Here is a 71669-nt window from a genome sequence, read left to right as displayed (position 1 = left end):
CGATCGCCTTTCTCTTAATATGTGCATCTTTCTCACGCGTTGCTGGATTTGAAATGTAACAGAACATGTTTTCCGCTGACCTGCCACAATAAAGAACACCCCGCCGGCGATGGCCACCTTGTCCTTCTGCTCGGGGGCATGCGCCATGCAGGTGGTGCACTTCATGCCCACCATGGCCACCAGCAGACCCAAACCTGAGAGCAGTATGCTGGCAATCATCAGGGCGCGAGTGGCCTGGATCTCAGCTGAAAGCCAGAGCAAGGAAAGTCATCTTCTCAGAGATTCAGAGACCGTGGCAGTTACTTCACTGCTTGGCCAGTGCCTTACAGCAGTGCCTCCCAACCAAACCAATGGGGACCCCCAGACTCACTGCACATTTTTGCTCCCTCCCAGCTCCCAGCCAATTAATAACACCGAATACCTGGTATAGGTGTGTTGAAGCAAAAATGTGGGGGGGGGGGGGGGGGGTTCCCCAAAGACTGTGTTAGGAAGTACTGCCTTACAGGGAGAAATTTTAACAGGCCATTCTTGTGAATACAACTGCAAGGAGGATATTGAACCAGAATCTTCAGGCTCCCGGTCAATAATTTGGATGTTTTGAGTGTGTTGCCTTGGATTGCAGGCAGGTTTTACTTACATAAGCTCCTAACCCATAATGGTTGTTTTGGACCTTCTAACTGTACATTCCTATTGTATGTAGCACAATACATCCAGACTGCTAGTACGGTTAAAAAATACACACTTCGTCTGCACCCTCTGGCTCCAACAACATCGCTACAACGTTCCTCGAGCATTGGGTGAACGTGGCCATTTAGAGCGGAGTAGGGGATGGCGGTAGGGGATCAAAGGGTTACTGTGTGTCATGACTGGGTTTGCCCTGCCATTTCATGTTGGAGGGGCCTGGCTATTCCAGGAATTCCCCGAACGTGTAATTACATGCACAGGCATCTTGGAGTGAAGTAGCGGAATTACAAAGAAGGAAAAAAAAAAAAAACACTATCTGAAAAGGATGCGTTTCTTTGGATGCTCAAAGTTACTTTTTAAATAATCAGCATCGCTCACTGAAGTGTGGTGAGAATGTGTCACAGATGATGGCAGCACAGTTATCATTACACACATGTCAGTCCACCGGTGAGCATATTAGACACATGGATTTACAAGAATTCATTGCTATTTTTCTTCAGAGGCTATAATACTTTACAATGTTACACCTACAAGTGGGGATTCTGAGTCTCTCTCACACACAGAAATACACAAAATAATATATGCATTTGATAACAATTTAAGGTGAAATACATGGCATTTGTCTGCTCACCGGGCATCTGGAGAAGTGAGTCGTAAACTTTGCACTGGATCTGTCCGGTGCTCTGAGACACGCAGGTCTTCCAGAGGCCCTCGTACATTGCCTGGGCCGTCACGATGTTCTGCCCGGCGTAGGAAGAAGCCTTCCATTCCACCATGGCAGTCGACGCTATCAGGCCAATCAATCCTATGACAGCCAGACAAAAGCCCAGCATCTGAACACCCAAGTTTGCCATTTCTTCCTTTGAAAATCACAGCTACCAATGGGGAAAAAATTAAAATAAAGGTACACAGGAATACGGAAAAGTTACTGTAAAAAATAGTTAAAATAAAAAGGACGAACAATGCAGTGGTAAAACAAAAAATAACGGTCTGTAAAATTATTCTGGGAAAACTACAGATTTTGGAATGAAGGCCTTTTAAATACAATCTGAGAGTATAGCAGTTCCTCAGTCTCCTCTTGTGTTGATCTGAATGAAAATGTAGAGGGACTCAAACCCAAATTTAAATAAGCACAAAACAGCTCATTACCTCCCCCTGATGGTTTCTGCCAGGTGCTGCAAGGCTTAGCAATTGTGCATGTCAGTGGTTCTCAGTCCTGTTCCTGGAGGCCCCCCAGCCAGAATGCTGTCAGTCCAACCCTATGTTTATCAGACTTTGACCATCCTTAATAGGCTAATAACTAATGTAGCAGGTTTAAAGAAGTGAAGGTTGGAATGAACACATTGTGGCAGGGTGGGGGTGGTCAAGAACAGGATTGAGAACCACTGGTATATTGATGTGAACATTAAGTAAAATATCTCAGCTATCAGTTAATACAGTTATAGGTTAGTAGAATGGCCAAAATCTTTACAAGTACTGCTACTGTAAATACAAACAAAAAATATTGCTAAAATATAAGCACAAATATTCATCAAAATGACTACTTAAGAAGAAAATATCAAGCAAATGTACTGAATTACTAGTCACACTGGTCAGTCTAAACTAAGTTGACCAGAATGATAGTGATATTCTAGGTAATAGAATATATAAAATATACATGAATCAAACACTAATAAATAATGCTCATTTGTTTTTTAATTCATTTTGTGTGTGGTCTCATCTACTTAAGCTTAATATATTTCTTGCTGCAATAAACTTTATAGAAGGATATTGCGCATATTTAGCCCGGGTTCAAAGCTGAGAAAAAGCTAAACAAACAAACACAAAAAACGTTGCCTGCTGTATGTGCATATGTGCATGTGAAATAAACGTATGCCATGTGTTACTCTGGGGGACACTGTGAGAAAAAACCCTTGCGGTTTGGGCAGTTTTCAAAGGGGGTTCGTCAGCCGACGCTTTTCGCTGCAAGGATATAAGATAACATAACTTCGACATACCGCAGATTTAAAATTGATATTCTGAATGCGGGAATGTCAACCGTATTTGGCTGACAAAAAAAATTGCATACGTATTTGATCAATAGATATTAGACATTGACAGCGCCTCCAGACCCCCGAGGCCACTTCCGGTGGGGTTGACGCATGCGCAGACAACAAGTGTCGTTCATCTGATTGAAAGTTAATGTCCCACGCATATATTTCTGAATGATTTGTGTTTCATAATTGTCAATCTATTCTAAATATAAATATAATATATTCATTAATATATTCATTACTGTTTATGCATACAACAAAAACACAAATAGCATTTTGTATTGATATCAGCAGTTATCTACAATTACTTGTCAAAGTTGTTATTAGATATTTATTGATCACTTTTAAAATCCGAAACATTCTGGATATAATGTAGCTATAATATTCTCCACGGTATAATGTTTTTGAAACATCTATTGCATTATCTATTGCGTTATTCATTCTGGATGCATGAAATACATTTACATCAGGATTCAAACAGCAATTGAAGCAATGTGATCTTTTATTTTACTCTCTTTGGCGCATGCGGGCTCTGTGCATGCTGAACGGCCTGAGAGCGGTGCCTGCAACCAGACACTGCTCTCCAGAGATGATCAGCGTCGCATCTCCGACAAATGCAAGGCGTCGTTTGATTGGTGAGACGGCGTGCGCGTCGAAGATAGATGCAAAGCAAGAACATATGTTTATATGTATCAGCGAGAAAATATTTGAATGTAATGCAGTAAAGGGATTTTTTTCTTTAGAAATGTACTTAAGTAAAAATACCTTTTTAAAAACGACTGTAAGGGGTATATATATATATATATATATATATATATATATATATATATATATATATATATATATACACACACATACCATGGGCGTAAATTACGGGGGGTTGTAGCCCCCCCCCCTCATAAATCAAAACCAGCTAATACAACCCCCCCAATAATCATCATGTTTCTCCCGTAATGGGTGGAGACCTCGACTCCCCCAGTGTTCCAGCCAAAGTTACGCCCTTGGTATATACATTTCACAGTGATGCTCCTGTATTGTCTTGTCTCATAAATCCAGCGCCCCTATTTTCAGCCCCATTTATTTGTTTCTCAGTTTAATTAAATTTATAAATCAAGGATATCTACTGTTAAAAATACATTTTTTTTAAGTTCAATAAATTAAAGATATTTACAATGTCATTAGGTAATCGTGTTAAATAATTGTAATCTCGATATCGACGAAAATCATGTTAGTGACATTTGCAATAATGGAGCAGCCCTAGATGCCAGTCAAACACAGTGCACTGGACACGTGCACACGTCTTACAATATGCCCAATTTGGAGATGCCAAATAACTTAAATCATGTCTTTTGACTGCTGGAGGAAATTTACATAACTTAATGAAAACTCTCGGAATACATGTAAAAATAAAGACTAATAAAGAAGTATACACTGATGTGATTTTTCGGAAAAGTACGTCTGCAAGCCTGCTATTCACTATTAACTACCCTTCTTAAAAAACATTATCATGACAAATACCCAGGATTTACTCACTTACATGGCTTGATAATTTACAGACCAGCAATTAAGATGCAGCCACAACATATGTGACCCATTCTTGGTCTTGAACCAGCGTTTTGTAGTTTCATTACCACATTAACGCTTAATATAAGTTGCCGACAGGACGTATTAAATCTGTGTATATGGTTTTTCGCTGCAACTCCCTAATTAGGTCACTAATTAGAGAAATGAATGGCTGAAGAGTCCTCACACCTGGGTTTGAACAGCTGAGCTGAAGGTTATCCAGCATAAACACTGGCCCTTTGTGGATAAGATTGAGCACCCCTGGTAAATGTCGTGAGGATGTGCCATAGTTTTGCGCGGTATAATAGCATATAATACCTTCTACGCTGAATTAGCTTTCAGAAGCGGAATGCTTACAGCACTTTGGGCTCTGTGTGCTTTGTGTGAACAAGTCGTGGCGTGTCACTACAGTAACTACAGCCTGGGGGGGAGGCTGATAAGGGCTTCTTTTATCATCCCCCCCCTCCCCCCCACCTGCATACACTGCTTTTATACGAGATACATTTGAATTAAACAAAAAACTTGTAGTTTTGAAATTCCACCGTACGTGACAGTAACCCCAATATTGTGTGATATAACTGCAGTATCGAGTTAGTATTGCCGTATTTTAAACTGGCTACAACTGGCGTTTCATTATTTTAGTTTACGCGAATCTGTTCAGGTAACGGATTCTCATACGTTTTTTGAGTGAAACCCGGTCTCAGCAATTGTTACAATTTATTGGGCTAAACAGAAACGTACTCTATTGCCTAAATGTTTTTTTTGCGTAAATGTGTGTTTACACAGCATAGTCACATTCCTTTGACAAACCATCAAGGAAATAAAACTGAAAAACATATCTCAAAGATGATCGGAGTATGAGTATCTGCAACATAATTTCCTGTACGTTTTGCCTGAAATAAGCAATTTAAGCACTATGCAGGGAAGTAAACATGTTTTGTGTATTTCCCAGTGGTGTAATAGCCCCGAACCCTATGTCCCCCTGAACACACACAGTACTCTCTCAGAATTGATAGTAACATGTCCCTATCATACACACACATATACACGCCCTTGTTTCAGCGATGGGCCTGTTTTCCTCTCCACAAATGGCTTTTTGTGACGTAGCCTAGCCACTATCGTGAGCTGTAGCGAGCACCTGGTACATCGAGGGCATGTGCCGACACGCACTGCCCCGAGATGGGTAACTCAGGAATGTGTAGATGCGGGAAGTATCCAGTGCATCGAATCTGTAGGAAACTGCAAAAGCACTGGGGACGTAATGGCATCTTGTCCCGAGAAAACTGACTTTCATCTCCAACGTGTATAAAGACCTCAGGGTCATGTCCCATTTGTAAGCTGTGTATGTTTTGCAGTAGCAGTGTCCTTAAATAGGTCTGTGCTAACAACATAGGGGTCGGGGGGTAATTCCGCTGGTGTAATATTGCTTTAATTGACACATTTTGAAAAATAGTGAAGAATGTAATTGTTGGTCTAAAATAAATCCTTATCCAAAACTTCCACACTGAAACTACAAAAAAAAAAAAAAAAAAATTTTAGGTAGTAGCTTTTAATCTGTCAATATTTTTTAATGACAATACTCCAGTACAAATGTAAAAATGCTTTCAAATCATATAAAACATTATACTTTGTTTATTTCAAGTAACACAAAATTTTATATATTTGTTGCAAAAATCCATTATTTTGCTAAATGACGTCTTTCATTAAACCTAATGAGTCACTGCAACTGCAATGTGGCAGTGCACATAAATCCAGTAACTGGATGTAGTCTTTAATAATATAAAAAAGATGCGCAAGTCTTCCGAATTGAACAATAAATGTTTTATTGACATTACATACAGACTGTCCATCAGCAATCTCATAACCTCATTCTCCATTCTCTTCATACAATAATGATTATAGACAGCTTAAGTGTTCTTAAGAGCAATATGAACTGTAAAGTGTAAAGTGTCCTGTAAAGTGTGCTTTAAGCATTTAAGCTTTGGGGGACAATGCATACCATGTATAACTTTCATATGATGTGTTTTCTTTACTTTATAAGGCTGCTTTGCCTTGCGGTAACCCGTATGCTTCTGGCTAACTACCCGAGGCTAATGCTGCGCGCACAGAAAACGTGACGAGAAGAAGAAAGGCATTTTCTCTCAGTGACAAATATAGACTCATCAAAGCTTATGATATACTAACAAAAACAAGCAGCGAAACTAGAATACGCTACAGGCCTGTTATAGTGCTTTTGAATGTTATTTGTATTGTATCATATACTCATATACTGTATTCTGGAAGAGTCAATAAAATTCAGTAAATAGCGACACTGTCCGTTTTATTACCAAATATTTAAGATTCTTATTATATCTGGCCAGCAGCTGGATCTTTCGTTTTACACAGAATAAAAAACAACGTAATGTGATCCCACTAATCAGGGCTGGCAAGATATAGAGATACGAGCAAATAAATTATGAACTGACGCATTAGAAATGTAATCGAGATACAAAAATAATTCCATCTGCTCAATTTTTGTCTGTTGCCCGTAGCACTTGCCCGTAACTTCCAAGTTAACGCCGGTGCATGTCCTCGGCTAGTCGGCAAGTTTATCTTTGCGCCTCCCCGGTAGTTCCTGTTGCAATGCAAAGTACTTAAAGGGTTCCGAAACTCCCTCCAAGGAACTACAATGGAGTCCAGTTTCTGCAGTGTAAACATGACAAAAGTCCCTGGTTCCACAAAAAGTTTCTGCGGCGTGACAGCACCTTTTGTAAAACGTGTGGAGAAGGAATTAATAAAACGTGACCACGATTTAACTACAGAGGGTAACGCCTCTTGTGTCAGATGAAAAAACAGAATGTTAGCGCTTGTGATCCATTTTGTTTTCCATTTTTATTTTGAGCACAAAATTGTAAATCGGAAAGTCCAAAGCAGGAATCATGTGTGCTGTAATTGACTAATCAACCTGGGCAGAAAGGCGCGCATAAAGCCAATTGATTGATAGCTTGCTCCTTTAAAAGCAAAATTCGAAGCAATCCGGTAAAATTCGAAGCATTCGAATGGCTATTTATTTCACAAACAGATATAACAAAAAAGTAATTTGCAATTGGAATTAAATGTAATTTAATTTAAATTTATGTAAGTAATCATGCAAATACACTGTAATACCAGATTTTGTACTTAAACAATTAAGTAGTCATTATTCATCCTTTTATTTCTAAAGGGAGTTACATTTCATTGCTAGATCACATTAGAATATAATTGTAAGGTGAATTATTCAGTGTATACAGTTAATAATAATTAGCTGTAATAATACGCTGAGGTTACTCAATAAAATACATTTTCCATGAACAGTAACTGACATAAACGTGTGTCTAAGTGCTGGCTTGGCACAGAGTGATGTTCAAATGTATTAGTTTGGGCTAGAATGTTTGTGCTGCAGGATGGTTACGATCCATTATTTAATTAGTAAAATCTCAATGTTGTGCATTTGTGACATTCTCTTTTATTCAAGTGTCGGGTGATGATGACTCATTCAGCCATCTTCCTATTCGGATGTCTTTGATGAATGTGAAGGTCATTTTTTACTGGATTCAAACAATCCAGCCTCCACTGCGAATATCATTGAGGGGAAAATTTGTGATGGAAAATGTTCAAGACCTACCACAGGCAAAGTGTGTCGCTGCACTACACCTGATCCGCTAACAGGCTGTGTCCCCACTACTACAACTTGGCTGATATTTTTTCCTTTTACTTAATTCACAGTCTGCTTGTGAGTAGCCTTGTGAGTGCCAAAAAAAGCACTTATCTTCTGTTATTTACATTTCAGATAATATTGCCTACCCAAAATATGCACTTAAATATAATAATTGTGTTTAACATTGAAGTCATAATTTCGGCCTATTGGCCATCATCGTTTCATCCTCCATCCTTTTTTTCCCTTTTCGTTATCTCGAGATCACGACTTATTTTTCTCGTGATCTCGAGATAACGACTTTGGTTATGTCGAGATCACGAGAAAAATAAGTTGTGATCTCGAGATAACGAAACGAAAAAAAATGTTTATGCGTGTCCTCTACAGGCTTCCGTAGTGTTAGTTCAGAGAGACAGTCAAACGTTTTGGAAGGAAATACAAGTTGTTAAGTTGATTAGGGCAACAATAAATAATTTGGAATGCTTAGGTGTATTGTTTTTTTGCCTAGTTTAAATTGAACTTAATTTTCACTTAGTAAAAATATTTAATAAAAATGAAATACTAAGTAGGAATAAAGTAGCAAATACTAGTACAAAAGTAATAAAACATAAATAGAAAACATTTGATTGATATAATTTAAACCAGGAAACAGATTTTTAATTATGACTAAAAATCATAAAAGTACATATACATAATTTTATGTTTATATGTCTGCATGGCAACTATGAAACTTAATTTTTAATTTACAAATATGAAAACAAGCCATCAGGTTCATGCATTCAAATCTTAACTCATACTGTAACAAGGGAACTTACGCTGGTGTAATATTGCTTTAATTTGTTAAGAAAATATACACATTTTGGTTTGGTTTGAGACCGTCTTTCTTACAAATGTTTCCCATTAAATTAAATAGTTGTATAACAAAACATGTACCCCCATCAGTTGGGGCTCCCTATCAAAATTTACCGTAACTTTTCACCAAAAGCCGAAAGTTTAGACGAAAGACTTGCTGTAATGTTACAGTATATCTGAAAATGTCACTATTCACTTGAATGCCACACCATACATGCCGGCAGTACGATACATTACAGTGTGTCTGACACAGCCAAGATGAGCTCTGAGCACATCACGTGTTCTTGAATTGTTTTTTTAAAAAACTGCCCTCTAGTGGATCATATAGGAAAAATTGTTGCTGCAATCTGAGCTCTTTGAAAACAGCTGTGGGTATTTGAGTGGGTGGTTAGAAAATGGATAATTCCTAACCTGGGAGAAAATATTAGATTTTTTTTTCTTGAATTACTTAGACAAAACTCTGTCACATAGGGTGACGCATTGTTAAAATGAGACACATGGCAAAATGGGACAATTAAACTTTGCAGTTAATATATGTGTTTAGTAATACTACAATATTTTTCTGATTTATATAGTGTTTTAGCTGCATTAATGTATTTAGAATGGTATCAAGTTGGGGTTCAAGACAATGGGATGATTCTGTAAATTCTTCCAGAAAGCACATTTTTCAGAAAGTGTCCCATTTTAATAACACTCGCCCCACCAACTGTTCACATAAACGCACATTTGAAGCTTAAGATCTTATTTGCCAAATAATTTAAGGTGTGAAATGCAGTGATATTGCCCACAGTGTGTTTGCCGGCTCACCCTCTGCCCCAAGGGCTGCAGATCACTGCAGAAACGTGTCTGGTGTCATTCCTGTCTAAGGGAGCCTCCCCAGGCTGAAACCGCATGTCTCTCTTACGGGAAAGATGGGAGTGCCACCTGTTTCTATGGTACAGCTCTGCAGTGCGGCACCCAGAGCTCCCTTCAGAAGACATGCTGTCAAACTTGTATGCCTCTGAAATTATGAACAGAGGTTCATGTTGTTTGTGGGTGGGGGTGGGGTGGGGGGGGGGGGGATCCTGTCCAGGGAGCGCATTTCATTCTTATCTACCCCCCTTCATATCAAGAGCTGTTCTGCAGAAGCTTTTAAGTTCGGCTAAAAAACATTATGATTAGAAAAATACGCACAGGGAAGGTGCTGTCTGTATTTGTGTGGAGCTATGGTCAGACCACATGAGGCACGGCGCCAGGTGGCATTGTGGTCAAAATCTTTAAATTGTGATCTAAAAGTTGTCTGCTTAAGGACAAGTGAGGAATCTGTGTCTGTAATGCATTCCGTCATTGAAGCAGAACAGAAGTTTAGATGTGGATATGAGTCCCAGAAAAGTGCATTATAAGAGATTGGTCTTCCAAAAACAAACCACACTATATACAATGTTACCATATGGTACCAGGATACAGAATTGCAGTGTCCCTTGTTTATCTCTACAAGAGCTGATACAATGATCTTCTGCTTCATAGTAACAACTTTTATTTTGAAACAAACTCTTTATCTTGAAAGAGCATGTATGAAGGAAATGATTTGTGTAACACTTACTTTAACTAAATAACGAATCCAGAAATGAATGGATCTATGGCAAAACCTCAGATAATTAGAAATAGAATATCTATTTATTAGATGTATAATATTCAAAAAGTTATCAAATGTGTAACTTTTGTTTCCTGTCAGAGTCAGTTAGTGCCACTTTGCTTACTGGTATAGGCCTGATCACACACCAGTACAACCTCGCCCACGACCAACACCCACACGGAAAATGTCAGGCAGGAGCTTCTGCACAGCCTGTAACATCTGTGCCTGAACTAATCCGCTTATATGATGCGTGTTCCTGGACGGACCCAGTGACACCCCCACAACAAATCTGAGTGGTGGGCCCATGATTTTCATGGGGGGTGGGGGGTGGTAAAAGTTGTGAAAGGTGGGATAGAGAGATGGCAAAATGCTGGGCAGGTAGACCATCTGTTGCCATGCCCCTGGAAGACAGCAGCCTTCTTTCAGCATGAATGCCTTTATTAAAAATTAATAATAATATTAATAATAACAATAAAACATGATGTCATTAGTGTGTGGCATTCAGGGGGGCAGAATGGGAGACTTCAGGGTGGGGGGGGTTGGGGTGGGGGCGGGGGGCGTGGCCAATGCCCCACCATAATGCTGACCCTGGATGGACCATGAAACATACATGAAATTTAAGGCAGAGATCACAGGTGTTCAGGAGGAATGGAACCTTTATGAAAGAAGGGCATTTCTTTGCAACAGTACTGTCCAGCTAGCAGGTATCCATACAGGCCAAAAGGCTGACTGGCTAAGAACAGGGCAGGACTGGCTTGGCATACTGGCCATTTTCTTGGTGGACTCATTAATTATGGGGTATGCAGGACCCCAAAGTCCAGGCCCTATTTCTAATCCCAGTCCAGCCCTGCATGGTAAAAGAGACAATGGAGAGGGGCTGAAATTGCAACGCACTGATTGGGTGCCAGGTATCTGAGCATAGCAGGTGAATTAATGTTTTCACTGGTTCGCTCCATTCTGAAATTTTATAATATAATGTCCCCATAACACAGGTAATGGTTGGCAGCTCTCTCTTTATCCACATTCACCGGAATCGCAGTGGCAGTTTATGCACTGTACATTTTAACGACAAATAACTTTTATCCTTAATGATTGCACTTAAACGCTTCACTGCTCCGTAGAAAGGTTGGTCTTTATAAACACGTAGAGTATAAATGACAATATAATTCTGTTTGTATAAAAGTGTTAAGAACTGAAATTTCACGTTTTTTTTTAAACAGGAATGTACGTTCAGTCCCAATCGTAAATTAATTTAGCCTAATCAATTTGTAAATTCATTCATCCTGACGGTTAAAAGTTTTCGTTGGGAGTTTGCATTGCGCGCGTTTCCTATGACAACATTTACCGGTTTTTCTTGAAGGTTTGCCTCGGGCTTCTGTGAGAAACAGAAAGGTAAATAAGGTGATTCAAGCACTAGTTAATACAATTGTGACCCACGGCTGGAGGAGGTAAAAACAACCTGGTTACTAATTTATAAGAATTTAGCGTGTTCCTTCAAAACGTGCGGCTTGCGTCTCACTTAATTCATATATGGGCAGTTCGAACGGTTCCGCGCAGCACGAACTGCGTGTAAATATTCATCCTGCATTTCCAAACGAAATGACAACGTAAAGGAATAAGATGGCATCTACATTCGTGTTGCCAGGTAAGCTTGATTAACTTTTAGTTGGTGAAATTAATTTTATATTAAAAGATATTTTATTTAAGGTAATTTCGGTTGTATTTTCAAGTTTATAAGCTATTGGGTCACACAGGCACACATTTTTATATGAATCAACGTATGTAAGGAAAAAAAACATTTTTAAGCGAGAAAGCGTTATTCTCTTTACAGTATTGTTTAAAAGTTGTTGCCCTGGTGAATTGAAAATCTCAAAAGTAGTGGGTAGATTTAGGTACATATTATTTACAGATGCAGACTTGCACAGGTAATCTGTCAAACGTTTTTGTATCTGTTTCGTAAAATAGTGTATGGAAAAAATCTGGTTAAGGAACAAACCGAACTATCACATCTGACCACAACTGCGACGAAGATGTTACTATTATTTTTTGCATATTTCCTCCCCCCTCATATCTCAATGCGGCGCCACTATATTGAGACACCACCTTCCGTATTATGAATTATTGTACTGACGCATCAGGCTCACAATGTTAGTTACATTGTAGCAAACATTGTAACAATATAGCCAAAACAATATGGGCTACAAGGACTTAAAAATCCGACACAGCGGGTGAGGGCAACAGACATAAATCCACCTGTGACCTAGAAGTGTAGCAGAATTACTTTAGGAAATAAATGAACGTGTGACTTTATATTCCAGATCATGCTCACGCCTTATACGCTATAGATACAGTCGCTCGCTCTGCTAGAAACATTGCCTGAGATGTACCCGACAATTTCAGTCATTGTTTCTGGTGGTGTAAGTCGCTGGCCTCTGCGGACGGAACACTACTGGGAAACACACAGCCTTCCGCGTGAAGCGGGACGAAACTGTAAGCAGAGGTGAAGATTTCGGGTACAGAGAGTACAAATCCAGACCAGGATTTAGTTTCAACCAACCAGTTGAGTACTCTGTCACTGACTCTTTATTCTCAACTGGTTGGTTGAAACTAAATCCTGGTCTGGATTTGTACTCTCTGGACCTGAAACCTTCACCTCTGACTGGCAGATCTCTTATCCGATCAACAGCGGGGTTTTCCTAGAGCAGACTGGTTAAGCCCTTAATTTAGTGATTACTAGCTAACCCGTTGGGATCCGGCGACTTGTGTTAGTGGCGCTTTCCCCATGCAGCACATGTTCTCGTTTGCGCAATGGGCGTAGTGCTTCATGTACTTGTTAAAATGTCTTGATATTTAAGCACGGGGTGTAAAATCCCGACCTGCCTTTAACTGCTGTACCTGACACACCGTGACTGTCCTGAATTTAACTTTGTCCAGTGGTTTTCCTTGAGCACTTTATTTAATAGAGTTTATCGGGGGTAGGACAGTAGAATATCGATGCATTCCTATTCCACATAGGCTTGGCTGAAACCAAAGTCTCTGGCATGTAGCTGAGCAGGCTTCACCCGTACGGCCGTTCTGCCTCAAGCAGGCTCCGACGATTGCTTTAAACAAAATATAACTTCCCCACTGTTTATTTCTCCTAAAGAGGACCTCTTCATTGATTTAGTAAAAGGGCTACAGAATTAGCTGACTTTTATTAAACCAGAACCTTAGCCAGAAGTGAATTTCGATGGGGGCCAAATCATAAAGAAATCCGCATGATCTTGAGACAAAATTTGCCATGATTTAAGTAACATAAAATATAATGACCAACTTGTTTAAGTAGCACAGTAATGACCCGTGTATACATTGTTTTTCGAGAGCAACGATCTTTTAAATATATTAGTGTAACACTTAAAGGAAAAGCAGTCTACACTTGGAATGAAAAATTCAGGAGTGGTATATCTCAATATATGTGGCAATAAAAAGAAGGCAGGAGTTAGTCAAGAGTTCAACACGACCGCAAATTTACTGCTAAATCAGGCTTTCAGATCAGTGCAGCCGATTTGTCTGTATTCAGTTTTTTTTTTTAATTTACTTTTAATTTAACAGCTTCATGTAGTACATCACAGGATGGCTAAAGTTTTAAAATAATGTCACCAGTGTTGAAACACCATCTTGTTTATACATTTATAGCAGATATGAATACTGTGAATGTAATTTGTTATATCTGGTTAAAGACTGTAAAAGGCTGAAGGAAACACGGTGGGGTTTGACCCCCACTCCCGCTGGGTTTGTGCTGGGTTTTGCAGGTTTTTCCTGTTGTCATACGGGTTTGTTTCAGTCACTCCCATAGTGTAAAGGCTCACAGTAAAACATGGTAGTTGGCGTTTCTGAATTGATCATGCATGTGTGTGTGTGTGCCCTGCAATGGATTGCCCCCCCTCCCCCCAATTTAGGGTACACCCCAGTCTTGTGCTCCATATTGCCTGGGAGAGCTTCCCCCCCATGACCGGGAAGATACTGGTTTAATACCCAAGTGGCATCAGTTGTCAGAAAGTTAAAAATCACTACACCAATCTGTAGGTAATGTTAAATAGAACAACTAGTAAACTTCCTGAAAAATTTGAGCAGTAAGCAAAATAAGCTTTTTTTTTTTAACATATATATTGTAAGTATAAGTAGTAGAGAAGCTACAATATTCTTGATCGATCATTTCAATACAGGTTGTTAGCAAATTGTGATCCGGGGGGGGCTTTCAGCAAAAACCACTTAGAGTGCTAAGGAAGTAACTGAAGGCAGTAGGCAGGTGATCCCTGTCCTGTCGTGTCCCTCCCCATCCCTGCCTCCGACTTTCCACACTACAGGAGGTCGCCCTCTGTATGACTCTCACAGTAACTTGCTGGGGGGGGGGGTCTTCTTGGGTAGAAAGGGGAATAAGGAACTATCCTCAGTTTGTATCCATGCCTGTCTTGTAACTGTATTACATTATATTGTTTGGCTGTTCAATAAACTTCTGCTGAAACGAGACTGTGCAAGTGGATCCCTTATGAACTAAAATTAGCGTAAAAATGTTAATTTTTTTAATTACCGCAAATGTTAATTTATAACTGAGCCCTGTCATTCAAACAATATTGATGCTAAACAGGAGTATTACACAGACAGGTGAATAAACAAAGCTGAATCGACATATATGAAGATGTTTCAGGGTCAAAGGAATTTCACCAATTCAGAGACTCGGACTCTACCACGATATCCAAACTGCCTGCGCTGTCGATTTGAAGGATGTTTGACGTCTGTCCCATAATCCTGACAAGCAGTTTTAAACATTCCCTGGAGATCTAAGGAGTAAGATGGCTAATCCTGACACACAGGTAACAAGCACAATAGACTGCACTCTGTCTTGATGTGAAAATTTCATCCTGATAGCCAATACTTTCCCTATGCCTTGATGAAAAGCTACAGACACATCCTTGTTTAGTCGGGTTCAGTCAAGGCCAAATAAAATGTGACACATAAAAAAAAATGTATTTGCTGAGTAACTTTTTTTTGATGTAAGTTTCAGTTTTAATTATGTCCACAAGGTGGTGTATTCATCATATCGTATCTTTTCACTGCATAACATAAGTATACAAACGATTAATTGTGCTGTTGCCCACTGTAAACAAAATTATGACTGTGGCATAAAGTTTACAGTTAATATCCACAGTAAATCACAAGAAATGGCACAAGGTCTGTCCAACTCTGTCTCACGCAAGGCAGTAAATCCAAGGACGTCCGCTTATAAAAAAGAGGAAAACATAGATCACTGATTGCCAATACAAAACAATGTCACTCAGTATGTACAACAAGAAAATGAAAAGTTGAAAAGCAGTTTAATCTGAGAGAGCGTCTGTACTTGGTCCCATACACTTGCTTAAACTTGATCACTATAAACAGTCCCAAGTAATGGATGTACGGTAGGTTATAAAAAGGCACTGCAGCAACTGCACAGTCAGAAATATTTTAAATACACAGTAAATTTGACCATCACGGGAAAAAAAAAACTATACAAAAGACTGAGACCCTGATCCCTTTGTAGGTATAAAGGTATGAGAGATACACATTCACATTTTTTACAGCCGGAATACATTCCAGACACTAATATTCTGGGATGTCTTGTCAAAGGTCACATGAAAACACATGTCGCAGTACTGACAGGCCTTTCCCAGAATACTGTGTTATATCTGGTGACTATCGGGGACATCGTAAGAGGAGATCTTCAGATTCTCTGTAACCATAAGTCCACGTTGTCAACCGAAGTACCACAGCATGTTCACACATGTACAAACATGTTTATTGTATTGTTCTTTGGGGTGGGGAAAGCGGCCAAACAGTCCTGAGGAACTTAATGACAGCGAGGCCCGCTGTGCTGTACTTCCTCAAATGGAGGCCAAGGGTGGAAGAAGGAAAAAAATTAAAATAAAAAAAATTCACCCATAAAGCTGTACTCAGGCATGCAGGCGTTTTACCGCAGACCAGCACCAAAAAGTGCTTCATCCCCAGAATCTGAGCTGCCGTTGCCTTCTGATGCCGTCGGAATCCATCACACTGCCATCATCTGAGGTCTTTGGAAATCAGAGCTTCTTGGGGGAGGTCCACTGTCATTTGACAAAGGGCAACAAATAAATAAAATAATAAAAAAAAATGAACATGCCACCAACTCATTAAAAAAAAAAGAGAGAAAAAGAAAAAATAACCGCAGTTATCCAGGGTCACTGCCTCTTAAAGAGACCTGTCAGGAAAAAAGTTCATTTATTGATTCAAGAATTATATCCATCGTTTAAAAAAAAAAAAACCAAACGGTAAGATACGATGAATTCTCAGTATGTGACCGAACTGAAGAATACAGACATCCTAAATTTACAGTAAATGATTAAGAACCATAGTAAAAGTAACAACCTACTGGAATTTACTCAATGTGGGTGGCAAATAAAATGAGGCTGAAAATGGTGCGTCATTTACTTGGCTGTAAGCCTTGAATTTCTCTAAACCGGTGTTTCCCCAATCCGGTCCTTGGGGACCCACAGACAGTCCATGTTTTCGCTCCCTCCAAGCTCCCTGCCATATATGGACAATCTGGCAGGGAGTTCGGCGGGAGCAAAAACATGGACCAGCTGTGGGTCCCTGCGGACCGGATTGGGAATCGCTCTAAACTGTAGTGCAGCATGCTGGGTAAGTTGGAGGTGGTCACCTTTAAATGACGATCGAGTTGGAGGTCTGGCGGGCGCCTGGGAGGAGTATGTGGGCCTGGGGTAGGAGGAGATAGACTCCATGTACTCGCAGTTGAGTACAGGAGCAGGTGGTCTGACGGAAAGATGGAGAGAATTTGCGGCTGAATGCACATTTTATTATAACATGCAGAGGAAGAGAAGCAGACAAAGGATACTGTACACAGGGAAGGGAAAATGTATATGTTTGTGTGTGTGTACACTAGGGATGTCACCAGAACCAATACAGGACTGATTCTGGTCAAGTCAATGCCAAAATTCGGAAAAACGTGACGGTACCCATCTCTCTTCAGTACCGTAGTCCATAGGTATAAAGGATGTGATTGTTCTGGACCTGACAGGAGCAACCCCATCTGAAGCCCCCACCCCCATTTAAAATCATACGAGAAAGAACATACCTTAAAAATAAAATGTTATATTACTCTTGAACCACTTACACTTCATTTATAAGCACAGTCTGGTTCAAATCCTGACAGTGATCACTGATCACAAACCAATTTCTAAAAAGTGTTACTCGTACGGAAAAAAAAAAAAAAAAAAAAAAAAGTTTTTCTATTGCCATAAATGATTTTGTTTTTGTAACTAAAAAAAAAAATTGTTTCGCCTAGTTATTTGTCCAACAACATACCTTCCAAGTTACTGATCTACATTTCTTTTCAAGTTAGTTGCAATTGGAGATGCAATTGCTTTGTTGCTTTTGATTTTAACTGTAAATAAATGTGTAAACAAATGTTTAATTAGTGTCATTTCTTCTGCTTTCCATTTGACCCAGTATCCTATTCTTAGAAAGTATTTCCGGGTGTCGCTGTCGTCTGTATATTACGTCAATAGTCATTTATTTTTATCTGACCTACCTGAAGGCTACATGCCACTGTCGTTTTTGCCATATTCAACTGACTTTAATAAAGAAGTGTATGTCTAAGTACATGGGACTTATCGTTTTCTTTTTCACCGTTGTATTCAATTAGTATCTAGAATCATGGAAATTCACCGGTATTGGTATCGACTACTAAACCTCTGGCACTGTGACATCCCCTAGTATACACAAACACAGAGGGGTGGACTCGCGACAAAAAGCAGCCCAGGAATTTGCTGTCAAGTGCCTCCTTTGGTGTGTTTTGGCACGATAACACAGTGATCGACGTGTTGGGCACCCCTGGTATAAAGGCTATATAATTCTGGAGCTGGGGAAGAAAGACCGGCTCTCACAAAACTGCCCCCCCCCCCCCCCCAGGAAATTTCCTGATCACCAGTCCATGCCTACATATATGAACAAACATGCACACATTTCTTTCCGATGAGCATCATGCATGTTAAGTGAATAGACTTTCTTTAAAATTCTTCCACTCTCTAAATAATCAGCCCAATGTTTATTTTTTGTCATACTTTCTCATACCCATCCTTATCCAACCACTGGAGCTACAATACCTCTCAGGCCTCTGTTTCTGTGATTTCCGGTGTTCAGATTCTTCCTGCACCAATGGCATCCAATCCTCCTGTTGCAGCTACAACAAATTCCCCCCCCCCACACACACACCATGAAGTCACACAGTCTCTACGATCAGGACAACACTGCTGAACAGCGGAGCCTATGATAAACGGAGTTCTGTGACCTAACACCAGCTTTGTGTACTCGGCCAGTTTATTCAGAGTACAGCCATTTACCAATATTTGACAACACTAAACATCAGCAGCCAAAAAGGAAAAAAAAATAAACGGAATTCATTATAATGTTGTCTGACTCAAATAAACAAATGCGCTACCTTCCTGTCTTTCTTTGAGAGTCTTTTATCCCGATTCTTGCATTTCTTGTATTTCTGCTTTTCTTCCTCCATTATTAACCAAGCGATTTCCTGCCAAGTCGGACAAAAACAGCAGACGACAAAACACCAACAATGATGCTGCTGCCACGGTGTCAAAACAGGTTCTACACGTCTTCACAGTCGACCATCCTCAGACACATTTTTCAATATCATATTTGCATTGTTCAGGTAGCAAACTTCCAAGTCAGCATTTGCACCTTACATATGCTTTATACATATGATACTACACCTGACTTTCCACCTACACATTACTGCATAACACTGAATAAGCATTATTGAACTAAAAGGAGAAACTGCAAGGAGCTGAGGCCAGAATCACAATTTAAATAAAATCTGTGACATGACATGGACACAATTGAACCAAGCACCAAGGTCACTGCAAGCCTGACACACATTAGATTTGACTAATTACTACATACTAGTTTGCATACACCATTATTAACTTCAAAATCATCCAACTGATTTACGTTAGACTCATGTATCTGGAAAGGTGCATGGAAGAATTCAGCTCATCCCCACCTCATCTTGTGCCACCTGAGCTGCCTGTTTATCAGCCCGACTTGCCTGGAAAAAGAATACATAGTTTTTTAAAAAAAATATGTCCTTATAAAGGGCTGGCTGACAGATACATCGAGCCGAAATACCATGACCGCCCCCATGTGAATAAAATTATGCTGACTATATAGTAAAAATGATGCATGTCAAGGTCTGGGATATATTGATGGTAAGCTAACATTCGCTACTCGTAGTTGACGTTTTCAGTGCGGAAGGAATGGGAAGAGGTAAAGGATTAGGAAGCTTCAGGCCAATCAGAGTGCCCAGGCTGACCCCCGTCCACCATCAAAAATGATGAGCACGCAAGGGTTGGAAATGGACCTTGGAGCAATAGAAGAAGGTCACTTGGTCCAATCAATCCCATGTTATATTACTTTGTGTGGATGGCCTGGTAGGAATCAAGCATCTGTGGAACGTGTTGGACCAAGAGGCCCAATCGCAGTTATGTAGACCTGCTGGAAGCAGGGCTTGGTGCACTGTGTCGTGACATATTTCTCCCATCATTAAAACAATCTGCAACCACAATAGCCCTTCTGTTGTTTCATACTAGACGGGACAGCCCAAGTCCACATCTTGCATCGACGAGTCAACAGCACAACACTTCATTGGTGGGTTGTGGTTTTCTTCCCCTCCCCAGAATATTCTCAGTTGGGACTCATCATGGCTGAATGTGAGCTTCGCTGTTTCAGAGATGATATGACCAGATGACTAGGTCAGAACAAGTTGACCCTTATCAAAGTGACTCGGGTCTTTACCCCTACCCCAACGAAACCCAAATATTGGCTTACCATCCAATATATCTCAGACCTTGACATGTGCCGATTTTTACAAGACAGTCAACGTTATGTGCATCGCGTGGGAGTGGCCATACAGTTTCAGCTCGTCGATGTAAATGCTAACAAATTATTTTCTTACCTTCACCATCAGTTCCTCTTCCTGTATCCTTCTGGCCACCTCCATGTCTCGCACCTCTTGAACATCAAGGTCATCCAAGCCCTGGGTCACCTCCATGATGTTATAATGTGCTTGCTCATTACTGTCTGCAGGTGGTACCATAATCAAGTAATTGAGGTTTTCAGTATGCTTGCTACAAATTAGGTGCTGGTGAACTCCAGTTCTTGAAAGCCAAAGGGTGTGCTGGTCTTTGCTGGATTTCAGGCCACAATGGTCTAGTTTTCTGTATAGTAAATCACCTGGGATTTCATTATCTGTTAGTTTACAATTGATTCTGACACCTGAGGCTCTCAAGGACTGGTTGCATGTTAGGAAATGGTTAAAGGCTTTAAGACCATCCTCACAATGGATTCACACACAAATGAAATCAAAGAAGCAGAAAAGCGTATACATGCTTCCTGATCAAGAAAGCCCAACACGTTTGACTTAGTATTTTCAAAGAACTGGTGCGGAGACGATCATTGGCAGCACATTTTTTGTGATCAGTGGCTCGATTCTGGGGTCTGGCTGATTTGTTGAGTGGCTGGAGAAAGTCTCTGCGCCAGGATGCTTCAGACAAACAGAGCGAAAACCCTTAGGCCCCAACACCTCCAACACACAGGGCCTAAACTGTACCTGGATCTCTAGGGGGAAGGTTTGGGAACCTGCCCTCTGGAGAGGTAGGATCAGACAGGGCAAGCTCCTGCTGGGGCTCCCAGGGGTCTTCTCTTCCCCCCTGTACTGGATTTGATTGGTGGTACTTGGACATCTGTCTTTGGGTTTGTCTGCTGTGGCTGACAGAAGGCCCCTCCCATTCGTCATACGCTCGGCTAGGAGCTGCTCCTTCTTCATCCATCAAGGGGTATTTATTAGGTGCTAATTCTTTAGTCGGGCTCCTGTCCCAGTCTCCAAGGTGGGCCACCCTGCCCGCTTCCTTGCCCCTGTCCCACTGCGGTGGCGGAGGCCGCGACGGTTTCTCCTTCCGTACCGCCTCAGCATCCAGAGATGGCTGCTGCCTTGTGGACCTGAACCGGCTGGATCCATGCCTATCCCAGCTAGCTTCAAGGGGACAAAGTTTGCAAAGTTGTACTCTTGGGGGTGCGGGGGGGTTTGGAAGAGTAGCCAGTTAAAAGTCAAATGATGAGAGGATAGGGTGTTACTTGGGTGGGGATGGCAATGTTAAACACGCCTTACAGGGATGACAGAGCTGAATAACAAAGAGCCAGCAGGACCGGCTTGGGCTGGAATTCCATGACAGTCAGCCAAAGAACTATGGTTTTGGTCACGCGACTACATTACAACAGAAAAATGCTACCAAACAGACAGACAGACCTGCATTACAGAGGTCTCAGACACACCCCGGAAAGTCCCAGACTATGTGAGAGCGACAACCTGTCCTCTAATATCGCATCCATTTGTACTTATTCCTAACAGATGTTTATATCGCCCGCAGCATATTATACTCAGGACTGGAGACTACAGATACATAATTCAGAAGTAAAGGCACGGAGGCAGTTGTAGCTAGTTAACTGCCGACATGGCGTCTGCTACATCCATAACCTGACAAGGCAGGACCTAAGAGCAAGCTCTGAGCTGCTGGTGTGAGGTCTGACGATGAAAACCACGCAGAGCAGTTCAGGCAGATGACTAGGATAACCAGTTAGCGGATACATGCACCACATATCACCTCCAACCAATACGATCTCAAATAAAAATCTGGATGCTAAAAACAATGAGACTGGCGAACAGAGAATGTGTGTATATAGCAAACTTAAGTGCAGGGTATCCCTACGACTAACGCTACATGCTCAGTGCTAACATTAGACAGAAAGTTCAGGGCCTAGGGTGCTTCCACCTTGGTCCTCGTAGAACTCCTCCTCAATGATAGGCTCCTTCTGCTTCTTCCTCCTCCGTTGCTCCTTCATCTCCTTTTCCTGGAGCTTGCGAGCAAAGGCCTGTGGAAAATGGATGACGCAATGTCAACACAGGCTTCCGCGGTAAAAGCTCTGATATCATCAGCCAAGAAAGAGAAACAGGAACTTCGAATAAAGCACCAAAAAAAAAAGGCTGAACCAAAAGGTTTTGGCTGCTGGGAGATCTTGTGATCCCCAGAAACCTGAAAAGGTCCATCCCTGATACTGAAGCATAGCAAACACTAACAAATACATTCAAATAAGTAAGAGTTTTGAGGATATGAGGAACTGGTTGTGACTAAGGAACTTAAACGTTTAGGCAGATGGAAATGAAGAAAATGACATTAAGAGTTAAATTCAACAATTTGTTAGGAATTACACCCATCCTTGAAACTACTTGAAACAAAACACACACAAATAAAATTTAAGAATCAATTCCCTCCATTGTGGGTGGATCCTGAGTGAAGTTAAATGGCGACGGTCACCTCGTCCTTCTCTTCCAGGTGCCGCAGCTGCCAGGCCTGCTTCACCAGATCCTCCTGAATCTCCTTGGCCATTTCATTGTCACGACACTCTCTGGCGGGGGAGAGACGGGTATCTTATCGTAAAACCAGCAGTGACCCAGCATGACTTTTATAATAAATTGCGGCGAACCACATGACGCATGAAAATGAACGTCTTGACAATTTCGGACCATTCCAAAACCCGGCTGGGATCTTAATCTTAATCCTCCCAACTGAAAAACACAGAAGGGCCCAAGGCCAAAAACCTCACAACAAGGCTGCAGACATCAACCCCCCCCCCCCCCCCGAGTATCAACCCAACCAATGCCACTCTCCGAAATCTCCTTAAAACACCCAAAACACCCGACGTGAAGGTCACTGACCAGAACATTTTGCCCTGACTATCAATGCAAAACTTGATAAACACGAAATCCAGAGAAGCACGTCAAGCACACTTCCACTCCCTCAATTCTTATGGAAAAAGCAACATGTGAGAAAAAGCCATCATTATGGCAGGATCACATCTCATGTCAATAGACAGAGATGCAAGTACGCATCCATCTTTAAAAGCCATACATGCGGCGATCGACTGTTGCAACAGAGCAAATGCGTACGGATTTTATGTGCATTTGCGCCGACGTGATGAAATTACCGTGCATTCTAACATTTACACCGCAAATGAAGTACGGTTCGGCATATAGAGTTTAAAATGCACGGTAAATTCTTGTCATATCAGAGCAAACGCACATAAAATGCGCGTTTTTTCATAGCATGCATTTGCGCTGCCACATTAACCAATTCCCACACATATCGCTTTTAAAGGTGAATGGGTACATGCAGCAGGTATGTGCATCCCTACCAACAGAGGCACGCAGAAGAGGCAAAAGCATGTTTTAAAACCACACCTAGCAGTGCCTGACAGTCACAGTGATACACCCCCTCCCCCCATTAAGCTCTCGAACTGTGTTTTGTTTTTTTTTTTGTTTAAACATTTGTACTGGGATGGTAAGCACAACCCACGCATGTGATGTCATGAGCCCTATCTGTCCAAGGAACAACAGCACTTAGAGTGGCATGTGCAGTATGAGAGATATGAACAAAAACATAATGTCCTCTACAGAGGACAAAAATACATTGCTGCATCTCAGGAGGATTAACAAAGCTCAGTGGATTTCAGTAAAAGTGAACCTACACCTTAATAGGAACGTAGTTATGGTAGCATTCCATTAAAGGTAGGGTTTGACAAGTGTCTGTATTATTAGTGATCAAACGTATTCCTATCATCCTATCTTGTCGCGGGAGACCCGACAAGCCACATGCCGGCTGTTTCGCTCCCTGTTTCCGGGGTGGGTCGTGACCTACATGGCCCTGTGGTCCTGCCGCCTTCGAATGCTGGCTCGCAGATTCTCCTCCTCCTGCAGGTGCCTGGCAACCCGCAGGTCCTGCTGCATCAGCCGGCTCCTGTGCACGTTGGAAGCCAAGTGGCTCTCGACTGCGGGGGAATATTGAGTCAGATTATTAAGTCTGCAAAAAAAACAGGCCTCTGTCTGAATGTCCCACACACTCTACAACCCTAATGCCTTCTTGCTAGGGTGAATTAAGGAAATGGGGTACAAAATCTTTCTCCCAAATATATATATCCACTTTAGTTTTAGATAGTTTTCAGTGTGGATTTATACACATTTAATCATTTTCTATGTATGTAATACAATTTCTATGTATAATTTCTAGGGATAGATAAATGTTGAGTGATTTTATGTGTCTGCTCTTTAGAGAGAATCCTATATGAATATATAATGCACATTATATACTAATTATATACTATATACATTACTTCAGCAAAATAATATTTAGAAAATGATAACAGAAAGGGTTTAATGTTTGGTTTTATTTCAGTTAGTTCTAGAAGCAAAATTTATAGGTTAAGCTTAGTCGTTTTTTTAATTTTACTTATATATCTTATTTCAGTTACTGGAAATGTTCTGTTATAGGTTTAGTTTTCGGCTGTAATAATATCCTGGTGTGTACATGCACACGTGCGTAATGGCAGTCGTCAGCCTCTGCATGCGGCTTCTGACGTCACTTGGCCATGTTAGTCAGCTACTCTACGGAATAATACGATAAATCACAGTCCCAGGAGTGCAATGAATCTGTCTGTCCCGCACATCTGGGGCCCCTTATAAAGCTGCTGACACTCCAAGGCCAGAGCAGCGCGTCTGAATTTGCCCCCCGAGGCACTAAATCCTGGCACCAATTTGGTGGGTCACCTGTCCGTTAAAACTACTGGCCTGAAACTAATTCCCAGTAGCCCGTAGGTGCAACATAAGATATTAAAATAAGCCACAAATTGGCAGTCCTTATATGGATGACAACCCCATACCTGCAAGAAGATAAGAGAAACCTAGGTCCTGATACGTCAAAGCTGAAAAACTAGGAAGGGATTGTGTGGTGGGACTTAACAGCGTTTTCAGTTTCGTTTATAAACGTAGGAAATTGGTTTGCAGGTATGTCACCCCCACTAAACGAGCCCTGGAGACAGTTGTGGCCTGTCCCTGTAATTACTTCACAAGGTCAGCTTTAAGGCTGGGGGAGCGCAATGGCACTGGGAAAGAGGAGGTGATGGATGTTACGCAGAACTAGAGGAGGATCCACGCGACTGTGGGGAAGGAGCGAGACCGAGCAGTAAGACCACAAATCCAGTAATGGCAGGAGAGAAAGAATTAATAGCACAGCGGAAAAACTTGATGCGAAGAAAGGGGGGGGGGGGGGGGGGGGCAACCAGTCATGTTCTCCTGAGGGCAGTAAACAGAGAGCCCCAATCTGTTTAGTGAGCTAGCTAACAAGGAAATCCTACAGGACATTTCAAACCCGACCACAAAGCTGGTCTTTGCACAAACAGGAGTGGGCATTTTTTTGGTGAGGAGGAGGAGCATGCTTGATAATTTCCGCATGTGAGCACGTAAGTACCTTCGTGCATGGCTAGATGGATGGATAGAGCAGTGTTTCACAATCCGGTTCCCCAACCAGTGTTTCCCCACAGACAGTCAATATATTTGCTCCCTCGGTAGGGAGCTTGGAGGGAGCAAAAAGGTGGGCTGTCTGACAGGGTGCTCGGAGGGAGCAAAAAAGGTGGACTGTCTGACAGGGTGCTCGGAGGGAGCAAAAAAGGTGGACTGTCTGACAGGGTGCTCGGAGGGAGCAAAAAAGGTGGACTGTCTGCTGGTCCACGGAGTGGGTTGGGAAATATTGGAATAGAGCATGTCACCGGTGGTCAGACTTACTCTCCTGGTCCTGGAGACTCTGCGCCAGCGAGTGATCCTCCAACAAGGCAAAGTCCCGGCATACTGCAGGGAGGAAGCAAGAGAACACAGAAATGTCAGTGGAGATCTCCATGGGGACAGCACGACGGTGGCAAGCTGCAGTGTTCAGTTAAAGATGCTTGAAGTTCACATCAAGAGTGCATCACCTCTGTGCTGGGAGATGGGACATTGTGACTCACTGCCAATTAAACATCCCCCCTCCCCCCACCGACAGGGCATCTGACTGACAGAGCCTTGTACTGTCAGGCCTCCACTTCATAAGTGTCAAGAAGACAGACGAGGGGTTTGCTCCCATCTCTATTCTAGTTAATAAATCTCTTTGTTCTGGCTGATAGTAGTAAAATACAGAGGAATCATTCTGAGCAGGACAGGGGAAGAAAGAAAAACATCTAAATCTTTATTGAATAAATCTGGGTTCAGGACCTACAACCCCGATAGAACATGGATACTACAGCATCCAAACGACACATGCAAAAGTGCAGGTCTGTTAACTACAGGTCTGCTCGTGCTTATCCTACATTTCATTAAAAAAAACCCACAAACAAGCAGAACAACCAAAAGCTGAGAGGCCATAAAACAGAGACAAACAAACAAAGGTTTACACATGCACACAAACACCTTTTATGCAGCTGCGGGCGCTTTGTGTTCGAGAAACAGTAGCAATAACAAAAGCATCGAGTTTCAAATACAGAATTCAGTTCTTGAAACCTGTTTCTGCAGAAATATGTTAAAAAAAAATATCCCGTCTGTTTAAAATATCACTGACTGACACATATCACAAGCACACACAGATGTTGGCAGTTAGTTTTGGCAGTCTGTAAAAGGACAGCTCCTATTTCTTGTTAAGTCGATTTATATAATCAATTGCAAATCAGCTCCTTCCCATTTTAGATGTGCTCTATTGGCATGCAAGCTAAACGCTAAGCTGCTAACTCAGTCTTTTTGCCACTCAGTGAGTTCCCCCTGCTGTGACGTCATGTGCATATCCTTTGGAGCAGTAACAGCTTCAGAACATCAGATAAGAGGGTAACGACAGCAAATGCAACTTGCATATCAAACATGTTTGAAATCTGGAAGTATTTCACGCTTGAAGCAACAATTAGCAATACTGCCATTAAAAAGTAATTGTCAAAAAACAAGTTCTGAGAGGCGGAAGTAGTGTTTAGTGGAAAATCCCGCCAAACAAAGCGCACGCAACTGTGCGAGACAACGTGAGCAGTATCTGAAATGCAATGTTTAATTTGGGAGTCGCTAGCTTGGGGTGTTGTGCACACTCGCTGCAGTTTGTGACACGAAGTGTAAGTGACGCCGTTGCCAGTGGGTGACAAATTGTGGGGCATTTTAAGCATTCATCTCTTGCGTATACTTGCTTGGAAGATATTCAAATTGAAGTGCAAATGCTTCAAAAATGTTTAAAACAAGATGTGCAAAAAAGGTGGAACACGTTATGTATTTTTCTAATAGCACAATTAACAAATCTGTCTTTTGGTATACATTTTCTATTTGTATTTACCTTTTTTTCTTTTAAAATAGCTTTGGTATCCGATTAGTATTAATATCGGCCAATACCCACTGTTCAGGTATTGGGATCGGATCAGCACTTAAAAAGTATCGCTGCACTTTCAGAAATTAAATGTGATACATAATTCAGTCTTGATCTAGGTTTATTTAGTTCTGATATAAAAAATACAAGTGTTCAACCACAAGCAAAGAATAACTAATATAAAAAAATCGTGATCGTATTTACTTCTGTTTCCAAATAATGGCAAACGTCTGTCGAACAAGGAATAGATGTAATTACTCCAAAAGCACAGAGGGGTGGGACACTAAGTGCAAGAGACAATATCCTGTCTTAGCTACTTCCACTCCCCCCGCCCGAATAGGCACGTAAGATCTACAAGGAGGATAGGAAGGCAATAGAGGCGGACAAACATCAGACAATCTGACTTGTCACCGAAGTTGGAGGGTGATCACAGACTTGTGAAGGAGAAGTCTGATTGGTGCAAGCACATTAGACAACATGAGGGCAGGCAACAAGAATGTAAATACTTATATAAAAGTGACGGCAACGGAATAAGTGATATGTCCCGTCACCGGTGACGCATGGCAGCCCAGGACCCTGTCCGGTTCGAAACTTCCAAAAATATATTTTTTTTAAATGCCCGAGTTACGCAGATTTCAACTTTCTCGAATTCTTTTCACTTCCTTTTATTTTCCACTAAATTTTAAGTTCGCACTAGGAAACTCAAATTACCTAAAGCCATAGATCTTGGCCAATATAAACACAAATTAATGACAAAGCGCAACCCAAATAAATTTCTATGTCTGCTATATTCATAGAAACAAACTTGAAGTTTTCCTTGCAATGTTCTTAGTTTTTCGGATGACTTGAGGTCTGTACAGCTGGCAAAGCACCGATCTCATTAAAAAGCGGATGCCGTATTGGTGCTCGACAAGCGTAGGTTAACCGCAGCGCCGGAGTCGCACCGCTCCCATTTATACTGTACACGGTTAGTGCGCTTTCCCCTCAAACCCATTCACCACCGCAAACTAAACAAACAATCACATAACCATATAAAGAACACATTTTCCCGTCCCTTCATGTTGTCTGCCCCTGTTATTCTCAACAATTATAGTGCAATAAGCGCTAGTAAATTCCCTCGCGGACAACATATTCAAACAGCTACAGTAGAGGACGGATTTTGCATCTGTCTAAATGCATGTGGGGCGGGGGGGGGGCAGCAAATAAAGCAAACGAAATCAAATAACACAAAAATGAAACTCGTTTTCGGAAAGAGTACTTAACTAAATATATGCTGCCACCGCAGTGCGGCAATGACAACGGCACCAGTAAGTACGTATTTCACTTGTAGGTTAAAAACATTAGAGATAAAACAAAAGTTTCTACCAGGAAACAAACTTACCTTCTTTAACTCCAGGTAAACTATTCTGATCGATATAATCAGCCATACTGGGAGTACTTAGAGAACTGCTCGTCCTGAATTGTATTTTCTCAAGAAAATTTGCCAGCGATTGCTGTTTTATTTTTAAAAAAAACGTGTTTGATTAATTGCAGGGACCAATGCGCCACTAACAGATTTGTCTCTCCGTCCCTCCCACTTTTGCACTTTATGTGTGAGTTATGATTCTCGATTCTCCTTCGCTACGGGAGGCCAGACGGGTCATGCTGACGAAGAGCGTTTCGATTTAACCAAGAGTTAGTCTGTGCTAATTTGATTACCGGTGCAAGACGCGTATAATCATTGGTTTAACACCTGAGTTTTTTTTTATTATTATTAAACATGTGATGCGCAAATAGCAATACTATGAAAAGCGCGCTCGTTATTTACCCCAGTTGCTTAACAGTAACATTTATTTATAGGACGATGATTCATTCACTGATGAATGAATTGTGTTGATGTTAAAAACAAACCGAAAAATATACCGGAATCTCTACGAATGTTGCTGTTTCAGTTCATACACCTACAAACAAAATCAACTGGATTTCGAGATGTTTCCCTGCGGCGAGTTTTATATCTTCAGTTGCTCTCCCTTCTGGTTTCTCAAATGTTTTCTTAGCTTTAATGGTATGGGGCGCCGTTTGTAAAGATAGCAAACATTTTTGTACTTGCCACTTTTTCAACATTTAGTGCAATTTTCAGACATTTAGCTAGAAGTCATTGGTGTTGTGGATCATCAGGTTTTTTTGCTGTGTAAATTATGTTAAATTGTTCATCATATGTAAATATAAATGGCTTGTCTATATATAAATATTATATGTAAATGTTAAATATAAATGTTAAATATAAAACTTAAATATAAATCTAAATATAAATGTTAAATGTAAATATAAATATAAATGTTAAATATAAAACTTAAATATAAATCTAAATGTTAAATGTAGATTCTAAATGTTGAGAACGTATGCAAATTAGCCACGCCCATTTGCGTAAAAAAATGTAGTACAAAAATGTGTGCTATCTTTACAAACGGCGCCCCATATAATGGAGCATCAAACAAACAAAAATCGGGGAAAATAAACAATTAATTTTTATGACGTGGATGGAACAAATATCGAGCAAAAATGGGAGGAGCTCATGGAATACGTATATAGAAAAAGCATATTAACAAGCAAGATATATTTTATGAAATCTGCACAGGAAATGTGGGATTGTAAAATGGTCAGACGCATGGATGTATGTATGATACACAGAAGCACTAGCAGTAATAGAAGAGAAAGTCCAATGCGGCTTCAGATCACTGCTTGTAAAGGAGATAGATGGCATCTCAACAGAAATATTACAAGCAGCTTAACAAAAAACTGAAAGCATTGGCTAAATTATGCTGACAGATTTGGAAAACAGTTCAAAGGCCTACTTAGAAGGATTGGCTTATATTCCCATGCCAGAGACCTGATAGAGTGTGCAAACTATTGCTCAATTTCACTCGGGTCACATGCCAGTAAGATTACACCAAAGACCCGTCGACTTATGCTATATAAACAGAAAGAGTGGAAATTAAATCAGTGTGATGCCACAGTACTGCTCTCCATGCCATATATATTCTGTCTTTTATTATAATATAGCCATTGTCAAGTTGCTGTGTAACTCTGTAATCACAAAATGGTGGATGTGATACACAACTCTGTGTTATTATATTTTAATATCAAAGGATTTTCCAAACTTCAGAAGTAGGTTATTGGTTTAAAGCACAAACTACCCCCACAATTAAAGTAGGAACTGAATCCAACTGCATTGAGAAGTACAAAATATATTTAAAAGTAGTGCTTTTAAATAAAATTCTTTTTAAAGTCAACTTAATGAAAAGCTAAGTAGTGGAATCCTTCAGTCACAACTAAGATCTGAAGGTGGGGGGGGGGGGGGCACACGGGGAGATTATTTGTTTTAGGATGAACGCCTTTATTGAAAAATAAAATTAAAGTAAAATAAAAAATGGTGTCCTTGGTGGATGGGCATTTGGGGGGGAGGGGCACTATGACTCATTTGGGGGGACATGGCCTGTGAATGCCCCCCCCCCCCCCCATACTAAGGATGAGCTGTTATTGACAATGAAACTCCAGCATTGAGGGTGCTGAGAAATCAGTTCAATTAAACTTCCTTGTCGTCATACAATGCCAGATCAAGTACACAATGAAAGGGATGAAATCTGAGCGAAATCGTAAGTCTGTGGTATCCAGGTACGCCACCCTGGGGAACGAGCAGTTCGTGGGGCTTTGTGTGTTTGGCAGAGCCTCGTGGGTGAAGTCAGGCAGGTGTCCAGGAGTGAGGTTGGTTACAGAGGAGTGTTTCTCCTCTCCCGGCCTCAGGTTGGGTGTGCCCTTGCGGCCCCAGGCAGATCCAGGTCATTTGTCTTCAGCTGGCAGTGCTAACCGACTGTCAGCTGGGTGTTGTTGAGACGCTGTCACTGCCCTGCCTTGCTGTGCCGTCTTCCCTCTATGCCCAGTGCTAACGGCACAGAGCTGAACCTTCCCAAGCTCCGCTAGACTGACCCACCATGCTGGTTCAAGAGGGGGAGAACCAATGATGAACGCTGAGGTTGGTGTCCTTGGCATGAGGTCCTTGGCACGTCAACAGAGGGCTATTTGTCATTTGTCCAGAGTATATTGGAATTCTTGCCATTTCAGTTCTGTAAGTAATGAGAACATTCTCCAGGGGTACAATGAGTGTCAATTACAGTAGAACAACAGAGCAGTAGATGAACTTAGCAAGTAAACAAGAGTTGTAAAAATAATGGATTCAATCGCAGTAAAAGTAATAAATAAGATTAAATAAGTAAAGAAATAGAGCAGCTTCAATAATTTTAAATTGCTGAAAAAAGGCAAGTGCAGTGGTGTGTATGACAGTATTCACTTAACTGTTTATGATGCGTGTTGCCTGAGGGTACAAACTGTTGGAAAATCTGGTTTGCATTTTGACACAACAGTATCTCCTCCCAAAAGCAAGCAGGGAAAACAGTCTGTGTCTTGGATGACTTGGACCTCGCGCCCTGTTGCAGCAGGTGGAAGCTCAGGCCCTATGGATTCCTACAGTATTCTGGATGGTGTTTCTGTCCCTTGGTGTTGCCACACCAGACTGTGATGTCACTCCTGTGAGGATGCTTTCTGTTGCGCTGGGGTAGAACGTCTGGAGAGCGGGTTTGCCTCTGCCACCTATTCTTCAGACCTTTGCAGAGAATTACCGGTGTTTGTGATTCCTGTGAGGTCGTCTGAAACTTGTAGTCCAAGAAACTTTAAACAGTTGACAGTTTCAATTGCTGCTCCACCCATACTGACCGCAGTGTGAGATCCAGCATGTCTCCTGAAGTTCACAATGGGTTCTTTTGTTTTGTTCCCCTTCAAGTGCGAGTTGTTGTCATGAACCCACTTAAACAGATTTACTACTTCAACTCAGTATTCAGATCTGTTACTTTTGCTTATTAGTCACCCATTAATTAGATTTTGTGGTTACTGCTGTGAAGTAAAGAGTATCCGTGTCTGTGATTCTATTGCAGGACATTTTATTGCCAGTCCTATTTGCCTTCACTTTGTTCAATGTATAGTTATAGATGGAGTTGTACAGTCCCAGATCAGTGAGTTTTGCATCCAGCTTTGAACAAATGAATGCATTGACTGCATAGCTGCAATCATTAATCATCAATCTAACATAAGTGTCCACCTTTTCTATGTGATTAAAAGCTAGGTGCAAAGTCATAGAAATGCCATCATCCATAGATCTGCTTGTGCAACAGGTTAATTGAAGAATTGATGGAATCAGGGATTGTGCTGTTGATATATGACAGCACCGGCTTTTTTTTTTGTCTTTTACACACTTTCTGTACACCTCACTCGGACAGTTGTGGCAAAAAAACTTAGTTTGTTGGTTTGGGTATTTCAATTGCAGGCAAATCATTTTGAGGCTTGAACCAATGGAAGTCATTGAATTGATCTGATGGAGAGGTTGTCAGTGGGCTGTGGCAAAAGCTGTAACCTTTAAAGTTGGTAAGATCCTGCAACCCTGGCCAAATACATCGTGGATCCAGGCTCATGAGCTGTAATTACACTTTATCGTTAGGCACAGATACTGTAGGTGGGGACAGCTTACTAGGCACACATAGGTGTGGACAACGCTCTGACGCTCATGCTTCCCAGATCCCGCTCCCACCTGGACAAAGCTGACACCGCAATCAGGATCATATTCTTTGAATTTTCCACCTCCTTCAACGTGGCCTAGCCGGTCTCATTGGGGAATAAGCTCAGGACTGTGCAGCTTGATGTTCCCAGCATTTTCTGTATTACGGGATGCCCTCTGAGGCTCCAGGACAGTGTGCTGGAGATGGTGGTGAGTAACAGTGGGGCACCTCAGGGAACAGTCCTGTTTCCCATCCTGTTTACCCTCTACGCGTTGGATTTCCAGTACGACACCTGCTTTTACCATCTACAGAAGTTCTCGGACGGTTCCTCCATTGTAGAACACATCAGCAATAGTGATGAGTGCAGATGACTAGTAGAGGATTTCTTCTTGTGGAGCGAGGAGAACAAGTTGCACGATAGCATCAGCAAGACAAAGGAGCTGGATGTGGACTTCCGGCGTGACAAAGAGCCCCTGATGGCAGTCATTATCCAGGGGGAGGAAGTAGGGGGTGGTGCAGGGCTGCAAGTACCTGAGGTCCACCTGAATGGCAGACTGGGCTGGGTGGAGAACACAGCGCTGTATGAGAACGGCCAGAGCCGACTCTATTGTCTGAGGAGGCTGAGCAAGGGTGGAGGAGAGAGTGCGATATGCGTGGGACACAATATTTTAAATGGGGATGTCTTACCAGTCCATAGTGACCAGCGTGCTGGGGAACTGCCATCAGTCAGGGTGATGCTACATGCCCAAACAAACTCATCAGGAGGGGCAGCTCCATCAAAAGGCTGACCCTGGGCCCACTGGAGGCAGTAACAGAAAAGAAGATGGTGGCAACATTTAACAGCATTGTGAAGAATTCTGCTCATCCGTACTATGAGGGTGGGCGCTATCTTGGAGAACCATTAGCCAAATGCTCATTCTAATGGTGTAGATTCGGATATGGACAACAGAGACAGGTCCATACCAATATTATGGGAGGGCTGATTTGGTTCCGACTAATGTTGAAACCACACATATGCTCTAGGCTCATTCCACCAGGGATAAATCAGCCCTGCAGAGGGTCCTTCCTACCTGCTGACATCAGGTCCAACAACTTTTCCTCCCGACGTGCTGCCCCCACCCCTCCGCCAGCCATAACACACCACAAAGCATCCCAACTTTGCCGTAGTACTAGTCTGCACATATACACATATACCTTCTGTAATCTTTTCCTAACATTTATTTTCTTAATATTTGTGTGTATTGTCTGTGTACTGTGTACTTTTACACATTGCTTGCACTGTGTTTAATGTCTTTGCCCTTTTCTATTTTCACATAATAAGCTTATTTGTCTATATTTTACATACCTTGCTGCTGTATGCAGCAGAATTCATCAGTAAAGTTCTTAGCAGGGGTGCAGTTAGAGATGAATGGATGGGGAGGGGGGTGAGTCGGTACTGGGGAGGCTGATGGCAAACTATTAATAACTTAAGCCAATAAATACATTTATTTGGGTGGAAGGGACATTTTAGGGGGGGTAACCCCCCCCCCCAAAAAAAAATGGAACTAACGATTCCCCTGTTACCTCGTCTCTTAAATTATAGTCCTATTTTACTTGTTTGACATGCTTGTTTAGGTAATATGTGTTTTTTACTTAAAGCAGTCATCATGATGCATTATAGATACCATCATAATGCATCCATAAAGTATTAGAAACATGGCTTTATGAATGCATTATAATCCATTATGAGGGTATTCATAATGCATTTATATCACTACTTTAAGTAAAGTGTTACCATTAAGATCCTTTCCCCCAAGTTGAATGTGTCTGTCAGATTTTATAGTTCAGGACGAATGTTGTAGATAAACATTGGTTATTTCTATACGACCCAATCTTCCTTAATGGAAAGCAGGACTTAATATATTATGTGATGGCTTCTACATGTTTATGAATATTTTTGGACGATTCCTTAAATACATTCCAACCAGTTCCAATACATTCCAAAACAACATGGGTTTCAGTTCTGTTATTACTGGCCAGCATCTGAGATGAGTATCCAACTTCTGTTTTTATTTTACAACATATCTTGTGATCGGACTTACCAGAGTGAGGTCAGGGTATGAAGCGATAAGCTGTCAAAGATAGTTCAGTAGTTGCGCTCTTATTTTCACTTGTAGGAAGACTCACGTGCTGAGGGTGTTTTGGTGGCAGCTTTCCAAAGTTGGAATGATTAACATGTCCTACCACTTCTGGATGCTTGTTGACCGGTTACAGGTGACGCAGTGGAGTTGAATACAGACAGCATTAATAACAACAGAGGATCCTCTCAGTGTTTCGCTATGAGGTACCCTAAATGAGTAGCCTCTGGAAAGTATTTCAGGGTTCATACTTAGTCACTTATCAGGAAGCAAACCTCCTTCCTTTTATAGTTACTGTTTGTTGTTCTCTATTAATGTCTAAATGTTTTTCCTAAATGTGTGTATTCAGCTACTGTAACATGCTATCTATCTATCTATCTATCTATCTATCTATCTATCTATCTATCTATCTATCTATCTATCTATCTATCCATCTATCTATCTATCTATCTATCTATCTATCTATCTATCTATCTATCTATCTATCTATCTATCTATCTATCTGTCTGTCTGTCTTTCTTTTCATTCCTATCCATCCATGTACTCAGTGTGTAGTATGTTTGGGTAATTAACCATCAAACAGTGGTCACAGTAATCTGCCTTTGTACTTCTGTGACATTATCCAGCCAGTACACCTCATTTAGCTCGGGGAAGTCACTATAGAAACAGAATGCTGTCTGGTTTCAGCGCGAGAACAATGGGGCTGAATCAAGCACTTTTTCACTCTTCGATGACTCCTAGTCGCCTCACCTTTATCATGTCTACAGCTCGCCAGAGGGATGTAGGAATACAGTAGGACTTGTGTCGGATGATTCCGCCCTCCAGAAGAAATGATGTCATGCTGTATGATATCAGTTCCTCCTCTGTTCATAGAGAAGACACCTCAATACTGTGCCAGAAGATCCCTGACTTGCTGTTCTTGAATGAGACTCTGTTCATTGTTAGTTTGGCCTCTTTTTCTCCAAGCACAGAAGAGAAGTTTAAGTTCAGGGGAACCAGCTCTACCAACCATCTTGAAAGATTTGGCTTCTACAGTCCTTATTGATATACAATGTACAGGACAAGTCACACTTTTTTGATGAGTCAATGCACAAAAGGAGCTCCTAATACTGGTACCTTTCCCTTGAGGCCTTGACACCACTGAATTGTAGGAAGAGCTCCTTCACTACTGCTTTGGAGGTCAGTCTCTAGAGTGACACAACTTCAGGATACTGGATGGTGTCATGGACAATTACAGTACTAGAATGCATCTGTGGCCCTCAACCAACTTGGGAAGAGGCCCAATCAAATCCTTTGCCAATTCTTGGTAAGTTCTTCATCTCTGTCGACCAGTTACAAAAGTGGACCACCATGGGATGAGTATGGACAAGCTCTGTGACCATAGCAGTCTAGTTTTTGGATACCATCAGCAGCTTCAGTCTCATCCCCTAACCACTGAGTAACATAGTGCAGAAGGTGTTTCACAGTGTGTGACAACTCATTATGGAATATCATGCCATTATGTCATGAAAATTGTTACATTTTGTTGAGTTATTACATGATGTGGCATTATTACGTAATGCGTTGTAAAAGAGTGTTCACGTGAATTGTTGGCATGCTTCAGAATATTTGATCATTTGTTTGGTTTCTTGCATTGTGTCTCATTAAACAGTGAAAAAATGTTGCTCTTTTGCTTGGTCATTTGAGTCAGTGTGCTTGTGAAGGGACAGGCTGATATGAAAAAATATAATGCATTTTAATCTTTATATGCTGTTCATTTGCGGTATACAGGTTAAAATGCAAGGTATTTTCTCATCATAGCAGCACAAATGCACATAAAATAAGTACGCATTTATGCATTTACAAACAATCGATTGTCACACATATCGTTTTTAAAGGTGAATGCGTACTTGCCTTCCAGTTACAGTATGTCCATCCCTGGTTATAGCATTTTGTACAGTAGCATGGATTTATTGTTTTGATTGAGTTTTGGCAGATCGTTTAGTATTACGTAGACTGTATTGGCTGGTTAGAGCATATAGTTAAGTGCCTGAGAAGAACTGTAATTCAAATGAGACCCATGCCTCCATGATAAACTATGACCTCACAATGAGAGCAGAGGGTCGAAGGGCACAACCCAACCTCAGTAGATTCTCTATTGCACCTGTACGGACTCAGCTATGAATCACGTTTCCCTTAGCAATCACGTATGTCAATGTTTAGTCCATCATTAAACCAGTTACTGTATATATAATGTTGTCTATGCATTCCTCTATAGAGTGGAGTGAAGACCACCAATTGATCCAATCTATAGAGTGGAGTGAAGACCTCCAATTGATTGTGCGTTGCATAAGCATCAACTCAGAATGAAACAGCTATACAAGGTACTATTTGAAAGAAACACTGAGCGAATGAAGGAGCCAGTATGTAGAGGTTGGTATTATTCTCAATGCTTGTACTGTAACTGTGTTTCTGCTCGATGGTGCTTTGTATGATTTGTTCTGTTGTCGTCTTTGTTTCTTTTCGGAGAATAATGGAACTTTAATAATGGGAATGACTCACCACAGCTGTTTATGTTGATGAAGCTGGATTCAACTTGGGGAAAGTCAGGAGAGGGAAGAACGCCCTTTGCCACCAGGCTACCGTGGATGTGCCAGGCCAACATGGCGCAACCATCACCATGTGTGCTACCATCTCCATGAATATTGTCATTGCCCACATACCCTTGACTGGACTGTACAACGGTGAACGTCTCATTGCATTTTTAGATGTAACGCATGGCAGACTTGTGCTGCAAGAAAAGGCAGGTGCAAGACAGTCCAATATTATGATCATTTGGCACATCATATGGATCTTACTTGATGTGGTGAATGCTGCTTGTGAGGCAATTATCGCAGAAGACTGCCAGGGGTGGATTCTTCATAGCAGACATTTTTCTCTAGTGAGTTGCTGTATTTATACCCCACTAGATGGTGCTCTTGGTTACTGTGGCTTGGGGCATGCTTTGTACCCATTTTTTGACCTGATAGCACCATCTAGTGGAATCAATAAGTACAACAAATGGTTCATGAAGTTTCATTTTGTCTATCACTATTTTTTCCCATAATGCATTATAATAGAACATATAACATATGATGTTCTAAATTTGTGGCCTGAGCCGCAGGAGAAAGTGGATGAATAAATGTTTTGAGTATTTTTTTCTTTATGGAACATCAATGTTGGGATGACGATGATGACGATATACCCATATTTTTTCCACAGTTTCATATAAGTATTCGTCTTCAAAAAACGAAATACCTGTCATTCTGTGTAAAAGATCTTTTCTATTTTCATTTTATGTGTAGAAGTTATTTGAAATTGTTCGCAGGGGGTCTGGAGCCAATGGGTATAAAGCAGGGAACAACCCAGGATGGGGGTGAAAATCCCCAAACAAAAATTTAAAGACTCTTAGCTGGTTGCAAAAAGCATCTACAAGGTGTGACACCTGCCAACGATTGTGTTCCTTATGTCACTTTGGAACTGTAAAAGATGGCAATAAAAAAGTAATCTTGCTTTAAAAACATACAGAAATATCATCTTTAACTTTATGCCTTTTGGAAATTAGGTCACTTGTTTAGCTATTCTTAGTAATAGCGATTCATAGTAAGAGATATTTTGACCAGGGGTGCCCAGGTTTTGGCATGCCACTGTATATGCGCAGTTGATGAGAAAAAAGTCCTTCCCTCCTCCATACCTTGGTGTTGGAGTGCTCTTTAAAGCCCCAAGGAGAAGCAGGTTGATTGTCATCAGCCGGCGGTCATAATTGACTCCCAGCTGAGTGTTGTTTTGTTTTCACTGCCCCTCCCTGCCATACTGTGTTCCCTCTAAGTCCTGCTATACCAGAAAGTTGCTAGGCTCCACTGTGACATCACTCAAAGTTAGCCTATCCCATGCAGCCTCATGATACTTATGAAATCATCTTTTACGTAAACATTTCTACAGTATACTATTTTTTCTTTGTATAATGAAACATATTTCTAGTTTTACTGAATGAACAATATAACTGTTTGGTTCATCTCGAAGATGCAGGGTTTTACAACAAAGGTTAATGTTAAAAGTAAAAGTATTTTGAAATTAATGTTGTATGACATATTCATGCTCACAGCTTTTTCTCTGCCAAGTGCCATAAAACCATCTCTTTAATACATGCTAAACCAAATGCAATGGCAAACACAATACAATTAGGAAAACCTACGTCTTTCAATTTACACAGTAAATGAAACAAAACGGGACACATTTAATACACCAGAATGAATTACATAAGTCAATTAGACTCAAGCCTTTAGTCTAACTCGGGAGTGTCATTGGACAGAAATAATGGTGAGTCAATGACCACTTGACCTCAGTTAATTAAAATATACAGATCAATCTACTGGAAATAAATTCTACTGTCACAGTTTTATTGCAGCTTTGATTATACACCTGAAAAAAAATATAACACAAAGAGTTTAAAGAGCATAAAGGTGTAAACAAAGGGGAATATATATGTCTATTATATAGCTTTATTTAACTACACATGCACACACACAGACACACAGACACACACACACATGGTCATGTCATCAAATCTTTTTGGGGACTGCTCATTCATTTCTATGGGAAAAATGCTAATGCTAACTATGACAACCTTAACCCCACCCAGCCCTAACCGTAACCATAAGTAACCAAGCAAAATACAACAGTTTTTGCATTTTTAGTTTTTTCATTGCAGTCACAGATTTTTATAAAATAGAACTTTCCCATATGGGGACCAGGAAACTCTTGATATACCTGATGGGCGACACGGTACCTCAGTAGGTTTGTGGGTTTGAGTCCCACCCCGACTCGGTGTGTGTTGAGTTTTCATGTTCTTTCTGTGTTTCTTTTGGTTTCCTCCTGGTGTCCACAGGCATGTAGTCATGTGACTCTGTGTCTCTGAGGTTTTCCTTTGTGTTATTCTGAGTGTATTTGCCTTGTGATTGACTGGCTTGCTGTCCCGGATATTCCCCATGCTATACCCTGCGCTCCTTCGGTTAGGCTTGAGGTTCCCCTCTGAACCTGACCAGCACAGGAGAAACTGGACTGGCACCTATAAGGTGTCACTTCCTGCATATGCTTAGCAAACAAGGGCTTCTCAGCACTTCTTACTGTTCGGTTGTTTCTGTTGGAACTGAGATAGGATGCATACCTTATGTTAGGTTTCTACTCCAAATTTGGCCCAAAGCATAAATTTTGCAGTATTACACATTCTGTGCACTTAGGTTGATTAACCATGTTTGAAAAATGTCTGCATCGTTTCTTTCTTTTTTAAAAACGGAGGGATTTAAATGAATTAAAGACTGTTCCTGCCAAGGCAACAATACAAGAAATAAAAGTGATAAATAACACCCCCAAGAGTGACCCATCCTTCCTGTCTTTCTTTTCTTTTTAGCTCGGTTCTTATTTGGCTGATGGAGGGAGTGTTGCTGGAGTCGGGCCGCACGTCGCATTTTCATAATCCTCCACCTTCTTGCGTAGATTGATCATCCAGCTTCCATGTCATCCTATGGATTTACGGCTACAGGGGTCGGGGGGGTGGGGGGGGCGGCCCCTTCCGACCCTGTCCCTCCCTCTCCCTCTGATTAAAAGCTGGAGCTCGGGATGCAGTGGAGAGACAGACGAGCGTCCGGTTGGCTGTGCACACCTTGGAACAGACTGCCAGCGCCGACATGGTCCGAACCGCCTCTGTGACCTTCTGCCCCACGCTGGTGGCTTTGCTGCTGGTGCACATCCCCGGTGCTGATTCCCGAAGCCTCCCATCGCCAGGTACGAGAGCCGTGCACCTCTACCCTGAATCGTGATCTGCAGAGTCACCTATGCCACTAGTGCTGTCTGAATCCGCAGGGCCTTTGCTGGTGACGCATCTGTCTTAATGGCTGATGATGGAATTTGTATTGGGTTGACTGACTATAATAATGCATTTCATAATAACTTGACATAATTTAACAAATTTTCAGCACATAATGTATATTATTACACAATGTGTTGTTACACACCATGTAAGAACACATTATGTAATAACACCAAATTTTGTAATAACTCAATAAAATTATACAAATTTATAGACTGTGTTATAATTTTATATTGCAACATTACCCTAGAATTATCATCATCATCATCATCATTATTATCTTTATTATTATCATCATTCAATTTGTTGCACTCTGTTGAGTTATTACATAATGCAGCATCATTACATAATGCGTTGTTACACAGACACGTCCGAGGATGGGAGCTTAGATCCCTGCGTGTACAATCTGGCCGGGTCTCTTCCATGTCCTCTGTTTTCCTTTCATAGTTCAAAGATATGTAGTTAAGCTAACCGGCATGTTTAGATTGGGAATAGCTTATGACTGTGCCAGTTTGTGCCAGAGATGGATAATTCAGGTCCAGAAAGTAAAAAATCCAGTCTTCAAGTTTTCGAAAATCAAGTTTTCGCTTCAACCAGCCAGTTGGGTTTACGCTGTAACTGTCTCGTCATGCGCAACTGTTGGTGAAAACAAAATCTTGGTCTCGATTTTTTACTTTCTGGACCTGAACTATCCACCTCCGCTATTTGCATCCTGTCCTGGGTTACCCTCGCTTTGTGCCCTGTGTTGCCTTACTCCAGTCCTACTCATGATTATGTTTGGGATAAATGGTTGAAAATTGCTTGGATGGTTGTGTGGTGTAACTTGCAGACACTCAAATGAACACAGGGTCAGGAGGTCTGGCCGTGCCAGGATTCAGATATTTTATCTATGTAAGATCATTGTGCTATTTATTTTTACCTTGGATGCAAAAGGATCCACTCCTATCAACTCTCATGTAATTCCTTCCTACTAGACACTTGACCATAAATTTGTCTGCTTAATGCTTTGGTGTAATCGGTATAAATTTGTGTAAAAAAAAATATAGGTAACAAGAAATTTAGTAACTCTTTTTAACACTACACAAGTACAAATCATCATCAAATATAGTAACTGCATGAAATACATGAATATAATATAATATAATAAGTAAGAGTGCAGTACTATATTATTTTGACATTATTATAAGAAAAGTGTTGCCAAATATTCTGTTTAATTTCTGAGGAAGAGTGATGTATCAGTATGAAACTTCTATTTCCAGAGTGACAATTTCTTTAAAAATGTAATGGTAAATCCCTTAGCATAATATTCAATAATTAATACAATCTTTGGTTCCTTGTGTTTGTACACTACTTGGTATAAGAATTAAAACAATCCAACAATCCTAACAATCAGAGCCTTGACTGACCTTATTTTCCTTTACAGTTAGCCATCAATTTCAGCCAAGGCAAGACACAGACGTCCAGAACAGGCTCGTAGCGTTGTTGGTCCATAAGGGCTTGGCTCCCATAAGCAGAAATGAAGTCATTGGTAAGCAATTCATGTCCTTCTTTAAGTGCCTGAGCTTTATCTTCGGTTACAGACATAGCAGAGGATAATATAATGACCATTCTGTGTACAATCATCTTCCCCTGGTAGGTTTGGAGATGGCACGCAAAATGGAAGAGCTGGAGGAGGTATGAACTCAGTTTTGGTGTTTCAGAATCCCTAAATTCTTTAATCTGAACCAAGTCAATAGCTCACTAGATAGTACAGCTGAACATTTTGGGTATTTTTACTATTCCTAATTTGTTCGGTTGCAGTTCCCTTACTTAGCACCTGAACCAACAACCTTGTGGTTATAAGTTACAGATCTACCACACCTGGTGCCCTGAGAGTGTTCCTCATCATTCGTAAGCTGAGGCATCGCGGGTGGCTTGAGGGTTACAGGAGTTTCTTTGCCGCCTTTTCCAGGGCTTACGCAGATGTTCTGCTGCTTCTCTGCATATCTCGAATTGTCAGGTGACCGGTTCAATGTCTTTCAGCTGGGGGCCTTGAAGGAGGATGTGGATCTGCAGAACGAGCTGATCTCAGATGCAGTCGGGGCCGACGTGTCCTTGCCGAGCAAAAGAAGTATGTGTGTGCGTGAAATGGGAAGCTGATCACTCACCAGCATTGTCGTGTTATGTTCTACCATCAGTATATCCTCTATTATTTCCCGCTAAGAGGATTAGCATCGCTTCCTCACAACTCCAGGTTTGGGGCCTCGAATCCTGCTTCTGCTGTGTATGAGTGAAGCTGGCTTGTTCTCCTATTTCCTCCCAAAATGGCACACAGTTAGGCTAACTGGCACTTCTAAATTGCCTGTATTTTGGTTGTATGCCCTCTGAAGGACTGGCATCCCATCCAGGCTATTGTCCTGTCTTCCTGTCTGGGACAGAGCCTGGGCCTCGGTTGTAACTACTGAAGCATGTATTTGCCATGGCCCATGTTGAATGATCTTTGCCATTCTGGTAACGGCACCCTGTCTCCACCTACAGGTTGCTTCTGGAAGTACTGCGTGTGACGCCACAACAGAGAGAGGGCTGGAGACAAAACACACAAGCACTGCCACTGGGACCTCCTTCTTCCTTCCCATGTTATGATGTGCTGCTCCGTGTTTCCTTTCATTCACATGCTCTCTATGCTTAAAAACACTCGGGAAATTTTTAATTTGTAAAAGGTTCTCATTCCACGTTCGCTGTGTTTTACCTAAAGATATTTCTCTCTGTTGTAATTGTACAGGTATTACTCTCAGAAGGATTAACAGAGTTGTGAAGTCTGTTACATTTCTGTGTAATAATACAAAGCTGTGTGAGGAAAAGGGTGTTAGACTCTCTGTTATGGTGCAGCTTAAGGAATACATGAATAAACTAACGATGTCATAGCGAAATAACTGTCGTACTCAGTTGCCGGTTCATTGGGCACACCCGTTTGTTAACAGGAGCAGACATTTCCTCCAAACAGCAAAGCATGGACTGCAGTATTCATACAGTGCAGAGACACTATCAAGAGGTTCAGCTAACGTTTGGCTAAGCATTAGAATACCTTAGACACGTAATGCAAGCGATTTATATGTGTGGTGTGACCACCGGTGCCAGATGTGATTGTGTCTGCATCTCAGAAACAGACACTTTCATGGGATTACCCACACACTAGAGTGTCTAGAGTTTACAGAGAATGGTGCAAAAAAGGAAAAAAATGTCCAGACAGTGGCTATAGGGCCAAAACACCTGATAAAGTGCAAGAATAGCAGATCAGTATAAGAGGTGTGCAGAACGGCTTCTGTGGTTTTACCGCTCATCTACCCTTGAAGCAGTTTTGAAGTTCAAACTGGGTCCTACCCATTACTAACTAGATTACGGTTGGACAATCTTATATAGAAAGGGTGGTTGTTTGTGCAGGTTTTTGATGCAACTCCCTAATTAGATTACTAATTAGAGGACTGATTGGCTGTAGAGTCCTCAGGACTGGGTTTGAACAGCTGACCTAAAGGTTACCCCAGAAACCTGCACTCACACCGGCCCTTTGCAGGTATGATTGCCCAACCCTGAGCTAGATGAAAGTGGCCACTGAACATATAACATGGACTAACTTTTGGTGAAAGCAACAAAAGTGAAGAAAGTTGGTACATTTTTCTTACATCTTGCAAACCCACGACTGTAAACTGAAACACTCAGTTGAACTAGGATGATCAGATAATCCATGTCAGGGGGGACAATTTCAGCGACTTCAGGTTTTCCAAACTACTTTAAAACACAAAGGCTCATGCTGTTGCTGGTTTGTTTCCTTGATTGAAAGACTCGACCAGCTGTTGTTAGCATTAGTGACACGTACATGATTATAGGTGACTGGCCAATCAGCACACAGCAAGAACTCAGTGCTTAAGTGAAGTACTTTTTATTGAAATGGTGGTTTACAAATCTGTGTAGCTGTCCTAGCTCAAAGACATGAATTCCACATGGATTATCTGCTCACCCTTGCTGTACGTACACAAATACTGGGGAATTTATTACATAAAAAAAAAAATATGAAAAAATATATATATTGCATTAATGTTAAAACATTGTGCAAGTTACGGAAAAATCTAATAAATCTTGAGACACAAAATCCCCTTTCTTTCTTTATGGTGCTGTGCCAATAAATGAGGAACAGGAAAAGCCGAACATTAGCAGAAACACAGGACATGTGTGTGCCGCCTCGGTCGTGAACCTTGTTTCAGAGATCCGGGTGTAACGGTCCTGCGCGCAGTTCACGCTAATCAAAAAATACAAAAGGTGACGTAAATTGAACTCTGTCTCCCCCTGGTGGGAAGAAGATTAAGATGAAATAATGGTTGTAGGAATTCGGATGCTCCGTCATTAACACTGCGCAAGTTTATTAAATTTACTGGCATTTAGACGAAGCTTCCAATGATAATTAGCCGACTTCTTTGTCTGAAGAAGAGGATGATAAAGAAGAATCAGCATTTTGTTGAATTTAATTATTTTACTATAGTACTCTCTGACTCACCCCTCTCTCCCCACTCAGTAGCCTGCCCTCTAATACCGTATTCTGTTTAAATGTTGCACGCTTTATTTGGCGCACTGTGGTTTAGTTTTGTATTGTGTCTTGTGTCTTTTGCATATGTACAGCGATGTCGCTTTCTGTGTGTGCTGCTGTAACTTTTGGAATTTCCTTTGGGATCAGTAAAGTACTAGTATTGCTGTCACCCCTACTGCCATTGCTGCATAAAGTGTTTAAATAAGCAGGTCAGTGTAGCTACAGTTTGCACTCTATACTGCTGAAGCAAAATATGGTTTCACAGATAAGCATGTATCTCAACCGCAGAAACAGTGACGCCCAGATCCCAGAGGGCGTAGCAATGACTGCAATAAGCGAGGAATCTGCAAAATTCCTGTATAGCAGCTCAACAGCAAAATACATTAGGTTTCCTCTAGCCTTTCCTCAAAAAAATAGACATTTCAGGTATGTATAAATTAAGAGTTTCATTGAATTTATGGTTTTTGGGATGTGATTTGAGAATGATACACTGTGTAGTTTTACCTAAAAAGACTTTAATCCAGTTTTATTACAATAGACACACTGGTTGATAAAATATATTCATATATGCATATTGAGGTATTCTTTATGCATGTTTTACAGTTGTATGTTTCTATGCAGTGGCTCACAAATTCATATGGCTTTATTTTGATATTATTTTTTTCAGTTTTTCATCCTTTCCTTAATGCAAAAGATGCTTACTCATATTTTGACCATCAAAGATATGGTTAAAGTATGGCTAAAATATTTTAAAGTTCTTAATTTCCACTGAATGTGCTGCTTTATGAAATAACAATTATTGTGATGGCTTACACCAGCAAAGGACATTTTATTATATTTTGTTATATATGTCATACACAGAGAGGCGCATGAACACGGACCGGGGTTCCAGGGCTATATGAGTTGTCGGGGGGGGCTCCATTATTTTCTACTATGGTCTATAGTTCTCAGGGGGATACGTTTGGTGATAAGATTTTATAAAATGTTCAAAATGGGACATTGCATATTATTTTTCAATATTGGACGGGTAGCATCTGCAGGTTTAAAGTTTAATTTGACGAGGTTAGTCGAAGCCCCTTTTTGGTGGAGCCCCCTGGACTTCAAATCCGTGCACGAAAGTAGCCCTTGGCAAGTAGCTCTGACAAGGATGTGCAATTGGGTGTAAGCACAATTAATTGTTTATTAACTGAAAGGATAAGCGGTTTGGAAAATGGATGGATGGATGGAATTTAACATTGTATTTTCCATATTACAGGTATGGCTCATACATATGCAACTGAATACAATTTAAATGTGTTAACAGTTAAATGTGTTAACTTATAATATCTAATTCTAGCTACATCTCTGATGTAATGTGATTGGTTTAACTACTCTGGAGTGTGTGACTGATCCAGACTCCAAATTAAACTCCAAAGTCTCGATTCAGTGAGCTCAATGGACCCCCATACAAAGAGCTCAGCTTGAGTATAAACTTTCAGCGTACACTGCTCACAGAAAGTCTGTGGCTGTTTACAATCCAGTAAAATATTGAATGAACGAATAAACCAGTAAATTTAAGTATAATGTTCATTTCGAGGAGTAATAAATTGACACCTGCATTGTAGTTCTAAAAGAGCTGTTCTGAATTAAAAATTCACTGACGAGTGGCTTCACTGGCTGCTTGAGTCATTCAGAAACACGATGAAGTTTAATAAAAAGAAAATGTCTGTGTGGAAGATATGGACTCTTGTTATGAAATCGATAATTTTTTGCAGAATTATATAAGCGTCCCCAGAACACTATAACTTGGGCCAACGGGGGCGACGAGGGTGAAGGAACAATGAAATAAAAAATGATAATAAATAATAATTAAATGATGAGTAATCATGCATATGAAATAATGCTGAGTCATTGTTTCTTTTTGGCTTTTAGGTTTCTTTGTAATAAACCGTATTTGCAGTATGAATCTGAGAACATACCTTTGCATGCTCTGCAGTGCATATGCCATTAACACCGTCCTTGGAAACTGTCCAGGCGAATGCCATTGTGAAAGTTCAACCAAGGTACAATGTCAAGGTGACACCATCACAGAAATCCCCAGTGATATACCACCTGGAACCACTCATCTCTTCATAAGCAGAACAAGGATCTCTGCGCTTAATGCCGGCGATATTGACCTTTTAGTCAGCCTTAGATACTTCATTTTTGAAAGATCTGAACTGAGTTCCATAATGCCAGATACATTTCAAAACAATGTACAACTGAATGATTTGCGTTTGATGGAAAATAAATTGCAAGACCTCCCTGTACAGCTATTCAGCAGCTTGCAGGATTTACACAGCCTCTTCCTCAATGGGAATAACATTAGCCACCTTCCACAGCAGCTATTTCGTGGACTTGGTCAACTGAGACAACTGGACCTTTCTAAAAATGCGCTGAGAGTGATTCCAGAAGGAATCTTTGATGACCTGTTCAAATTAGAGTCCTTGTCTTTGAAGGACAATCAGATCGAACACCTCCCAAGTAACCTCTTCTCTGGCCTAGAGAATTTGGTAGCTCTATACCTCTCTCATAACAATCTGGTTCATCTACCAGAAGGCATTTTTCTGCATGTTACAAGGCTTCAGAAATTGTCCCTCTTCCAGAATCAACTGGAGAGCCTTGGTACCAATGTCTTCGGCCCACTGTTGATTACTGAACTCTGGCTTTACAGCAACAATCTAACTCATTTGGAAGACGGCATTTTTCGCAACTTGACCAAGCTTCAGCTCCTTGTCCTGAGTCGGAATTCCATCCGCTCTGTCTCAGTCGGGGCTTTCGCGGGCCTGAGTGAACTGAGGGAGTTGTCCCTGCACACAAATCGCTTGGTCAGCCTTGAGGAGGGCACTTTTGCGCATCTGAACAATCTAGTCAACATTTCCCTGAGGCACAATCAAATTCAATCCCTGCCAAGGTGGGTTTTTCACAACCTGACCAGATTGAGGTGCGTTAACCTGCATGACAACTCCCTGTACAACCTTCCCACAGAACTCCTGAACTCACTGCAGGACACTACGGAGATAATGCTTTCTCAAAACCCCTGGAGATGTGACCATGATATCATTCCTTTCAGAAACTGGCTCCAAGCCCATTGGTCCAAGGTGCTAGACCTCACCTCAATTGTCTGCCAAACACCCCCTAACTTGAGCAGGATCAATATTGCAGAGCTGACTGACAAGGATCTAGGCCGTTTTAAACGATATCTGTCAAGCGCTATGACCCTCATCGTCATCACTTTAGCCTCCACCTCGGTGATCTCAATTACCTTCCTCTGTTGCCTTTTCCGAGTGAAGCGTAGACAGAAAGCATTGCCTGTCATCACCTTAGCAAGGATTCATTAACGTCGGTCAATGTCCAAGTACCACAGTAACTTGGAAAAATACAGAATGTTTTTTGTTTTAAGAATGTATAATTCTGGATTAAGTTGCTTTCGCTTCAGTTAAACAATGCTTAGTATTTCAATGAAGCCCATCATTGAATTAGCGTCTTAGCAAATCGCTAAGTCATCGAACCTGAAATATGTTATATTAATGGATATGAGGTCAGTAACATTCACATGTTAATTGTCAACATGAAGAGATTACATGCTGGCGGCTATGCTCAGGACTGCACTGGGCCCTGCACACATACATACCAATGATGATTTTTTTAATTATGGGTGGGGGGAGGGGGAGTTTTGGTGGGCCACAGACTCATCAGGAAAATGTGAGTACAGCGAATGGCCAGTTCGGTCATGGCCACGCTGGCTTGTTTTAGAGCAGCTAGCCTGCATCATTTGCCTAAATTCAGGAATTTGTATTTAAAACATTTATTATTTTTGTTATCAGCACTATGTCAATGTTAAACACAACATGGTAAACAAGAGGTTAAACTTTTTATGGTTTTTAAATTACATCTAAACTTACAGATTGAGTATTTCACATAATATGACATTTTATTTTCATTAGTGTATAGTTTCCTCACCTTAATTTGGTGATATTTTGTCTTATGCTGTTTAAATAATTGATTTGTGATCTTTTTTAACAATGAACATTTGATTTTTGTTTGTGTTTTTCGTCTAGTTTTTTCGTGAGAAAAAATGTAACTAAAAGCACTTAAATACTGCATTGCTAATCGATCATTTTTCTATACTGGTTATTTCATTGCATCAACCAATACAAATGAAGTAAACACAAATGTTAGATGTAGCAAAAAAACACTTCCAGTTTCAATAGATCAACAGGAGATGTAGACAGACACAGAGTGGTGTGCTTTCCGGCAGCTGTAGAGTACAAAGTTCAGGTTAGCAGTCAGTATTTACATTTTTATCATGACTTTTTCTCCACAAATGTAAATGCCCTCCTTCCTTTTCAGAGGAATCACACAAAAACAAATATTTCAGCTTATTAATAAAATACAATATTTTGGGCACTTCTGTTACCAATAAGACTGATCCCAAAGACATAAAGATACATTCACATATTCGTAGCAAATAATAGCTAGTTAAACACAACCCCCCCCCCCCCCCCCCCCAGTGTTTACCAATGTGACACACTGTCAAGTTCATTGGTGAGTGAAATTTTTGACCGTTCCCAAAGTTCTGGGTGTTGCTGGACTGCAGACTGTATTAACAGTTACTCAGGTTCAGTCAAAGTACATTAAAATATTATGTCGCTTTTCATTGAAGGGGGTATAGCATTCAGGTAAGACTTCCTGTTGAATTTTAAAATTTAGTGAAACCTACATTCTTCAGATTCCATTGTTTAAAATCTGCTGTGTGTTGAAAGCTATTAAAAAATCAATGCTTTTCTTAGAACTGGTTGGCATTTCTATCTTATTTCGATTATTGCTACCAAACTGTCTTTCCTCTGTGTTTAAAGACATTCAAACATATACATCCATAGGCATATGCAATATATCTTGGGTCTTTTGTGAGTATGATTATGAGGTCAGATGAAATGCACTCCTGTGGCCTGTACTACGAAGCGGGGTTACTGGGCTATCGGGGTAACTTGTCGGATTTAAGGTAACACAGTTTAAATGGACTTCGTATTCGTTCACTTACATTTTGCCTAGACTACCTTAAATCTGACAGGTTACCCCGCTAAGCCTGTAACGCCGCTTGGTAGTACAGGCTACAGGTAACTGACACTTGACTTGGGAATCATGATATTTTTCATGTTTGAGAGAACCTGCAGTCACTCAACTTTTATGTTGTGTTTTGTAGATGAAAAAAAATGACCAAGGCATTTGGGATTTCTGTATTTCTGTTCCTCCAACTCTGTTACCATGCTGACAGTTGTCCAAAAGGATGTCAGTGCTTCACTCCATCAAAAGTCTTCTGCTCAGAAGATGTTCTCAAGGACATGCCCCAAAACTTATCCTCTGATGTCCAGGAGTTGGTAATCATGACGACAAGCATAAAATGCATCCACCCAGAATCCTTCCCACTAAACTCCAGCCTCACGAAGTTGATGCTCCTCAACAATCTCCTCAGTGGTGTCTCTGAGATGGCCTTCAACCCATTGGTGGAGCTGAAAGAACTGGAAATCAGCGGCAACCGTAACTTCAAGGTGCTTGGCACAGAAACCTTCAAAAGGCTGGGCAATCTTACCAAGCTGCTCCTCAACTACAATCAGCTCAAGACCCTGGATGACAGCATATTTGCTTCACTACAGAAGCTGGAAATCTTACAACTAAAGGGCAACGCCATCAATCACCTCCCTAGGCCATTATTCCACCGCCTCCTCTGGCTCCGTTCCTTAGACTTTTCCGAAAACAAGATTTTAACACTGGATAAAGATCTTTTTAATAGCCTCCTTGTGCTAGAGACACTCAGAATGAACCACAATGTGATAAGTGTTCTCCATCCAGACACATTCATCAACACGCCTCGTCTAAAAGAACTTGGACTGCAGGGGAACAGAATTGAAGATCTTCATTTGAACCTCCTATCAGGGCTGGAACACCTAAACAAGCTTCACCTTCGAGGGAATCTCATCACCAAAATAGCACCAGGGACATTCCCACCAAACCTGAAAGAGCTGAATCTGGAGGACAACAGGCTTGTCGAACTCTCCGTTGGAGTTTTCCAACACATGTCATTCCTCGCTGACTTGGTTCTGACCAAAAATCGGCTCTCCACTATTCCAGAAGATGTGTTTAGAAACCTAACGAGCTTGCAGCACCTCAGCCTCTCTGCGAATCATCTCCTAGCTCTGCCACCAGCAGCTTTCACTGGACTCTCTAATCTGATAAGCATTCACTTAGACAAAAACAACATTAGCAGTTTGGAGGCAGAGCTGTTTGATGATCAGGAAATAATGGAGAAGCTCTACCTGTCTGACAATGAGCTGCAGACCCTCCCCGAGGGGTTTTTTATACCCTTAATCTCGCTTCGCGTTGTTCGCTTGCATGGCAACCCCTGGAAGTGCGACTGTCACATGCACGATTTCCACGATTGGTTGACAGATGCCAATTTGCCGATGTCGGACGTGGAGAAGATTTCCTGTGCGAAGCCGAAGTCCTTGAAAGGGCGTGGCCTGGTCTTTCTGAACCGGGAGCAGCTGGTGTGCCCTGAAAGCGCAGTAAACGATCATCCTGTGTCTACAGGAGACAAGAGGCACAGAACGAAGAGCTGCTCCCTTCATGAAATGAACGGAAAGGTCTCCATACAGTGCGCGGTGCCGCGGTGTCCGGAAGTCAAGTTAGAAGTTCAGTTTTCCGATGAAGATGGCAGGAGACTGACCTTCGCCGATGAACAGAAGCGGTCAAACTCCACCCAATGCAACAATACCACCATCATTCTTAACTTTTAATCTGCATCCTTTTAACATTTTAACCGTCCCTGAACATATGAGTAAGATAGACCTGTGAACAAAACATTCACATTGAACTCTAGTGATGGGAGAGTGTTGTTGTAGCCTTGGGGAAGAAGATCTGAACCACTTCAGTGAGGTATTCTGTAGCATCAGTGTAAGTCTTACAAAATGAAACAATGTTCCAATAAAATCAATCATGCTTTTTCAACGAAAATTATTAGGTTATTTCCTTAGCATGTCACAATTTTAATATTTTGACTAAATAAACAGAAAAGTATGAAACTCTGAACAGGAAGTATGAAAAATATAACAATAAAAATATAAGATAGAGGTATAGACAGATTTTGAGACTTATGTCACTTTTAAGTAACTTTATGTCGTAATATATGTTTCTGGTCGCAACCAGTAAAACGAGTAACTCAATGAATCCTCTAATGGCTGTGTGTCTCCTTCATGCTTCCAAGTGTGCTTATCATACCTTCATCAGGATCTTTGTTCATGTGACTTTTACTTCAGTTTTCCAGTGTTAATGTCCGTCAGAGGAGAGGCTGGGTCATGCCCTGGTCGTTGAACACTGTGGAGACATGTCTGTTAGCGTCTGTTAGTCTCAGTTAGACCTTTCTTGGATAGTAACTCATCACAGGTGTTTGGCAATGGCCACCAATAATTTCCACTGCACCGGTTTGCTGGACTGTCATCACATATCATTGGAGACATGAATAATACCATTATGCAAAAGAGGCACATTATTCAAAATCAATATTTGGACTTAATATTGGCACAGCATATAATCGCATGAGCAAACCAAAATCTATTTCATGCCAAAGAGTAAATGACACATGGATAAACTCCATAATTTTAACTACTTCAGCAAGAGATGTAAGCATCCTCGCAACATTATGATGAAGTATTTTTCCACATGCAGTTCTACAACCTTCCAATAGATGGGGCTAGCTTCCTACCAGTGCGATTTCAGCTTAAAATAAGTTCTGTTATAATATATAAAACTGACTTGATTAGATGTGTCATTCAGTATAGACAGATTTCACAGTGGCAAACTAAAAATCACGTCTAACTGGCATTATAACTGTTTACATAATCCTGCTTTAGTGAACTTGGTAAATGTATTATTATTTACAGCATGTATAGAATAATCATATTTTCGTCCAATGTGATCGTCGACGCATTCGTTTTGCATAACTAGCATTATAAAGCAGCCATCAAAATGATCTATAAAACCAATATATATACGATATCAAATTACAGCACTGTTGAGGTGAGCCATGAGAAAACACTCTTTTTCATATTTCCTGTTTGCACGCATTATGTTTTATGTTATTCCGTGTTTTCAAAACTACACAGACAGGCTACTCAAACCATAAAGCTGTACATATAAAGTTATGCGCTGTCGGCTGCTGCCTTTATATAAGTACCGAAGTAAATGACTAGTCGTATAAATGAAACAACAAAGGGATTTCCTAAAAGGAAACATACAGCCCTAATTTACGGAAACGTCATCTACCGCTATCAGTGCTGTATGCAAAATCTCGCAAATTATCGTTATACGTTAGCGGGACTATTTACGGCCGTTTGAACGATCACGCGTACAGTTAAAACCCCAACAGCTGTTACAGCGAAGGGCTTCTTTGTTAAACATTTTTAGGGTTGAGAAGTTTACAAAGACAGACCAAATACCACCTAGCAAACAACCTTCATACTTCACTGACTTGGCAGAGCAGGGCCTGATGGGGAAAAGAATGGGTGGGGGAGTCAGAAAAAATGTACAGTGGTGGTCGTGGGGGGGTGGGGGGGCAGGATGTTCACGGATGCTGGGAGACAATCTGTTAGCCTCTATGATGTAACATCATTGCTAAAACTGCATCATCACCCAGATGTCCAGGTACTACAGTCACATGATCTCCCTCTTCATACGCCATGCTGGAGTCAGGGTGCAGTATTTAATTTTTTTTGATAATTAAAATGCTGTCAAAGGGGCAGGGAATTCATTGTTTTCGGACATAAATTCGTCTCTCCAAAAATGATAGGAGAATTTCATCGGGTCAGAGTGCCCCCACTGGCCGAACATGGACCTGCTGGTGCTGGCGGCTTTGACAGTTAATGCAGAAGGTGCTTTCGTCACTATAAATGAAATGTTAAATGGCCTGACTCGCTTATGGTTAGCAGAGCTTTGACGGGGGTGGGGGGGAGGTCCTGCTGTGCCCTGCTGTGCCCCTGCCACTGTCTCATCCATCCTGGGGCCCCGCGAGTTTCCCCGCACCTCATCGGGGCCCCCTGGCTGGCGGCACAGACAAGGACCCCAATAGAATGACAAATTCTCTAGCAGCAGGAGGCTGGTGCGCTGTGCCCTGGCCCTCGCTCGGCTGGGCGCAGAATACCTGTCACCTCGAGCCAAGCCTCCCTCCACAGCTCCCGTGCTGGGCAGGACGCTGCCCTCTGAGCCCTATCCAGCTGGGCTGCTGGTGGCGCTGGGTAGGGAGGGGGCTGGGGGTCAAGACAATGTAGGATTTTGCTGTGGCACCTTAAGGTGTGTGGCAACCTTGGTCCAAAGGCACATAATCACTAGAGTTGCAAAATTCCCAAATGTAACACAGAGCACAACAGACCACAACACTCACGGTCAAAAAAATGGGCAAACCTAAGTTGCACAACATTAGGCACTGGCCCATTTTTTTTGTCCAGGGCTGGACACCTAAAGCTCTCACACCCCAGCCTTCGACAGCTCTACCTGATGAGACTGTAATTTATGCTAGCAGACATTACAGTCTGTCTCTACATTTTATTTTTCACCTTATCATCAGACACCAGCAGGATAATGACATCAGATAGAAGTTAATCCTGATGACTTAAGATGCTTACTTTCTCTTTGGGCTTTGACTATCACCTGGTTCTGCACCCTCGTTAAGGACCAAAAACCCCAGGATTCATTAAGAATTTTTAATTCTCTTGAAGTGTGTGCCGCAATAGTGAAAGATGAATGGCCGGAGATCCTTTTTATAGAAACTGTGAATGCAAAACAACTGTAAAATTCGAGATGGTTATCGGGTTTATCAATAAATACAGAAACTAAAACGCCTATGATCCTTTTGTTGTCTTTTGCTCCCAATATTCACGTGAAAAGAAGCATTTTTCAACAACAGCAAACACTAGTGGTCATTTCCGTAACTGCTCTTTACAGACCACCAGGTGCTTCGGTGTGGAGCAGCGCGGAGGAGCTGGCAGGAGATTAAAAAACCAGCCGAGCTTCTCCACCACATACAGGCAGCAGAACCACCATTCCAAGCCCCCGGGGAGACCCCATTGAATGTGCCGAGCAATCCCTGCATGTTTGCAGATGTTTGGATGAGGGCTGTCAAACAAGCCTGAAATGTTCCTGCCCGTAACTTGATTCCATCCCCTATAAACAACACCTGAGTCTACCCATAATTCTCTCATGTTAGGAGCAAGTTCTCCAAAAAATATGTGCGGATGCTATGAAAGAGATTACATACATAGGTGTATTATATTGTTTCTCAACCAAGTCCTCAGGGACCGCCAGTCAGTCCACATTTTCGCTCCCTCACACCTGAACCAAACAATCAAGAGCATAGAATACCTTGTACAGGTGTGTTGGGAGCTGGGAGGGAGCAAAAATGTGGACTGTCTGGGGGTCCCCAAGGGCTGGTGTCACGTCCTGCCCATCACCTCTGCTTAACCCTGTCTTCTCCCTCATGTGTTCCTGATGGGCCACACCTGTTGCTTGTTGTGTTAATCTATGTATTTAGCTATCAGTTTTAATGCTAGTCCAATCATTTAACGTCATTCCTCCTCTTAGCCTGTGTCCTTCCCCGTTCTCGGCCTCTGGTTCTGATCCCTGGCGACCTTGTTTGGTAAATGCCAGCCCTCCGGTTATTCGTCCTGCATGTCGTGACAACTGGATCGGAAAGCACCACTACATTAAGTTCGATGTATAATTTTTTTCTCCCCTCCTGCCAAATCCCACAGAAACACAAAATCTTTTCCCTCCACATTAAGCAGCTGAATATTAGAAGCGAGGCAGCTGAGCGTTATACGGTACAGCACTTCCAGCTCTTCTGGGCCAAACTTGTTGGGGCGGCAACAGGAAACACCATCTCAGGTATGGAGAATCCCCCCCCCCCCCCCCCCCGCACTCCTCCTGACTTAAGCTGGATGAAAGTGCAGGCACAGCAGAGGACGACGCAGCCGGAAGCCAACCCCACCCAGGGTGCCTCCGGCTCTCGGTGAAAAGGGGCCCGATCTCAGAGCCAAGGTGCCCGCTTTCAGCGCCTGGCACCCTGGGCTGGAGATCAGTGGAGTGGGGAGGCGGCGGGTGAAAGAAACAAAAGGGAGCCCATCAATGGAAAAGTAACAAATGGGGAATAATAGGCGCCTCAGTCCATCTTAACCTAACCACAAATAATGTCAGCATCTGTAGGCCTTTCTGCTGCAGACAAAAAGGGGAAGAAAGGCGTCCAAAAAACTCTGGGCAAAGGCGGCTGCTTTTTTCCCTTTCTTTACTTTATTAGGCCGGTTGGTGGGAGGCATCCCCTCTTTCTTCCTGCCATTGAACTCCATCCTAAGTCTCCGCTGCCCTCATGAGTGCAGACACAGTTTCGCTTTCTTTATTGCCCCTATTTGAAAAAGAAAGAAAAAAAAATGTGAAAAAGCAGGTTATTGTAAGTGCGATGGTGTCCGGGGGAGGGACTAAGCCTCTGGTTGGGTTTGGGAGACGCATGTTGGCACAGGATCACTGTGGGGGTCCTTGAGAGTCGAGCACGAGGTCTCTTCGTTTCGCCCTTCATACGAATTGACTCACATGTCCTACAGCTGTACGCCTTCATCCACTCGAGCTCCGGGGTCGTTCCTTCGCCAAGTGACTCCTCGAGGGTGCTGAGGGCTGAGAGTCCCGCTCGCTCAGTCTGCAGCTCTCCGTCGACGGGAAGGCGATCCGCGAGGATCCTGTCCCGCAAACTGGCCCCTGGTCTCCATCTATCCCAGCTCCTCCGTCGCACAATATGGGGTCTTTAAATTCCTAAGGGTGCTGAGAAGTTTGTCTTCGTCCCAACATGCGGAAGTTGTTCTTCACGCCAACAGAAGCAACAACTACTGGACAGCAGTAGACTGAAGAAAAATGACCGAATAAAGTATCACAATTCTACATCCTCCTGTATGCAGAAGCATTATGCCTCCATTGTGGATATTCATTAGCAGATCTGTGTGTCATTTCACTGCATATAAAATCCATTAGCTGCTATTTACTGCCTAAGTAAGGTAAATCCCATATGTCACGGTCCTTGTCGATGTATTTTGCCCTTTCGGGAGGGAGGCTTGTGTCTGTTCTTCTGTTGTTAAGTTAATATAATTGAAAAGGTTTAAAAGAGTGCTTTTTTTTGGCCTGAGAGTGTTTTTACACATGGTTGGCACACATGCAGAAATCCCTGAAAAGCACTATTATTGCACCAAGCATGCAGAAGAGGTGACCACTGGGGGGGTGTCGCACACCAGCGAGCTTGGGGGGGGTCTATTTTCTGCACTCACTGGACCCCCAGCAAGGGGTGACGGTCGCACCTTTGTTCAGAGCCGAATGTGGGTGAAATTAGGCACGGATGACCTGAAGCAAATGTCGAGTGGCTGAGGTGAACCCCCCCCCCCACCAGCCCAAAAACACAATAATCTCCAGCGTTATTGCTCCTGTGTCCTTTACTCCTGCTCCGCTATTGGGGGGTAACGAAGAGCCTAAGCTACTTATGGCCAAATTACAATTATTGTGGGGGAATCGCAGGCCTCAGGCTGAGAGGGACCCTCTCTGTGACTGTGTCCCGGCTTTTGTGAGCAGATCTCCGGATGAAGTGCTTTAATATGCATATAATCAACGTTTCATCGCGCATGGGCTGCTTTTGATTACGGGGCCGCAGAGAAGTTTATTACATTCCGGTTCACGAGGAGGAAGGGGAGCGGCTAATCCACCGCCTTTGAGGAGCTCGCGTCTGATCCCAGAGAGAATCATGGACTGCCGCTAGTCTCATAAAACGCACTCCGAGCGTCCTTTTTTAATTCTTCTTTTAAGGCACAAAACAATAACAACATGCTGAAATGTCCATGAGGAGCCACTGCTAGCCGGGCTCAAGAAGTGCAGTTAGGGTGACACAGCGTGGAAAGACTCCCAGGGCTCTTTCTGAGGTGGCCTCTGTGTTCATGTTTGTCTGCAAAGGAATCAAGAAGCAAACATACAAAAGACGTACGTAGAAAAAAATCAGTTATCACTGCATTAGTATTATAAATATTTTTATTACTCTAACAAAATAAAACCCTTAATCCCCATGCTGTACGATTTTTGTTCGGCTTCTGTAAACGTATCGTTGGATGTTTGCACCTTAATTAAAAAAAAGAAAAGAAAAAATGTCGCAGAAAAAAATAAAAAGCAAAAACCCAAACAATCAATCACTGAAAATTTTGACCTCTTATAATAATGAAGACAGCTTCGATATGTTTATTAAGTTAAGTCTTCAGCGGTGCCTTGTATTCCGGGGGGGGGGGGGGTGGGTGGCGCTGGGTTCGAGGGGGCCTTAATTAGCGAAGCCGTTAGCGGCTCGTTAACACCTTCAGATCTGTGTCCGACGGCCTCCCCCAGCGACTGCAGGCACAGATGGAGGCAGCTGACGGTGATGGCGTGCAGAGGGTCCGCGGGAGTCAGAGCGCGTGACGCACCCATGCAGGCTCCAGTGCAGCTCCGTGGTGTGGGCGCGAGCATCCGTGCGAGTAGCGCAATTCCAGGGGATGCTAATGAGGCGACTGTGACACAGGGTGAAGCCGGGACACAATTCCTCACTTACCTGTCCTCTCGTCACCAACTATAACCACTGAAATGCTTACAAATACAGTAGGTCATGCTGGAGGAGACGCTCATCCATCTTCCCGGTCATTTACTCCGTTCTCTCCTGCTGGGGGTCTGGTGTTTATCCTCAGGAGCTTTTGGCAGAAGGCTGGGGGCGACTTGGGCAGGATATCTGTCTGTCACTACACACACACACAGTCACACAGTGAGGTCAATTTGGAGATACAGATTTGTCTAACTGCTTGTTTCTGGACAGCAGGAGAAAACTGTAGCGTCTGACACAGTCATGAATATATTCATAATACATTATAATGCATTCATAAAGCATTACAAGCATGGCTATATTTATAAAAAGGCATAACACATTATAGCCATGTTTATTATGCATTATGAATGCTTTATGAAGCTCTTATCTATAATGCACTATAGATACCTTCATAATGCAGTACAAAGCATCCTTAATTCTTATACCGACCATTATAATGCATTATGAAGGTATCTATAGTGCATTATAGACAGCTTCAAGCGGGGGATCTCTGTAGCTGAAGATTAGCAGGTAAGCTAAGTCTGACCAACTGATAACTCCCCAGAAACAGTAACCCTGACATGCTCAGTAGGTGATCAGAAGTCAGGAATCCATCAGCATAGTATTTGCAGACGGCCTGGATTTTTTTTGCCTATTGTTGATGCCATGAAATATGACAGGGTACTGGCGTCTCACTGTACACTGACAGAAGGCATTTAAAGACGTCCTGAATCAGGGTGGTGCTCATGCACTGACAGTAAACCTATTCTGTACTCATAGCTATTAATATTATAGCTATTAATCTTCCGGAACTCCGTCAGTCCACTTTCATTTCCAGCAATTCAACCACCAATAAAAGTATTTTTAAAGGTACCCTGTCATACGCTGGACGGCAGCTTTAACAAAGCCGGCTTCTTTGGAATAAGTTAACGAACACTTAAACAAATTGCTTATAATGGACAGATTCCAAGGGAAAGTTGGTGTGTGATTTTTACCAGTGAATGGCTCGTAACCATAGTTCCTGCTTTGACGCCGGAGACAGCATTACTGCTGTAACAGGATTGCCAACGTCCCGAGGGGCGACAGAATAAAGAAGCACCGTCCAGATGAAATGAGCCTTTGGGGCTTGATTTTCCAGAGCTTTCCGCTTTAGATCCGATCCGGCCTCCTTCTTAGAGCCGCCCGGGGTACAAATCCGCAGCGCGGGGTCTTTCGGCGGCCCAGAATGAGCTCGCGGAAACCACAGTGCCCCCCACTTTCTACCCAGCTCCATCTCTCACGAAAGGAGGTTTCACGCAGACTTTCCGGAGAGAGACGCCTCACCACCCACTCCCCCAGTCCCCCGGAGCCTCCTTTGGGCTTCGCTTCTAGCACGTTCGCCATGGGGGCAGACAATGCCAGCGGCCTTCGTTTCATGCCCCACCAGCCCCCGTGTCTTATCACCAAGGCACCATCATCCTTCTCATTTCCTGCTCCCAGCCAGCTTGAAACCAACTGCTTTATTGTTAATTCGGCTAGTAGCTACGTCTTACTTTCCCTCCTCATAGGAGTTCCCCACCCACGATGCTCTGTGCTCGTGCCTGGAAGGTTGTGTGTTCAAATCCCTTGGTTAGTAGAGTTATCATATCACTGTTGGGCCCTTGATCTAGGCCTTTATCCCCAGCTGCCTCTGGGATGCTGTCTGACTTTCCGCTTTCCTTACTTGTACATCCATCCATCCATCCATCCATTCATCCATCCATCTTCTGTAACCACTTGTCCTAATTAGGGCCCACAGGAGGTCTGGAGCCTATTGGCACAAGACAGGGAACAGCTCAAGGTAGGGTGCCAACCCATTGCATGGCACGCTCACACATTAATCACTGTTTCCTTAAATAGTATAAAATATTTAAATGTTGCACATCATTATGCTTAAACTGCCTCTCCAACCAAAGCCAGGCAGGAGGAAGGCGATACCCCAGAGGGGATGCCAGTCCATTACGGGTCACACATGTGCACACACTCAAACACTCTACAGGCAAATAATAAACACCAATTAAACAAAGAAATCAATAAAACTTGGCTTATTGGCATTTTCATCAAGCATGAAATACTGAGATTAACTTTAGTATATCTAGAGAAATATAGTGAAATAAAATCTTTAAAAATTACCTAAAAGACTGAAATGCCGAAGAGCTTTTCACCCACACTGCCAAAGCAGGCTATAAGCTTGTCACAATAATTTCACCAAATTTACTGGCATTTATTAAGACGGCAAGCCCTTAGGTAAAGGGATGGGGGAGAGAAAATAACCGGGACTTTGACGGGGGGAGCGACGCGTCCAGCGGCATTTCTAAGCGACGATGGCAACCAGCCACTCAGCCTGACAGCTTCAATCCGCCGATGCAGAAGGAAGCTGGAAAGGGATAATCACATTTTACAAGTCTTTTCACAGGCAGCTCTGATGAGGCTGAGCTGTGACAGTACGTTTTATTTTATTTTTCTATTCCTAGGCTCTGGGCTTTGAAGGAAATCTGGATAAAATCCAAGAAGCAGAGTCGTCCGTTTTCCTCCCTGGTCGATCTCCGGCACTGGAGGCCGTTCAGAAACCTCCACCTCCACTGGAGGGGACCCACGGTTTGACAGAGGAAAAAACCCAGGGAGGCCCCCTCCTTCGCCCAAAGGCCCCCGGGTCAAGAGAGCCGCACTTACGCTCCATCATCTGGCCAAAGCACATGCACGCTCGCTTTCGCCTCCTGTTGGGCCGGAGGGGGATTTAAGGCAGTGGAACATTGTGGACGGACATCAAAGGGGAATGAGCCGTGCTCTGCTGGGTTTTGGCTCGGGGTCCTGCTGCGGAACATGCTTCTCACACATGTCATTTTTGCGTGTTGCTCAGCTGACGGCTCCTTTTTCACAGTGATGCAAACCCCTCAGCCCTGGTCTGAGGCACAGAATGTTCAGACATTTAAATAAAGAAAGAAATAGCTTGAAATATTAGATTTATGTCAAGATATATGTTATACAGCGGAGTTTGGCTGTGATGCCAAGTAGATATTGGATTTCTTTTTTGTACATCTGATTGAATTTTTGCCCCTGTGCTCTGTTTAATCGCAGAATTGTGCGAGGTTTGTGTGTGAGGTTTGTGTGCGAGGTTTGTGTGCGAGGTTTGTGTGATCTTGCTCTGAACCAGAAGCAACATATTTCAACTGCTCAGGGCTCTCAGAGTATAAGGCACAGAGATCAGTCTGGTTTGCGGGTTAGGGTTAGGATTAGGATTACTGGAGTCTCACCTCTGGTTTGGTAATTCTGTTTTAGTTAGCTAGCATGTCGTCTCTGGTTTCATGATATTTGTTACCCAACATCTAGTTTCCGTGACCAAGGTCTTGGTTAGCCCAAATTCCACAGATGGTATAGCAGGTTTGTTGTGGTTCTCTTGTTTTTTGTACTTCCGCCGCATTTCCTGGATCCCGAGTCCTGGTTCCCGTTCCTGATATTCCCAGTGACCTGCACTTGAGCCTGCTTCCCTGTGAAGCACAGCATCACTGAAGCAGCCACCTCACACCTGGTAATGGAGTGCTAATGCAAAACAACATGAGTCCCACAAGCAAAATGTGTGTGTGTGTGTGTGTGTGGGGGGGGGGGGGTCCCAACGGGGGCAGGAAGCAGCTCAGCATCTGTGGGAACCCTGAACATGTGCGGATCCAGAATGTGTGGAAACCCAGAGTGTGTGATGATCAGGAGCACGTGGGAACCTGGAGCGTGTGGAGATCAGGAACGTGTGGGAACCCAGTGTGTGTGGGGATCAGGAGCATGTGGGAACCTGGAGCGTGTGGAGATCAGGAACGTGTGGGAACCCAGTGTGTGTGGGGATCAGGAGCATGTGATGATCAGGAGCGTGTGATGATCAGGAGCATGTGATGATCAGGAGCATGTGATGATCAGGAGCGTGTGATGATCAGGAGCGTGTGGGAACCTGGAGCGTGTGACCCCCACGCCCCACCCGTACTGCCTCCCATAACCCCTGCTTTGAACTAACACCTGCACTGAAAGTATATTTATGACCTGGGGGGCGTAACCCAAGCCGGGTGGCAAGCCATGTCCTGCGCCAAGCCGGAGATGACAGCAGCCGTGTATATGTGTCTGGGGGGTGGGGGGGCAGTCTCCGGGAGCTGTTGTGACGAGGCCGCAGTGATGGAAGGCGACACCTCGCTGGCATTGTTCTTCTCATCTTTAACCTGTTGGCGCTCAGCCAACCCCCCAGAAAATCCACTGACATCATGGATGTTAAAAAAATAAAAAGACTAAATCTAAAAGGAGATGGGCGGGGCTCTCTCTCTGTCACACACTCGCCTGTAATTTCCAGGCCTTAGCGTGGGACCGAGGACACATTTTCTAAAGAGGAAAAAAAGGGGAACTCATGTATGACCATTAACTAAAAATACATGAAACTAATAATTGGCCATAGACATTTTATGTTTCCTACATCCATCTGTTTTCTAGCTGCTTTCCCTTCTCAGTCACGCGAGGGGTTTGGATTCTGTCCCCGGGAGCAGAGGGCACACGGGCGGGGTACATCCTGGGCCGGATGCCCGTCCATCATAGGGCACACAGACAGCCAGGCAGACACACACACACACACACACAAAATAATATTATCTGAGCAATTTAGACACGCCACATAGGGAGGAAATTGGAGTACCTGAAGGAAACCACCTCTGGGAGAGTGTTGTGATTTGTGAAATGAAGGATGCAAGGACAGGCGTTCGGATTACAAAAGGGTTTTTTTTGGGGTCAACAGAGTAGCAGGGAAATAAACAGCACTGTAAGGGGTCAAATGGGAAGACTAGTTTAGGGAATGACACAAGCAACAAGCCTGACTTCAATGACTGGAGAACACAGGACTGGAAGGCATTTCTATACAGGACTAATGAGGGGCTGGTATGATGCAGGTGTGGATGGTTAGCACATTAGGGTCGGGGATAACGAGAAAGACAAACCTGGGAAGAATCGCCCGGGATCTGGAGGACCAGCAGCGACCCCTGCTGGTCATACCGGAGGATGAAGAGGACGGGTCATGACAGGATGCATACCTGTTCAAAATGTTGATGTTTGTGAGACTTATACAAAAAGGATCATACACTTGAACCAGGATGTTACATACAGCGCTCACAGAAAGTTTCAGGACACTTGCCTACTTCAAAAATTCAAAAATGTTGCTAATTTATTGGTTTCATGTTAAAAGTCAATTGACAAGCAATGATTTAACATATCTGCACATATCTTCCACACAGACATTTTCCTTTTATTATGTATCATTTTTTTGACTACCAGTGAAAAGTTTTTGTACACACTGAGATTGTCTACATTTGCATGTTGCGTAACATTTACTAAAACATCTACTATCTCCTCTAGCAGTTATAACCGCAAAAGAATTTAAGCCATTCTTTCTATGAGGGACATTAAATACTGCTTTAGTTCAAGGGGTGAAACAGTTAACTAGTACATTTAAAGTTGAAGAACAGCCTGGAATCTGACTATCCCTTAACCACACAACCAGTTAACAGGATGTCAGACAATCACTGGTACGTGCTGCTTCCATGTCATAAAGGAAACTTATTTGACTTTTATTTTCAATTATAGTTCTTCGCTCAACTTTCCAAAGCAACGGGAAGAATAAATATGCAGTTTATGAATCAAATGGAAATGTGGTAAAAACCTGTGTGTGCGATATATGTATACAGTAAACAAATCAATGATTTTTGTTATAAAACTAATACATTTGCACCCCAAAACTTCCTATGAACCCTATACACGCTTATTATAGTACAGTACAGACGCTGTGAGAATAGGGGACATCAGCACTGACAGTCATAGCTAAACTAAGTGATCGTCTACAAAAAAAATGGCGAATGACTGTAACTGCACGTACGGCATTTTAACAGTCAGTCTTTAATACGGAGGAATGTGAGTCTCAGGCATGTAGCTAACAACCTGTTTTGTTGGAACAATTAGTCACCGCTATTAAGAAGCACGATTCCTTGTCAGCACATGTGTTTCCCCAGTAGGGCACCGACTGTGTCTATAGACCCAAGGCTGTGGAACAACATTACAAATCTGATCATTATTAAACCCAACAGGGAGTTTCAGTTGCTTCCAAATCCACCCTAGGTTTGGGTTTATCTGCCATAGAAGGTACTGAAGGATTCACAGCTGGTTTCCATATCGAGCTTCTCCAGTCCCCGGTGCCGACCGAGTCAAAGGGGAACAGAGGGGGCCACCGCTGGGCCCAGGCCAATTACCACGTGAAGAACTTTGAAACCATTCGGTGGGAACAATAAAATCACTTCCCGTACGCTGCAGGGGCGTGGAGGAGACCCCCGCAGGGTGTCCTTTGAGGAAGCTCCGCTGGAGATTCAGTCCAGTTGATGTTGATGAGGGTCTAACCTGGATAAACGGAGAAGCTGAAGAAAAGGACACAATTGCAATGAACATTTACTTATCTGTGTTTTTGACCACTTGTTTGATTTTATTAAAATTTGGGAAAAAGGCACCTCAGTTTTTTCTCCAATTAATGAGAGGGAAATGGCCCTGAAAAGACACGCACACACAGACGCAGAATTTGCTTCTTATCGTCTTTGTTGTTTATGTAACTCTCTGAAAAAGCAGGGCGGGTTGTGGGGGGGGGGGGGCTCCTCAGAGATGTCGGGAGACCCCAGCGAGTTCAGACAGCTTCGAGAGGCCCTCCTTTGAAAAGTACATTCCACCCCCACTGAATCCCAGAGAACAAATCTACAGGCGGGGGCTTTTCGCAACAGTCGCCCCTTTCTTTTTCAATTAATTATTATTATTTTCTTAATATGAAGTGGAGCTTTTGTGTGAAGAAATCACAATTTGTTAATCTCTGAAACCTTAGTTGTTAATAAACACAACAAAACATATTTGTATATATATTTATTTATGTATAGAATATGAATTTTTATCCTGATTGTTTTAATCTTAACCCTGAGGCACATTTAGTGACAAAAATAAATAAATAAAAATGTATGCCTTCCAGAATTTTGCCTCTAATTTCAATATGTCTGGGTGACGACCACCATTGGCTGTAGATATACCCCAGACCCTGCAAGCACAGCTGTTGACTGGTATAGAACCCAGCAGCAGCGTTTGGGTTTAGAACCCTCTCAGGAATTTAGGGGGGGGTACCTTTTGTGAACTTAGGTTACTCGAACCTGATTGAAAGAGTACATACAAACGTAATGTGCGAGAAGCTTTTCTGGATAAGGATGCCTTCCAGAGACACGAAACAGCAACACATAATATGCTACAGATGTCATTAAAACAGCCCCACAGGTCCGTCGGTTGGATCCTTTAAGCCGTCGATCCAAGCACATCTGTGAGTCAGCTTCTGCTCCAATGAAACGGGCCGAGCGTCATTGCTGGAAATCGCCCCTTTCCGTAACGATGTCGCTCGAAGCTTCGATCTGATAGCTCTGGGGGGGTAACGTCTGGAGATGAAGCCATTGAGCGTGACATTTGCCTGGCATTTTAGGTGCGCCCGTGGGTCACAGCACTGGCGTCTGTCAGACAGAGCAGGACCCCCCTGCCCCCTACCCTGGGATCCATCAGTACAGGAATCTGACCCGAGGCTAAAAACAGCCCTTTAGTTTTCGCACTCTTCCGTACCCTCATGTCCTGCCAGTCGTGTCGTCATGCACGCTCTGTGCTATGTGTCTTCTCTTCCCCCTCCATTGAAAATATATTTCCTTCCCAGACACACCCTCTTAGACATTGGCGGGGAAGGTGAGACCGCACCATGAGGTAAACGTCACATGCCATCTAAGGGGGGGGCTCGCCCTGACTCAGACCTAGTGTCTGGCCTTTCTTAAGACAGGGCCTCCGGACGTGCCACCCAAATACTCCCTCCCCCAGGCTCGCACCAGCCCGCCCCCTCTTCCTCCAGTCCCTGCGGTTTGGACAGCTGCACCTGGCCCCGTGCGTAGGGGGAGTAACATCCGCCACACAAGGAGGGCCGATGGGGAGGGGGGAGCACGGGCGGACGTCCCGCCCCCCACTGACACACGCCGTCCTGTCCAGAGTTTATGGCCCTAATCCCCCGCAGCAGGCTTTAATTTGCTCGCCCCGCTAACTGCCGGTACAGCCAGGACCCCCATCGGTGGAAGCCTTTCCAGGAGCCCCCCCCCCCACCCAGCCCAGGATTGCTCCTCGTCTACTGTTGGCCCCCGTCCGCTATGCTGGGGTCCTTTTCTGGAATTCTTCTCCCCGAGTCATGCTACTTGCACATTTCTCGGTAGAGCTCCTGAAAGTAATTCAACACCATTCCCACAGTGAGTTAACGCAAACTTCAGTTAAAAAAAGACTCCCCCACCCCCCCACCTTCTGCGTCAAATCACGTTGCCAGTCAGTTGCATCATATCTTTAAGTGTTTCCTATGGCATTATGGGATACCGCTATTCCAGCAGACAGCAAAAGATGACGGAAGTGGAAGACTGGCAGATGTCACTCTATGCCTCTTGGACTCTGATCTAGTACATTGTCATTCAACATCCCAGACAATGTGCTTGATTTAATTTCAGCAAAGGTACATAGAGTCTAGTGGCAAGAGCAGGAAACAGTCACAAAAGAGAGATCAATAACATCAATGCCCTCGGCCAATAACACGACTCTTGAGAAAAGACCAATCCTGTTACACTCCAGGAGTCACCTGATGCTAAGTGTAAACCTATCCAGCTGGGCCATATCTCCTATGGCAACCACTTACCTGCTAAAAATTCCTAGACCTTCAGAACTAGACTAAACCTCTTACAGGCAACAACAAAAAAAAAATGTATACAAGGTCAACTCACCAACATCCTCTACCAGGCAGCACTGACTGCTCTGCGTCAAACAAATCCCAGTTGTACCAGCATAACTAATTCTTCATACCGGTGTGTATGATTTTGCCGTAGAGTGAATTTGCAGACACCATGCAAAGGTATTTTTTAGCAACCCTGGTGTCCGTCTGCCCCCATTATATGACAGGATACTCAGTGATTCCACGACCAAATGACCGGAATCAGTACATTTTGTGCACCAGAGTCCGTCACTGCTGCCTGTTGGGCCTCACTGGACGCAGATGTTTAATATTCATCCCCGATGTGTCATAATTTACAGATGGTTTTCTTAGCTGAACGAAATGCAGCAGTATTTTTCTCTTTAAAAAGAAAAACAAATTCTCATACGCAAATCCAAAATCGTCACTTTTCAGTCTATAGTCTGACAAACACATACCTTTAATATTACTCATTAAGTAAGTAAGTACGGAAGTTAAGTAAGTTTAGGAATGTAAATATAAAGGGTGAGCGTGACCACATCGTTGTGGGGAAACCCTGGATGGGTGCAGGGCAAAGGTGACACTCATTCCCAGAAAGTCTCGCAGTGGGATGCCCGTGGCTTCCCACTGGGAACGCTGGGATCAGGACATCTGCCAAGCTACCCCCCCCCCCAGGTCTGTGTTGTGCCTGGTGCATTGCCTAAGGTTGGGTGATGCTGCTCTGTGTGGGAACCTCCTACACGCTGGCGTGGGGGGGGGGGGGTGAGACTCACTCCATCACCTGATAGAGAAGAAATGCCTGAGCAGAAGAGGGCTGCCTCCCCACAGGGGGCCACAGACCCCTACCGGGAATCACAGTGAGCGATCACCAAGCCCCCTGTGGAGCTTCCCACAACCAGGCCTGAATCTCTCCTTTTGTAAACCCCACCCCCCCACCAAACCAGATCGGTTTGACATTCAGACTAAAGTCATCCCCACATCTGACGCAGTCATTCTAGTGTCTACTGTCTGGGTTTCAGTCTTGCCATCAACTTCGTCTATCTTCTTCCTTCACTGTGAACTCCAGCACTTGGACCAAAGGTATTCTTTAGTCTTGGCACCAGCATTATCTGCACTCATGAAGGGTTATTTTTCAGAGAGACAGCTGTCGTATTAGTGAAAAGCATTCGGTTCTCTTCTGCGTTGTATCAAAAAACAAAAAGCCAAACACTAATTTATCGATGGCAGAAACCATTAAGTAAAGTAATGTAGATATCTGGCCTGGAACGACTGCTTAGAAAAGAGCAGAGTGGCATCCTTCTCGCTGTCAGAGAGATTTGGGTCAGCCAAAGTTTACTCTATTTCCTTAACCATCCTGTGGCTCGCTGGAAACTCCAGCGAAGCTGACCAGTCGTCAGTCAGTGAGGTGAGCTCATAGCTCTCTGCAGAAAGAAGTGAAGACACAGAAATGCTACATGTAATAAAGACAGTTAAAGTACCATGTGGGTATGTAATAACACGTGGAAAAGGTCTTCTGCATAAATTGTGTCAGTTCTTATAGACAGGGATGCACGTAACTGGTACGCAAGTACGCATTCACCTTAATCGATTGTTGTAACAGCCTCTGCGCTGATATGACGGGAAATTATCGTGCATGTTAACCTTTGTATGCTAATTCGTATTTCATTGGCGGTATAAAGCTTAAAATTTCTTGTCATAGCAGCGCAAATGCGAATGCATTTCATGTGCATTTGTGCCGAGACAACAATCGATTACGGTTTTAAACGTATCGGTTTTAAAAGTGAATGCGTATTGCGTTATGAGAAGCCTTGCTTCCAGAGTTTTTAGACGGTGGCAAAATGTTTAACACACGAAAAGGGTTCCTTCTGAACCTGGAGGGTTTTAAAGAGATGCACACTGGCCGTCACACAGGTCAATGCTTTGAATTAATGATTGGAATTGAATATGCCGGAACTGGTATGATGTTTAAAATAATGAAAATTACCTTGAAGCAAAAATTACCTTGTTTGTCCTATGCACGGTCTTGAGGGCCCAGAGCCTGTCTCAAGAGCTACGAGTACAAGGCAAGGATTAACCCAGGATGGGCCACCAGCCCATGACAGGGAATGCAACAATCACACATCCTATGGGCAACCTGGCAACTCCTGCTCAAACTGTAGATTAATACAAGCCAAACCAAGGTTTGAACAAAGAAACTATATCTGGATTCTAATGGGCCGTAACTCTCATTTTCTTCTTAATGCTGGTTTTAAAAAATGGATCTCAAATGCTTATCATTTGATTTCCCCCAAATTAAAACACTCAGTTGCACATCACAATCGCAACGGCCCAGAATATCTTACTGTATAATGGGTGCCAAGTGAATCTTTCGAAAACGAACTAAATGCTTGATATTTTTCCGATACAGCGGGCCACTTCGTCCTATTAGCCAATCAAATTAAGGCTGTCATCGGGACCCCAGTGTCCCCATGATTAATGACTGTGTGATAATTGCCCCAAATACCTGCCACCCCGAGAGTCACGGCGAAAAGAGTAGCTGGGGCAGAACTAACGTAATTCTTGCCGCCCGCCCCATTGCAAGGTATGGGAAAAATAGCATCAGACTAAAGGTTGCGGTTGGGAACGGTGGCATGAAAGCAAAGAAAGGAAGAGTGGCTCAAAGGAGTATGGACGGGGTCAATGGAGAAGGGTTGGACTGCGAATTTGCCTCACCGTCTGTGGCGCTGATGTTTACCCTTCCGATCCTATTCAGGAGTGGCAATCCGGAGCCTTCGACACGCTTGCTTTGCCCATTGTAGAGGGGGAGGGTCCTGGGGGCTCAGGGGCAAGGTGAGGGGCTCAGGGGGGCAGCTGGGACCTGCTCGTGGTCTCAAAGGGCTCCTTTCTCCCCCTGCCAGTCATCCGCATCGGCGCGAATGTCCCGGGCCGTCCTGTCCCCACCCCATCTCTACAGCCCAGGATACGCTTTCGGCGGGGTGAAAGCCGCCCCATTGTCCTTCGATGGGCCATTAAACCTCCTCTTGGGCAAACAAGAGCAGCCCCCTACCATTGTGGGGGCCGAAAAAGGCCACAAAGCGAGGAGTCATTGACACACGGAGGAGCGAGCCCTCTTTCTGGGACTATCTCAAAGGCCTCGCCCAATGGGGGAGACTCCCACCGAGGTTTTAGCACTGGTGTTTTGCCGGACAGGGGTTAGCGAAGCGGCAAGCTTAATTGACTGCTAGTCCCATATGGAGGAACCACCAGGAAAACCCA

At 42.6% G+C, this 71669-nt stretch overlaps 4 protein-coding genes and 1 long non-coding RNA gene across 10 annotated transcripts in view; 3 read left to right on the top strand and 2 right to left on the bottom strand.

The window, feature by feature from the left end:
- Positions 1 to 1775, bottom strand: part of cldn1 (claudin 1) — a 3396-nt gene extending 1621 nt beyond the window's left edge. The window contains exons 1-2 of the mRNA XM_048989929.1: positions 1316 to 1775; positions 81 to 245 (exon numbers count right to left, since the gene is read on the bottom strand). Of these exons, the coding sequence (XP_048845886.1) occupies positions 81 to 245; positions 1316 to 1538 (388 nt within the window). The 5' untranslated portion in view covers positions 1539 to 1775. The remainder of the gene's footprint in view (positions 1 to 80; positions 246 to 1315) is intronic.
- A 10050-nt stretch (positions 1776 to 11825) lies between these two features.
- LOC125716435 (uncharacterized) lies at positions 11826 to 14929 on the top strand. The gene is made up of 2 exons (XR_007384332.1): positions 11826 to 12065; positions 12739 to 14929. It is a non-coding gene; the product is annotated as an uncharacterized LOC125716435 (long non-coding RNA).
- An 828-nt stretch (positions 14930 to 15757) lies between these two features.
- ccdc50a (coiled-coil domain containing 50a) lies at positions 15758 to 29387 on the bottom strand. Of its 3 annotated transcripts, none has more exons than XM_048988716.1 (12): positions 29141 to 29387; positions 26178 to 26240; positions 24259 to 24388; positions 22879 to 22969; positions 22336 to 22435; positions 21117 to 21539; positions 20463 to 20587; positions 19512 to 19556; positions 18933 to 19022; positions 18598 to 18674; positions 17133 to 17245; positions 15758 to 16539 (listed from the first exon to the last, which is right to left on the bottom strand). In XM_048988716.1, the coding sequence occupies exons 1-12, from the start codon at positions 29184 to 29186 to the stop codon at positions 16496 to 16498; spliced, it is 1347 nt and encodes a 448-aa protein (XP_048844673.1). In that variant the 5' UTR covers positions 29187 to 29387; the 3' UTR covers positions 15758 to 16495. The 3 variants fall into 3 exon arrangements, with proteins under 3 accessions (XP_048844673.1, XP_048844674.1, XP_048844675.1); XM_048988717.1 differs by having other exon boundaries at positions 15758 to 16673; positions 29141 to 29386; XM_048988718.1 differs by lacking the exon at positions 21117 to 21539 and having other exon boundaries at positions 29141 to 29386.
- Positions 29388 to 31552: 2165 nt separating this feature from the next.
- Positions 31553 to 44261, top strand: uts2d (urotensin 2 domain containing). The gene is made up of 7 exons (XM_048989687.1): positions 31553 to 31771; positions 37719 to 37873; positions 41087 to 41263; positions 42772 to 42876; positions 42985 to 43022; positions 43371 to 43458; positions 43866 to 44261. The coding sequence occupies exons 2-7, from the start codon at positions 37807 to 37809 to the stop codon at positions 43889 to 43891; spliced, it is 501 nt and encodes a 166-aa protein (XP_048845644.1). The 5' UTR covers positions 31553 to 31771; positions 37719 to 37806; the 3' UTR covers positions 43892 to 44261.
- Positions 44262 to 46212: 1951 nt separating this feature from the next.
- Positions 46213 to 53151, top strand: zgc:153913 (carboxypeptidase N subunit 2). Of its 4 annotated transcripts, XR_007384433.1 has the most exons (4): positions 46219 to 46332; positions 46574 to 46628; positions 47818 to 50606; positions 51131 to 51462. XR_007384433.1 is itself a non-coding variant. In XM_048989749.1 (2 exons), exon 2 carries the CDS (start codon positions 51141 to 51143, stop codon positions 52719 to 52721), a length of 1581 nt encoding a protein of 526 aa, XP_048845706.1. In that variant the 5' UTR covers positions 46213 to 46332; positions 51131 to 51140; the 3' UTR covers positions 52722 to 53151. The 4 variants fall into 4 exon arrangements, 2 of the variants coding, with proteins under 2 accessions (XP_048845706.1, XP_048845705.1); XR_007384434.1 differs by lacking the exon at positions 46574 to 46628; XM_048989749.1 differs by lacking the exons at positions 46574 to 46628; positions 47818 to 50606 and having other exon boundaries at positions 46213 to 46332; positions 51131 to 53151.
- The last annotated feature ends 18518 nt before the right edge of the window (positions 53152 to 71669 follow it).

Source organism: Brienomyrus brachyistius, chromosome 21, assembly GCF_023856365.1.
Source record: "Brienomyrus brachyistius isolate T26 chromosome 21, BBRACH_0.4, whole genome shotgun sequence".
NCBI lineage: Eukaryota > Metazoa > Chordata > Actinopteri > Osteoglossiformes > Mormyridae > Brienomyrus > Brienomyrus brachyistius.
The sequence above is the reverse complement of the archived record's forward strand: the minus strand, read 5'-3'. Positions and strand labels throughout refer to the sequence as shown.

Bases quoted from the DNA above. Each gene is read 5' to 3' on its own strand.
- zgc:153913 (XM_048989749.1), top strand. From the start codon at position 51,141: ATGACCAAGGCATTTGGGATTTCTGTATTTCTGTTCCTCCAACTCTGT.
- uts2d (XM_048989687.1), top strand. From the start codon at position 37,807: ATGAAACAGCTATACAAGGTACTATTTGAAAGAAACACTGAGCGAATG. The intron at 41,264-42,771 runs GTACGAGAGCCG...TTTCCTTTACAG, and splicing joins CCGAAGCCTCCCATCGCCAG to TTAGCCATCAATTTCAGCCA. The intron at 43,023-43,370 runs GTATGAACTCAG...AATGTCTTTCAG, and splicing joins AAATGGAAGAGCTGGAGGAG to CTGGGGGCCTTGAAGGAGGA.
- ccdc50a (XM_048988716.1), bottom strand. From the start codon at position 29,186: ATGGCTGATTATATCGATCAGAATAGTTTACCTGGAGTTAAAGAAG. The intron at 22,436-22,878 runs GTGACCGTCGCC...CATTTTCCACAG, and splicing joins ACCTGGAAGAGAAGGACGAG to GCCTTTGCTCGCAAGCTCCA. The intron at 16,540-17,132 runs GTGACCACCTCC...GTCAAATGACAG, and splicing joins AACTCGATCGTCATTTAAAG to TGGACCTCCCCCAAGAAGCT.